At 49.4% G+C, this 56,013-nt stretch overlaps 17 protein-coding genes across 17 annotated transcripts; 7 read left to right on the top strand and 10 right to left on the bottom strand.

The window, feature by feature from the left end:
- Positions 1-816: 816 nt before the first annotated feature.
- On the bottom strand, positions 817-3,963 carry HOO65_020276 (uncharacterized protein; the record flags this gene model as incomplete). Its single annotated transcript, XM_071006387.1, has 2 exons — positions 817-3,812; positions 3,930-3,963. 2 exons carry the CDS (start codon positions 3,961-3,963, stop codon positions 817-819), a joined length of 3,030 nt encoding a protein of 1,009 aa, XP_070860914.1.
- Positions 3,964-7,405: 3,442 nt separating this feature from the next.
- On the top strand, positions 7,406-8,949 carry HOO65_020275 (V-type proton ATPase subunit C; the record flags this gene model as incomplete). Its single annotated transcript, XM_071006724.1, has 5 exons — positions 7,406-7,694; positions 7,791-7,885; positions 7,942-8,054; positions 8,158-8,650; positions 8,740-8,949. The coding sequence occupies 5 exons, from the start codon at positions 7,406-7,408 to the stop codon at positions 8,947-8,949; spliced, it is 1,200 nt and encodes a 399-aa protein (XP_070860913.1).
- A 740-nt stretch (positions 8,950-9,689) lies between these two features.
- HOO65_020274 (Adenylyl-sulfate kinase) lies at positions 9,690-10,387 on the bottom strand (the record flags this gene model as incomplete). The annotated part of the gene is made up of 2 exons (XM_071007043.1): positions 9,690-10,302; positions 10,380-10,387. 2 exons carry the CDS (start codon positions 10,385-10,387, stop codon positions 9,690-9,692), a joined length of 621 nt encoding a protein of 206 aa, XP_070860912.1.
- An 875-nt stretch (positions 10,388-11,262) lies between these two features.
- HOO65_020273 (UPF0644 protein PB2B4.06) lies at positions 11,263-12,246 on the bottom strand (the record flags this gene model as incomplete). Its single annotated transcript, XM_071006951.1, has 3 exons — positions 11,263-11,286; positions 11,353-12,077; positions 12,144-12,246. 3 exons carry the CDS (start codon positions 12,244-12,246, stop codon positions 11,263-11,265), a joined length of 852 nt encoding a protein of 283 aa, XP_070860911.1.
- An 849-nt stretch (positions 12,247-13,095) lies between these two features.
- On the top strand, positions 13,096-14,857 carry HOO65_020272 (uncharacterized protein; the record flags this gene model as incomplete). The annotated part of the gene is made up of 5 exons (XM_071006647.1): positions 13,096-13,314; positions 13,409-13,989; positions 14,055-14,312; positions 14,377-14,417; positions 14,532-14,857. 5 exons carry the CDS (start codon positions 13,096-13,098, stop codon positions 14,855-14,857), a joined length of 1,425 nt encoding a protein of 474 aa, XP_070860910.1.
- A 121-nt stretch (positions 14,858-14,978) lies between these two features.
- HOO65_020271 (Prefoldin subunit 5) lies at positions 14,979-15,771 on the bottom strand (the record flags this gene model as incomplete). Its single annotated transcript, XM_071007018.1, has 5 exons — positions 14,979-15,037; positions 15,095-15,212; positions 15,284-15,393; positions 15,500-15,643; positions 15,738-15,771. The coding sequence occupies 5 exons, from the start codon at positions 15,769-15,771 to the stop codon at positions 14,979-14,981; spliced, it is 465 nt and encodes a 154-aa protein (XP_070860909.1).
- Positions 15,772-16,119: 348 nt separating this feature from the next.
- On the bottom strand, positions 16,120-18,294 carry HOO65_020270 (Proline--tRNA ligase; the record flags this gene model as incomplete). Its single annotated transcript, XM_071006542.1, has 7 exons — positions 16,120-17,453; positions 17,506-17,635; positions 17,699-17,781; positions 17,844-17,934; positions 17,991-18,034; positions 18,102-18,177; positions 18,250-18,294. The coding sequence occupies 7 exons, from the start codon at positions 18,292-18,294 to the stop codon at positions 16,120-16,122; spliced, it is 1,803 nt and encodes a 600-aa protein (XP_070860908.1).
- Positions 18,295-18,758: 464 nt separating this feature from the next.
- On the top strand, positions 18,759-21,995 carry HOO65_020269 (CCAAT-box-binding transcription factor; the record flags this gene model as incomplete). Its single annotated transcript, XM_071006375.1, has 3 exons — positions 18,759-19,421; positions 19,504-21,111; positions 21,180-21,995. 3 exons carry the CDS (start codon positions 18,759-18,761, stop codon positions 21,993-21,995), a joined length of 3,087 nt encoding a protein of 1,028 aa, XP_070860907.1.
- Positions 21,996-26,903: 4,908 nt separating this feature from the next.
- Positions 26,904-28,252, top strand: HOO65_020268 (putative double-stranded RNA/RNA-DNA hybrid binding protein; the record flags this gene model as incomplete). The annotated part of the gene is made up of 2 exons (XM_071006790.1): positions 26,904-27,397; positions 27,439-28,252. 2 exons carry the CDS (start codon positions 26,904-26,906, stop codon positions 28,250-28,252), a joined length of 1,308 nt encoding a protein of 435 aa, XP_070860906.1.
- A 3,886-nt stretch (positions 28,253-32,138) lies between these two features.
- On the top strand, positions 32,139-33,742 carry HOO65_020267 (Pre-mRNA-splicing factor prp46; the record flags this gene model as incomplete). The annotated part of the gene is made up of 3 exons (XM_071006701.1): positions 32,139-33,330; positions 33,431-33,595; positions 33,657-33,742. 3 exons carry the CDS (start codon positions 32,139-32,141, stop codon positions 33,740-33,742), a joined length of 1,443 nt encoding a protein of 480 aa, XP_070860905.1.
- A 264-nt stretch (positions 33,743-34,006) lies between these two features.
- On the bottom strand, positions 34,007-36,403 carry HOO65_020266 (Origin recognition complex subunit 1; the record flags this gene model as incomplete). Its single annotated transcript, XM_071006496.1, has 4 exons — positions 34,007-34,731; positions 34,789-35,417; positions 35,477-35,886; positions 35,963-36,403. The coding sequence occupies 4 exons, from the start codon at positions 36,401-36,403 to the stop codon at positions 34,007-34,009; spliced, it is 2,205 nt and encodes a 734-aa protein (XP_070860904.1).
- A 2,622-nt stretch (positions 36,404-39,025) lies between these two features.
- Positions 39,026-41,104, bottom strand: HOO65_020265 (uncharacterized protein; the record flags this gene model as incomplete). Its single annotated transcript, XM_071000029.1, has 1 exon — positions 39,026-41,104. The coding sequence occupies one exon, from the start codon at positions 41,102-41,104 to the stop codon at positions 39,026-39,028; it is 2,079 nt and encodes a 692-aa protein (XP_070860903.1).
- An 819-nt stretch (positions 41,105-41,923) lies between these two features.
- On the bottom strand, positions 41,924-43,971 carry HOO65_020264 (uncharacterized protein; the record flags this gene model as incomplete). Its single annotated transcript, XM_071006570.1, has 2 exons — positions 41,924-41,968; positions 42,091-43,971. The coding sequence occupies 2 exons, from the start codon at positions 43,969-43,971 to the stop codon at positions 41,924-41,926; spliced, it is 1,926 nt and encodes a 641-aa protein (XP_070860902.1).
- A 3,540-nt stretch (positions 43,972-47,511) lies between these two features.
- HOO65_020263 (tRNA 2'-phosphotransferase 1) lies at positions 47,512-48,499 on the top strand (the record flags this gene model as incomplete). Its single annotated transcript, XM_071006948.1, has 2 exons — positions 47,512-47,751; positions 47,849-48,499. 2 exons carry the CDS (start codon positions 47,512-47,514, stop codon positions 48,497-48,499), a joined length of 891 nt encoding a protein of 296 aa, XP_070860901.1.
- Positions 48,500-48,626: 127 nt separating this feature from the next.
- Positions 48,627-49,848, bottom strand: HOO65_020262 (uncharacterized protein; the record flags this gene model as incomplete). The annotated part of the gene is made up of 3 exons (XM_071006843.1): positions 48,627-49,301; positions 49,381-49,562; positions 49,635-49,848. The coding sequence occupies 3 exons, from the start codon at positions 49,846-49,848 to the stop codon at positions 48,627-48,629; spliced, it is 1,071 nt and encodes a 356-aa protein (XP_070860900.1).
- A 1,172-nt stretch (positions 49,849-51,020) lies between these two features.
- HOO65_020261 (rRNA-processing protein efg1) lies at positions 51,021-51,953 on the bottom strand (the record flags this gene model as incomplete). The annotated part of the gene is made up of 2 exons (XM_071006968.1): positions 51,021-51,538; positions 51,653-51,953. The coding sequence occupies 2 exons, from the start codon at positions 51,951-51,953 to the stop codon at positions 51,021-51,023; spliced, it is 819 nt and encodes a 272-aa protein (XP_070860899.1).
- Positions 51,954-52,560: 607 nt separating this feature from the next.
- HOO65_020260 (SEH-associated protein 4) lies at positions 52,561-55,735 on the top strand (the record flags this gene model as incomplete). The annotated part of the gene is made up of 5 exons (XM_071006384.1): positions 52,561-53,143; positions 53,208-54,386; positions 54,457-54,549; positions 54,620-55,427; positions 55,537-55,735. The coding sequence occupies 5 exons, from the start codon at positions 52,561-52,563 to the stop codon at positions 55,733-55,735; spliced, it is 2,862 nt and encodes a 953-aa protein (XP_070860898.1).
- Positions 55,736-56,013: the final 278 nt, after the last annotated feature.

Here is a 56,013-nt window from a genome sequence, read left to right as displayed (position 1 = left end):
TGTATATGTATGCAGGTTATATGTAACTAAACAAAAAAACGACAAAGACAGCAAACGCAGCATTTGATATGTAGAAGAAGCATCAAAAGGGAAAAAAAAAATACAACCAAAAAAGAAAGAAATAAAAGGCAAAATACACAGATAAAAAAAAGAGGAAAAATAAAATAGGAAATTCAACGGCGAAGGAAAAAGAAAAGTGTATTTTGAGGATCACAAGAAAGAAAATGGAAGAAGAGTGAATAGGAAAAAGAGATAACCGACGAAAGACTAGACAAGGATAGAAGAGCGTGAGAGGCCATGAATAGGCTTGGAAGAAAAGCAGACAAGACAAAAAGCATACGAGTGTACGAAATGGATACAAGGAGAATAGAAAAAGGACGGCCTAGGAGGCAAAAGGATACAGAAAAGAGACTGACTCTGAGGCGACAGAGGCGGGAGATAGAGCATGCCCTTGCGTTTCACCTTCATGAATGCGCGTCTAGATCTTCTTCTTCATCGCCCTGTTTCTCCTTCTCCTTCCATCCTTTTTTCTTTGCAACCCCTTTCCCATTGTCCATGAGCGTCACTTGAGAGAATAGAAGCCTCCATCGGACGAATAGGAAACAAAGGCTGCTCCTAGTATTTCACCAAGTAGCTGAGCCTAAGCCTTCCTACCAATACACGAAGCCGTCAGAATCTGACCGAGTGTGGATTTCTCATATATTTATTTGTGCTCCCAATTTCGGGTCGACCAAGCCGGCTGACGGACTAGAAGCTTTGTTTGCTTGTATTATTTTAGTAGTACTGATACCACTAGGCAATAGCTGTCCCTGCGTGCTACCGTCGTTGGTTGATCTGGTACATTCCATCATCCACTGGGGGATGAGAATCAAATGAGTATCCCATTGGCGCCCCAGCAGCTTGATGCGGCATCTGTCTTCTGCGCACGTTAATGCCGTACGGGTTTGATTGATGCTGTTGCTGTTGCTGCTGTTGGGCCTGAGCTCTAACCTGAGCCTGCGGGTGCGGGAACTGCATGCCACGTGCTGCACCCGAGGTGGCTGGATTTGCGCCCGGCATCATTTCGAATATAGGGGTATTAAATCGATACATTTCTGGTGGCTGTTGCGTAGTCCCTGATGCCCCAGCAGACTGTGCAAACAACGATGCATCGGGGCGTGACCCGGCCTGGTATTGAAAGTTTGCGTTGGCCTGCGGGGGCGGAAGTTGCTGGGCGTTGGCCTGCTGCTGCTGTTGTGGCTGGAAGCCATGAGACCCGGAGGCAGACATGTATGGAGACGAGGCGGTGACTGTAGTAATGGAATGCAGGGCCGGATGGTTGACCTTGGATGGAGGGTTTGCCGTCGCAGAACTGCGAAGTTGTGAGAAGCGATTGGACATCATGTGCTGCTGGGCATTGTGCTGCTGCTGCTGCTGCTGCTGCTGTTGCTGCTGAGCTTGAGGATATTGCTGTTGCTGAGCCTGTTGCTGCTGTTGCTGGGCATGCTGAGACGTGGCGTGTTGGTGTGAGCCTTGCTGAGTGTGTGATTGTTGAACCTGTTGCTGTTGCTGCTGTTGCTGCTGCTGCTGCTGCTGTTGTTGTTGTTGTTGCTGCTGCTGAGGCGGAACCATCGAATTTGTTTGCTGGTTGTGATTCGCATGTAGGCTCCGGTTTTGCAAATGCTGTGACTGTGGGTAGCCAAGGGCAGCTCGTTGAGTTTCTGTACCAGCATGCGTGTGATGGTTCTGCGACATGGGGTTTTGCATTGACGTCATTCCTTGACTAGGACTGCTCTGAGCAATCATCTGGTTCTGTTGCAATGACGGGGCGAATGAAGAGGCCATAGATGCTTGCGATTGGCTTGAGTCGGTGGCAGGCCAGGTGTTCGTACCCGACTCACCGGCAACCCGAGGACGCTTGGTCTGCGAGGCATGTGGTGCAGTCCATATGCGCTGCTCTTGCTCCGCAATTTGGGATGTGGCTTGATTATATTGGTCGTTGGGAATTGGCATCGACTTGCGTTTGCGTGTGGCAGCTTCCTGAATTGTGGTGGCGCTAGGTATCACAGGCGTGCCCTGCGACATTTGGCCCTGGGCCATCTGATTCTGCTGCATAGAGTTAGGGGACATCTGCCCTTGGCCCTGAGCCATGTGAGTCTGTGACAGTTGGTTTTGGGGCATTTGGGGTTGTTGTATCTGGGCCGACTGTATTTGGTTAACGTGGCCACCAAATTGCTGAGACAGAGTTGGGGTGCTGAGAATAGACTTTTCAGGAAATTGCATGTTGTGGTTGTCTATCATCGGCGGTTCTTCGGTTGCAACAGCAGTTTGTTCGGGCTGACCGACGGAAGCTTTGGGAGCTTTTGGGCGTGATTTCTTTGCTGGGGAATCTATACCAGGGCTTTCATTTCCAGCAGTTCCTGGCTGATCACCACCGTCGGCGGTGGCATCCTTGGGCTTGTTCTTAGAGCCCTTTGGCCTTCCTCGTCGCTTCATAGCTGCAGAAGAGTCGGCTGTGACGGGAGTAGACGGTGGTATCGTTTCGTCAGCAGCTGTTGAAGAGATGGGCTGTTGCTGAGCTGGCATGGAATTCATAACAGATCTGCGTCCATCCATGACGGAGTCGTCTATATCTACCCAGCTGTTTTCACCCGCCTCGTTCACGCCTTGGCCGTGCATGGAAGCAAACGAAGTATGGCACTGGCCTAGAGAGCCGGGCTGTTGCCCTTGCTGGCGGGACTGCGAAGAAGAGCTTTGACCGCCGGCGACCGATGAATTAACATGCTCATCATCAGTTGCGGGCTCAGAGGCAGCTTTGGGTTCGGTATGCGTCGTCCCGTTTTGTCCTTCCTTTTTTTTCTTGGCCATGGGGCCTTTTTTGATACCCTTATCCTTACGGGCTTTAGTGCCCTTACTGCCCTTTGGACGGCCACGCGGCCGTTTTACTGGCAAGATGGCCATTTGGACAGAGTCGGCTGCCGTGAAGCTATTGCTTTGGAAAATTTCGCTAAGCCATGAAATCAGGTTTGCGCCTGATCCGTTGGAATTGGCGCTCGCTGGGAAAATAACATTCTCCGAAGAATTTGACGGTTGTCCGCCGCCAAAGTGGACTATGGAACTACACAGCCGTTCGACTACTTTGGTTGGCTGCAAGTTTTGCAACAGGTTTAATAATCGAGCTTGCTCTTCTTTGATGGAGGTAGCATCAGAAGCAGATGCGGTGCTCTGGTTCTGAGCTGAAGGGAGGATGGACTGCATCAGATTTGACTGCGGTTGCATTGATGTCTGTATAGGGAGTCCAGTGCGTGATTGCTGCATTTGCGCAATAGGCTCTTGCATCTGTTCAGTCGGACTGTCGTCGAGAGAAGATGTGGTTGAGGTTCTAGAGGCAGATAGAACGGGAAGCGGAACTGTGTGTTGGCGGGAGAGTTGGGTATGAGCGTGGTTGAGATTAAAGGTGTTATCGTCTGAAGTGGACGTGGACACGGTAGGCGAGGTTGCTGTAGAAGACGATGTGCTAAGGCCGGCCAGAACAGTGTTGGGGGTGTGTCTAATGGCGGATTTCTTCTTAAGCGCGTCTTTCTGGGCGAGTTTTGCAGCGATTACAGTGCCCTCGCTGATGCGCCGTGCTTGAAGCTCGGTGGTTTCGTTGGTTAGTTTCCGAGTTGGTTTCGCGTTGTGTGTAGATGATGTAGCGGCCTCAGAACGAAAGTTCATAACACCAAAGTTTCCAAAGTCGGAGATGGCGGTAGCGTGCAGTTTGCTAGGAACGTATCTTTTACGACCGTCTTTCGCATTGGCTTCTGCACGTGGCGCAAAGGAGGTAGGGAAAGCTATGGAGGCGGGCTTAAAAGTCAGCAAAGGAAGCAAGTAGCGATGGGGGGAAAAAAAAAAGGTAGACAGGGCGTGAATTTTTGCTTGGTCCAAGATAAGAAAAAAAAAATGTAGACATGAGAGACTAGGCGGCGGATAAGCCAAAAACATGCTTCTTTTTGAACGGAATGAGAGGAAACGGGCGAGAGGACAAGGGAGAAAGAAAGAACAAAGCAGGAGAAAGAGACGCGGCAGCAAGGCGGAAAAGGAAGGACAGGACAGAATAAGGGAAGAGAGAAGATGAGCGTACCTTTGGAATTGACTTTGAAGCGAATATTGGAGGACGAGGAAGCTTCTGGTTGAGTCCGGACGGATTCTGGTGGCCGAGACCTTCCTGACGTGTCGGCTGCGGAATCAGAGACTAATGGAGACAGAAAACAAGGGCGAAATGGGTCAGTCAGCAGGACAGGTTGGATCTATGATCTATAGATAGAATGTATGTGTGGTATGGCGTGCAACGCAGAGCGAATCTAGTATATGTTGTGGGAGATAAAGCGAGCTGGCAGGCGCTAAATGCAAGGCTATGCAGACAAGGCCGGGTTAAAAAGGCGAAGTAGATATTGAAGGAAAGGGGAGAAAGAGATTAATCGCAGGTTTTCCTGCTGGGCGAAGAAAAACTTTGAGGAGGAGGCCAAGGCCAGAGGACACAGAGACTTTAGGACCGCAAAAATCCGAGGCCGATGAGACAGAGCAGCATCACGATGAAATCGCGTCAGGCACGTGGATATTTTTTTTGGGGGGGGGGGGGGAGAGAAGCTAAGATGCCAATTAAGGGCCTTGAAAGAGCGATAAAAGGAATAGAAAAAAAATATAGGGAAAATTTTATAATGGGGGAGAGGGATTGATTGATTGTTTATGTCGTGTAATTTGACGTGGGCATAGATAAAAGCATTGGGATTGGGAGAGGACAATTACAGGCGGCGACAATGTCGTTTGGTCGGCCACGGCTGAGCAACCAGACAGGGACGAGGCTGAGAAAAAGAATATGGAGGGAGAAGACGGAAGGGTGGAAGAGGAAAAAAAAGACAAAAAGGGCCTAAATGCAAGCAATAAGGAATAAGGGTACAGAGAGGAATGAGAGGAGAAGAGAGAAGAGGATAGGATAAGAATGGGCAAGGCCAAGAAAACACGGTCTTGGTGCAAAGTTCACTTGGATCTGCAGTGGGCCGAGGGCTGACCTTGACCTTGACTGTGCTTGACGCGAGGCGGACGTGAAAAAGAAAAAAACTCTAAAGTAGCAGAAAAAGAAGAAGGAAATTTGGCGAGGACCCGGAGAGGAAAAGGCAGGGCAGACAGAAGAGGAAAAGGCATATGCAGAGGGAGGAGGATCGTCATGACGTCTAAGGTGAAAAGCGAGAGACGGCAAGACAATAATGAGAGCGAGAGGGTAAAGGGAGACTAGAAAGGGGAGGGGGGGGGGGGCACGTAAAGGATGATAGTGGGCGCATCAGCGATAGATGATCTTTCTTACCTGAAGGTTGGGTCATTTGCTCTGATGGCGAGACACCACCGTGACAATTGACAAGAGAGACGATGTCCCGGGGGACAGCCGTCTACCAAGAATCTGAAAATCCACGGTCGATAGCCGGTTGCGGATAGTGGATGACAGGTGATGGAGGTAGCGCTGTCGGCGTGCCGAAACAAAGCGAGCGAAAAAAAAAAAAGGAAAGAAACGAGCGTAGTCGGGCAAGACACTAAGAGGGTGTGCGTACTGTATCTTAATGGTGCAGCCCTGCTTAATATCGTGATATGCCGCGTGTGCGATGCGGTCGGTATGTGAGCGGGCAGTGGGAAGGGGATTTTCTTCCTAGCACTATAAGAAAAAAAGCCCTTGACTTGGGGTGTTGTGTTAGGATAGAAGTCTTGGTCTATATAAAAGTGAGATAATATCGTGGAAAAAGATGGCCGGGAGGGCAAGGTCTGTCGCGGAAAAAAACAATCAATTGGAGAGAAGAGGAGCGAGGATAAAAAATCAAAGCTCGCGACGGACAACGATGACAACGTTGGGAGGATGAGACAATCTAGAGGAAAAAAAAGAAGAAAAAAATTAAAGACGAAATAGTAATAATAGCAGCAGGAGCAAGGTGGTAGGTAAGGCAGCAGTACAAGGCTAATACAGGGCAAGCAATTAATTGGGGCGGCTCCTTTTGTCACGCTATCTAAAGCAGCAGAAAAAATGAGAAAAAGGCAACGACGTCGCAACCAGCAAAGCAGCTATTTATTGTGTCTGTTGCTTTGCCATGCTGTATTTATTTTGTATTTATGTTATTATTTTTTAAAATCTTGATTTTTTATTTTTCACAAAACTTTTCGCCTGCTTCGTCGTCTTTGGTTGCCCTCGCTTGTTTCTGTGCTAGGATATGCGCTGTTCTTCTACACGTTCCTTTTTTTCCTTCGCTTTTGTTCTACAGGCAATGTGCCGCCTGCTACCTTTGGGCCTGGCAGCCGCCAAATAGGGCAGGTTGAAACGCTGTCAGGCGCCGGCATCGAAAAAAAAGAGAAGGAAAGAAAAGAAAAGAAAAGAAGAAAAAAAAAAAAAAAAAGAGAAAAATTCAGCAAAATAAAGCGAAAAATTAAAATAGACATGCTTGAAGACGTCAGGTCAAATAGCGAGCTACATTATCACCGCCAAATTTATCTGTTCTGTAGCTAATAGAATAAAATAGCTTTTTTTTTGCCGCGATGTTATATGCACACAGCGGTCTACACAAGAGAAGGGGCCCTCCAGATTCTCCAAGCCCCCTCGTGCCAGCCACCGACCCTCTGCCTCTGCTCTGCTATACGTCACAGCCGCTACTCTCTTCGTGCCGTCCGTCTGTGTATTCTTCAGGCTCACGTTTTTCTGCCCTTCTATTATTCTTGCCTCCAGCCGCAGTGTGTCACCGAATCCCAATTCTCTTTGTTTGCTTTGGCTTGTCAGGTGGCCTTGCCTTTACGTCTGGACCTGTCCCCACAATTAACTGCATTATTCCTTCTCCCCAATCGCCACACTGTGCCCTCCACGAACCCCTCGCGATAGTTGACAGTGCGTATAGTATGGTTGCACCGTGATAACTTCCACTTTCATGTTATCGTTATCGGCACAGCCTTGAGCCTCCAAGCTATGGCTTTGCTGAGCCATCCCAAAAGGCTGGCAACTCTCGCTCTCACACTCCGAATTTTTAGTCCACTGTCCATCTTCTCCTCCTCACAGCGCAGCACTGCAGGTCTGCGCCATTTCGCTGCTGCTTTTGTTCGCCTTTTCTCCCTTCATGAGTCGTTCCTGATCTCATACGGTACTGTAAGCTTTTCCACTCGGTTGTCACGCAATGCTATATACTCGTAGTCCAAGCCTCTCATTGCCTAGAGCCATTTACGCCCTTGAAAACCATTGCCGTTGAAGCCATCTTGACAAGCACTCTTTTCCCTTCTGCTACCAATCCGCTCTCTTACTTACACGCTCTAAAGTGCGCTTCCAGGCCTATCTCTTGCTCTTTGCGACCCCTCCTTCCTGACACCGCCGCCGCAAACAAATATCCCGCATTGCCCTCTCTGCGAAATACCGTCCGCCAAAATGTCTGTGTACTCTATGCTGTCGCTCCCCATTGGCGCATTCGACTCTTCAGAGTACCAGGACCCTCTAGCTCTGCTACAAAGCCTACTGGGTGATGCCGGCACTGTGCTACCCTTCCCCATCCCCAGCTTCAAGATCGGAACTCTCGATGCCCTGGTCCAGCAGGCGGACGAGCTTACCAAGCTTGACTCCGCCTGCCAGTCGGTTGCCGCCAAGGTGGCCGACTCGCTAAAGAACATTCTTGACGGCGATGAAGACAAGATTGCTCAGCAGAAAACGGTCAACGATAGTACGATACAATGCACCTACCCACACCCACCTTAGCAATTAGCTGGCCTCAGAACTAGCATTGGCTTTGGCGCATACTAACAATCCGCCCTTTTAGAACCCACCGACCAGTACATTAGCTCGTTCTCATGGAACAAGGCCCGCTACCGGGCTGACAAGCCCATCAGTGAGCTCGTCGATATGCTGCAAAAGGTATGGTCCCAAGCCACCCCGTCCGTGAATGACACGATGCGTTTGCCAGTACGCAGCTAATGCAAATCCCTCGACAGGAACTCGCCACAACCGACAACGATATCAAGAGCAAATTCCAGCAGTACAACTCGGTCAAGACAAACCTCGCAGCCCTGCAAAGACGACAGACGTAAGCAACTGAACTATGCCCTTTGCCCTTCTGCCATCCCGACTCTTGCTGATTTCATTCTCCCTACCGGAGCCCTTGCGCTAATATGCTTGCCTTTCACTAGCGGTAACCTGTCCACAAAGTCTCTCACGTCCATTGTTGATCCTTCCCTCCTCATTCACGAGTCCGAATACCTCGAGACGCATCTGATAGCAGTTCCCACCATTGGCAAAAAGGAATTCCTGACTACATATGAGACTCTTGCTCCTATGGTTGTTCCCCGTTCGTCGACGCAAGTAGCCGAAGATGAAGAATTCACACTGTATGCTGTGGTTACCTTTAAGAAGCACAGCAGCGAGTTTCTTCACAAATGCCGCGAGCAAAAGTGGACCCCTCGCCAGTACAAGTTTACAGAGGGTGGCCGCGAGGGTGAGCAGAAGGAGCTGGAACGCGTCAGTCGCGAGGAGAGAAAGGTCTGGGGCGAAGCACTTCGTATGGGCCGCTCAGGTTGGAGCGAGAGCGTCATGGTGTGGATGCACGTCATGACACTGCGCGTGTTTGTTGAAGCTGTCCTGCGGTACGGCTTGCCGCTGGACTATGTGTCTGCTATTGTCAAGGTATATCAGCCAGGATCCCAGAAAAACTTGAACTCGAACTGCGCAAGTCCACACTCACTAACTCGATCTTCCTCAATTTCTCCTCATAGACCAAAGCTGCCAAAACAACCAAGAAATTGCGCACTGTCCTCGACCAAAAGTACTCTTATCTGGCTGGAAACGCCATGGCTAGAGACAAGAAAGGCAAAGTCACCAAGGACGATGCCCAGCTCACGTCTGACATGGCGGCGGCGGGCTTCGGCTCGGGGGAAGGCAACGAGTACACGGCGTATGTGTACTACGAATTCGATTTCCCTTGAAGCCCGCCAGAGGGATAGGATACCAGCCCTTGCACTGTACTGACCTTATAGCCAGCCAGTTTTGCTGTGCACTCAGACCTGACCTGGATCATATTCCGGGCACTGTCTTTTTTTGTTCTCATTCTTTTCCTTGTCTCTTTCTTGGCTTAGATGCATTTACTTGTCCTGTTATATGACCATCTCTTTCACCTATGCGTGTCTCTACACTGAAACAATGTTCCTCCTTGCAGAGAGAAAAGAAAGAAAAAAAGGAAAACAAGAGAAGACTTCGCTGTTTGTGTCTTTTTTTTTTTCGTATCCCCGCGTTAGTAGATTCAAACAAGAAAAGAACGTGGCTGAGTTTGTGGGTGTGTCCTTCTGTCTAAATTTTTGCTCGATATTCGGTCCTGTGTATCATTCATGCATGCATATAATATATATCAGAATTTCTATTAATCAATGTTCCGCTCTCCGCGCCTTCACCCCTCACCGGAGCCCGCTGCTTCGTTACTTCGGACTTCCGGATAACCAGCCACCACTTTGGGTTCTGCCTATAGTCAGGCGTCTGCCACAGCAAGTATCCGACATGAGGGGTAGTACAGCAGCCAAAATGACAGTTCAACTAGCGCTCTACCGGCTCTACCAGCCCCGTCTGTATGTGTGTTTTTATGTACAGCTTCCCTTCCCTAACACTATATGTTCAAATCCTCCAAGTCCTTTTTTTTCTTATCGGCGGGCTTATACCCTAGTTAATGGGTGGTTTAGGCCTTGGGAATCAGATCGCGCTCGCGCAGGGCAGCAACAATATCCACCACACACTCTTCCACTGACTTCAGGTCAGTGCGGATTGTGATTTCAGGATTCAACGGCTCTTCATAGGGCGCAGAGATGCCAGTGAATTCCTTGATTTCACCGGCGCGGGCCTTCTTGTACAGGCCCTTGGGATCGCGCTGTTCGGCAACCTCCAGGGGGACCTGGACAAAGACCTCGATAAATGGGATCGCCGCATCGCCGCTCTGGGCAGCAGCGTGGAGGGCACGGGCAGAGTCGCGGTCGGCACGGTAGGGTGAGATGAACGACGTGATAGCAATGGTGGCCGAGTCGGCAAACAGCTTAGCCACTTCTCCAATACGGCGAATGTTCTCGTTGCGGTCGGCCTCGCTGAAACCCAGATCCTTGTTCAGGCCAAAACGGACATTGTCGCCGTCGAGGCGGTAGGCTGCTAAGCCAAGGTGCAACAGGTGTTGTTCTAGGGCGGTGGCGACGGTGGACTTGCCGGAGGCAGAGAGGCCGGTAAACCAAAGGGTGAAGCCCTTTTGCTTGCGCAGAGCTTCGCGCTCGTCGCGCTTAAGGGAGGGATGCCAGGTGATGTTGCTAAAGAATGGGGGGGGGGGGGGGCGACGTTAGATTGGCCAAGGAAAGATAGAGAAGGAGAGGGGGGCTTAACTTACGTAGCCATTGTGAATCTACAGAGCGCGGGAGGCGGGATAGAGCAAAGGGGAAGTAGACTGTTAGTGGAGAGGTAGGAAAAGGCAAAGAAAAGAAAAGCAACGAGAGCAAAAATAGCAGCAAGAAGAATAGCAATGGGAGGACAACCAAAAGAAGCTACATGGTCCCTTTTATACTTTCAAAAAGACACTCAATTTTTGGTACCTTGGTACAAAACGCCTTCCCCAAGAGAAACACCATCCGCTAAGAGAAATGACGTGCTAAGGGAGTTTTGGCGGGGCCCTCCTACTAGCCTGTCCTACTGGCTCTCGTAATGTCGATTACTGTGATTTGCGAGAAATTCGAATTTATAGTTAATTTAATGGCCACATTTGTCAACTATTGGCTTGTGGCATTAACTAACTTGTCTGGCTGGCTGACGAACTGTTACCCACCCCCTCCTCCTTCCCTTGCCTTGATTCCGTTGGCTCTCAAACATCACCCCCAAGTTAAGCCCAGATTGAGGCTTTTCCCGTGAAGCAAATCCTTATCCAGTGTCTTCAGCAATGTCTTGATTCGCTCATTGATCCCCGGTCCGGGCCTCCAATATGGCCAACATTTGTGTTTTGCTTCGCACTGACCAGAATACTTCGGATTTCGGGGGGGGCATTCAGCGCCCCGTTCGGACTACAGTGCCAAATCAACTCATACAGTTTATCAGAGAAGGACATGGTTTGTCTACATGTATATAGATAGGTCTGCACGCATTGAATCCGCATGTCTATTGCATTCATTCTCGTTGGCCTATCGCCGCGTGGCGAATTATGGAAATGCTCGCAACAAGAGTGACTGTCTGGGCTGTCTGTGATCTCGAATTATGCAGTGCTTATCTCACCGAGACTGCATTTATTCTATAAACCTTGGCATGTACTGCGCGCATTTTAGTCAGCTTCTTCTCTGAATCACAGGCAAATCTAGGAGTAAAAAGAAACTTACATTGGCCCATTTGGGCTGGATGAACAGTGAGTCAGCATCTGCAACGACGTCGCCCTTACTGCCATCCTTGGGAAGCGACTCAATTGTGCTCTTCACAAATGCCTTGCGACCGTCCAGGCGCTCAATCTTGGTTCTGACAACAAAGAATCCATCTGCCTTGGCTGGCTTCCGGTAGTTGATGTTCAGATACGCGGTCACAGCCATGCGCTGCGGCATCTTGGGGATGCAACAGAAGCCTGACTGTTCATCCAAGATTGTAGCCAAAAGGCCGCCATGCACAATACCCGGATGACCGCATAGGTCGTGGCCAAGATACATAACAGTAGTTATCTCCATGCCATTTTTACTCCCAAACGTCACAGGGACTGTAGCCAGAAGCGCGGGCCCTTGAAGCGACTTGGCCGTCAAGTTCTGGGCGCGGACTTTGTCAGGCATCTGGAGATGAGGACGGGACTCAGTTATGTCTGGGTCCGCACGCAACTTCTTCACGAGCTCGATTTCATCCATCTGCCTCTCAATCTCTCGTGCTGCCTCGTCCGCTGGCTTGTGACGCAACAGGCCCTCCTCGACAGAGTAGAAGCTGAGACCGAGCGCTGAGGCTGGGACAGTTGTGGCCATGGTCAATAGCGCTCCAAAGCCCACAGCGAAGGTAGTATAGAAACCAACACCAAGTAATCTGAACAGGAGAACAGCCTTGGGGTTTCGTTTAGTGGGTCCAGAGGCATCTTTGTTTAGTTGTTATTAGTATGTCTACATCTTTGGCAGCTCGCCCATGTTGATGGCTTACTCACCTGCAGAGCCCCATCTTATGCCAATGGGCCTTGACTTCGCCATCGGGCCGGCTAGATTGGGACGGAAGGCCGTCCTCAAGCTACGGATTCCTCGCATAGCCATAGTATAGTGAGTGAGTGAGTGAGGTCAGACAAGGTTGAGTGGTCGGTCACCTTGACGATTCAAGTGAGCCTGAGCAAAAGAAAGGGATGACGGAAAGAAAAGAAAAGAAAGATGCGAGCCCGGACATGGGCTCAATGAAGTAACAAAAAAGCGAGGGTAAGACTAGAGTCACAGGTTCTAACAATCTGTTGCGGATCGATAATGGAGGGTTGCAGAGAGATATGAAATGGTGAATGCCGCTGCGAAAGTTAACCCTAGTTAGCCCGGTGACAGCCGAGGTTTTCAAAACCTAAAGAAAAGCAAGGGTCTTCTAACCCTATTTATACTGTTTTGTGTAACTTGGTTCGTGCCATTTACCAACTACCTAACTTGAACTTGAGAAATCTCGTGCGTGTCGTTTTTATGTAGCGGCTGCAATTTACGCACAATGAAGCTCATAGTATTGCGACCAAAACTCAAGACAACGAAGTCTGCCCCACCCGCGTCTAGATGAAAAAAAAAAAATTGCAAATTGCTTATGTAGGGCAAACAGTCCGCTTGATGCAGAGCGGGTTTGATAATGTAGGGCCGCCTGCTTTGGTGCTGATAAAACTGAGACTGATATAAAAGCATAATGCTGCCTTGCCCAACGAAGACTCTGCAAATGTGAGAAAACAGGTTATTACCAGTTGCAAGAACTTTGGAATTGAGGTGTTCTTTTTCTAGTTAAACATTGGCCACTATTTCTGATTTCTTTCTTTATTTCAATCGTCTTAGTAAGTAGGACGAGAACTATCTATTTTATTTCCCTGGCTAATGCAAAAGATATAGACTTGCCCCAAGTCGTGCCTTTATTCTGACTGACTACCCATGCCAGGCTACAAGAAGACCCAACGCGGTCGCCCATTTCTGCAGTCCAACTATGGAGGAGGCTCGTCTCGTACAGCTGGAGAATGTGCTGAGCGAACCAGATCTAATGCATGGGCAAACCCAGAGCGAGAGGACAGCTTGCAGCTTGCCCGCAGCAAACGCAGAGAGGAGCTCCAAGCGGAAATGTACAGCCGAATTGAGCCCCAGGCAATGGAAGTTGTAAGATATCACGGTCCTCGCGTTCCCACTATGCCACAAAATTGCCTTTTTATCCGCTGAAACTGGCTTGGTCTAACTTTGCGTCTCTACGTAGGGGTATTTTCATCTGTCCGAAGACGAATACCGACCCTTGAACTTGTCTGGAAACTGCATTGATTGGTTCAAAGAGGTGTCCGATCAGCACCATGTCCAGCTCAACCAGCACGAGACCGACCCAAGCATTATAGTCGTGCGGTCGAATTCGCCTATAAATATCAAGAAAGCCTTGGCAGCTATGTGTATTCTATATTCCAAACAGCAGTATCTAGAATCATCGGAAAACACTACTTTGGTTTGGCGGATTCCAAATACCGGGATACCAGCCTCGAAGAGAATCACATTTGTTGCTAGCCAAAATGTGCAGGAAAGCCGCGCAAAGATAACCGGAGAGGGAGGCGATATTGTCCCCGGAACCGCAAGTGAAGGCGAGGTCAGCAGCTTTGCCAAGAAAATGGCGCCGATTCTTCAGGCTGAGATTTTGAAGGTTGCGTACATGCCCCATGCCGTTTCACTGACAATGAAAATCGGCCTCCTGAAATACTCGTCCATACCTGCCGGCAGCAGTTTAACCCTTCAGCAGTTCGACCGCCTTCTAACAACGCGTGGGAGCCGGCTTAAGTCTGCGCTAGACCCTCGGTATGTTGGTTTTGAACATCACAATGTGCTGCTCGAGAGCTAGGACTGATGCATCACGCTTATAGACTTGGTTGCGCGCTCTACCATAAAAAGCTGTTGAAAGTGGTGGGAGATTTCTATCAAAACAACACTCGACGACTTTTCCACGGAGGCCTTCCCCCCAGGACCAAGGATGAGGAGATCTTCATGCATACAAAGGACGGCAAAAAGGTCATGATTGGTATTATGAATAAGGACGAGATGGGCGTCATTCTGCCTAGTGGCATATGGAAGACTGGAGCCTTGCGGAAGCTAGAGAGCATCAGGGTTGCATGTCCCGACCAGTAAGTTTATGGAATGCAGGTTTCTCCCGTGAGTTTTGACACTGATAAGACTTTGCCAACTTAGACGTCTTGACTACGAATTTGCCATCGAGACTGACGGCCCGGGTGAGTTCGAAACGCAGTATTCTAAGCTTAAACAGGAGGTCCACATAACTGGCACACCAAGTGACCCGCGATCACCATACATAATCAAATTCCCGAGAGTAAACACCTGTCCAGATGAAATCATCGGCACTGAAATCAGGACTACCGAGCGGTTTCCTTTTAGGGATACCTACTACAACATTGAGATCACCATGGTTAGGCGGTGGATGGGCATGGGGACCGAAGGCGCGCATAGCAACTCCACAGAGGTATCATTTACGTGTATGGATTGGTACACTAAGCTTGGAAACTGGAGTGATCCCGAAGCCGAAGATCCTAGCAAGGCTGACATGCGCGAATTCTTTCTTCACAAGCCAACCTACGAAGAGAGTCTGTCTCAGTATCTTGACTATGTGACCGAGGTCCAACAACTGTTGGAAAAAGCTAAAGACATCCCCTGAAGAAGTTGATTAGAGACCGATAGTCGAGATTTACTTGAGTCACAAAAAGGCTAGATGGGCAAGGTGAAGGCGCCACGGAATACTGTGTGCTAGTTTGGTATTTTATTGAGGAAGAATTTGATTATGCAGCCTGGGGCTTAGCCTGGGCAGCTTGAGCAGCCATCATTTTTTGTCGGAGAGCTTGAGCAAATTGTTAGCAAAAGTAAAGCCTATAACAAAGAATTGACTGGACCTTACCTTCTTCCACGGCCTGGACGTTCATAGTCTTTTGCGCAATGATGGTCTCCAGTTCTTTGAGACTCTTTGAGAGATCCTTAATCTTGATTTCGTAGTACTTGACAGCGTCTTCTAGGTTCTAGAATCGTAGGCGGTCAGCTTTGTTGGGCAGTCGGAGATTAGCTCTGCTAGCTAGCTATGGTCTTTTACCTTTTCAACGATGAAGCCGGTGCCAATATCGATAAGCACGCGCTTTTTGTCCTCAAGTATGCCGCGAACGTAGAGAGAAGTAGTGAGAGGGACCAGGGCAGCCTCAGGCTCTATACCAGACAGACAAAACGTACGTTGTTAGAAAGAGACTAGATAGGGCATTCTTTTCCGACAAGATACCGGTGCATAGATTCAAGACTGGATTGGTTTACATACCTTCTGGAGCAGACGCGCGGGCTTGCACGCATCGCAGACTCTCCTTGAACTTGGAGTGTGCGGCATTGAGAGACGTGAAGGAAGCAGACAGGTGCTCAAGATCTTCAGTGATCTGCTTCTTCAGCATAGACAGTTGCTGGACATCTAACGAGTCGATGCTGACTGTATGTGAGCGGGCGGGATGTCAGTGAAAGTGATTTGACTGAGGAGGGTGGGGGGGGGGGGGCGCAGAACTTACCACTTTGGCCTTGGGACTGAGAAGACGACGACATTATGCTAGGTGAGAAGAGGGAAGAATGAAATGGCAGTGGTGACTAATTGTGAGCCCTAGGGGGGCTTCTATAGAAAATATGGTCTGGTAGGGGTTTGGTACTTTGTGATCTTAAAATGGTGATGTACTGCTGCTCTTTTTCAATTGTACTATAATATTTTGAGTAATGGGTACGTACCTGAAGCTCAAGCTCATAATGGTGGGGTCACTCGTACCGTGCCAAAACGGCCGGAATACACACTGTTCCACGCACAGATCTAGCTCTTATTCTTGATGTTCAACTCTACTTATTGCATTACACATGATTATTTGCCAAGGTACACGCGCACAAGTATGCATTTCATGCTATCTATAGTTTTTGCAGCAGCTCGCAGATATACGCGGACAACTCGCCCACACTTTTGGTCTCCTTGATGTCTAATGCACGGCACTGTACCTCGCACTGTCCCAACTCTCTGAACGCTTTACCCACGACAACGAGGATAGGATAGCCTGCAAGATCGGCATCCTTAAGCTTCCATGGGATACCCGCATTGCGGTTGTCGAGGACAACATCAAGGAAAGCGTTTCTCCCTAGAAAATCACAGTATGATGTTGCAGCAAGGTTGTCGTAGATCTTGGCCCCCTCGTCAACCAACGCCTTGTCTGCTACAATGGCGACCTGGAACGGTGCAATCGCTGCTGGCCAGCGAAGACCACGCGAGTCGGCCATGGTCTCTGCAATGGCGCCGATGATGCGCGTCACGCCAATCCCAAAGCAACCCATCTGTATTGGCACCTTGAACTCGTCCTTCCCAGACGGCGAGACAACGGCGGGGAGGTTCACGGTAGCGCCTAGAGGCTCAGAGTAGCGTGTGCCCAAGTGGAAGGTATGGCCTAGTTCGAGTGTGTTGAATAGTCGCAGATGGCCTGAAGTGCAGCGAGGGCAGTTGTCACCCGACTGCACACGCAGGAGATTGAGGGGGGCGGTGGCTGGGCTGTTGGCGGGGGAGGTGATGATTTCAGATGTAAAGACGGTCTTTGTGGAGCGGAGGGATTCGGGGAGAGCCATTTGATGGTCAAGTTGTGATATAAAAGAGTCGCCAAGGCGAAAATCAACTAGGTTGACGACTCTAATAGCCGATGAAGTTTGACTACCGTCACCAGTCTTCTCCAGAGCCTTTGACCAAAAGGGCACCGCATCTTCGATACTGGGATCGAGATCTGGAATCAAGCTCTTAATGGCGTGGTGGTTGACTCGTGGCGTGGCATCTGAATCAGAGCTGGCATACCATGCATTGACAAGTGTCTTGCGATCCTTAGTGATGCCTCTCCACACACGAATAGCATTGCGGTCTATTTGTGAGGCCGTCTTTTCTTTTGACTGGGGCAGTCTTGCTTCTGCTAGCTCATCATTGACAAGGTAGTCGCACGATGAGCATGATATGACAGTATCTTCCCCAAGCGAGCTTTCAATGTGAAACTCGTGGCTAAGGCTGCCTCCCATATCCCCAGTACTGGCTTCAGCTACTAGAAAAGGCAACTTGAGGTTCGAGAAGAACTGCGCGTAAGCTGAGCGCACTTCTTCGTAAGTCTTGAGAGCAGAGACAGTGTCAATGTCGAAAGAGTACATGTCTTTCATGATGAATTCTCGGCCCCGGAGAAGACCATTGCGCGGGCGGAGCTCATCTCTGTACTTGTTTGCTGTATGCCATGTCAGCTTGCGTTATACTTGTGCTGGGGCAATGTAGATTACTAATTTGGTAGAGACGCAGAGGCAGGTCTTTATACGACTTGACGGTTTTGGCTACAAGATTGGTCATTTCTTCTTCGTGGGTAGGGCCAAGGAGATAGGCAGATTCTTTTCGGTCCTGGAGTTGAAAGGCCTAGACCTTTTGTTAGATGCATTCGTATGAATAGGTTTGGCCGCCTTTAGCTCCGCAACTTACCTCAGCGGCCATTGCTTGATATCGACCGCTTTTTACCCAGAGGTCTTTTGAGGAGATTGTGGACATCCCCAAACGTGTGCCGCCTATGAAGCTATAGGTTAGGACTTTGAGAATTACGCAGCTTGAGGGCACATCATCCACATACCAACTGACTGCATGTATACATCTAGCAATGCTTCAATCTTTTTTTGGACACGAAGGCCTAGCGGTAGCATATGGAACATGCCCAGAGTTGACTACACATCTGATTAGCATCCACTACATACACATTGGAGGCTGCAGATCTCCTTACTTGGCGGAGAAAGCCAGCTTTTAGCAATTGGATGTGGCCAGAAGCTAGGACAGGATTACGCCAGGTTAATCAATTGAGTCAATGTTCCTAAGGAGAGCAGTAGATGCTTACTATCACCAGAAGCTTCGGTGATACCACCAGTAGGCACCCATATGTTAGACAGATTATTTCTTACGGCGATCTGGGACTATAGATTTTGTTAGACAAAGTCTGTTATAGCTACATCTTGGAGAACCTGGACTGAGTCAAGTACACTCACTGATGAGTGAGCTCTTATCTGGCTATACAACCCGAAGAGCGGCATTGCTGCTTTTTTCTGGGCTACAAGTCCATGGCGACGGACTGCCGCAAAGAGGCTCCCAAATGCCATTGCACTGATACAGGTAGTGTTAGGCTGTTTGTGTAGTAAAGATGAGGCTTGGCTTTCGGAGTTGTCATCACTTGTTAGGAGGACCCCATAATAAGAAGTTCGCGAGGTCACGTGGTATATACACAACCGCTTAAAAGCACACCCCATGTACTTACGAATTGGGGGGGGGGGGGGTGCTATCAGCTTATCAACGAAAAAAAAAGTGGCCCCACCGCCCGGCAAAATTTCAGAATGTCTACAACTTTTTTTTTTTTCCCAAGTGAAGCTTTTTAGCTGCGCCAGACACAAGCATCACCACCAAAGCACAACGTATTGCTTGGTGTTCTCCAATAGTCTTTTGTCCCCCTTTTTCTTACCTCCACAGACCACGTCGCTCCTTGTCGCTCCTTTTTCGTATTATGGGCAAGTTCCACAGTGCCCAGTCGCCCAAAAGTCGCAATGCGCAACATCAACGGCCAAACAAGCGCAAGGGCGACTACAATGACAACAAGTCTCCCAAACGCAGAAGAGAACCCCGGGATGAAGCCCAGGTCGAAGCTGCCGACAGCACGCGGCCGCTAAATAAGGGCTCTAGCACCTCTCGCGAAACTCTCCTTACCGAGATTAAAGCCCTTGGTGGTGATGATGCCGACCTCGACTTGGTTATGGGCGTCGAGTCTGAGTCTGAGAACGAGTTCGGAGGCGACAATGTGAACGGAAACCTACTCAATGACCTCCGGAAATTCGCGGCCGATCTAGGCATCGACGCGCCGGCTGACGAAGAGGATGAACCCGAGGCAGCGGATGAAGAGCACGGGGGAGAGGCCGACGAGGAGGACGAGCAAGATGAGGAGGAACAAGAGAAACCCAAGTCCAAGGCCGACCTGAAGAAGGAACAAAAAGAAATGGAGTACAAGGAGAAAAAGCAAAAGAAGCGGGAAGACAAAGAGAGAAAGAAGGATGAGAAGAAGAAGGCGGCAGAGGAGAAGAAAGCCGCCGAGGAAAAGAAGATGGAGGTAGCAAAGGCCAATGAGGCTGCCACTGCTGAGAAAAAAAACTTTGACTCCAAAAAGTCCAAGATGGTGCGCAACACTCACGCTCGCAAATGCGCTCCGTAATATCATAAGATACAGAAGACTAATATTACCGTATTCCTTGTTACAGACCTTCGAGCCCCGAGCTGACTGGCACGCCACTGAGCTGGCGGTGCTTCCCGAGCCCTCCGACGACGACATCACCAAGTACATGACCGTAATCCAGGTTATGCGTGACCATGCCCACAACCTTCTCGAGGCCGATGCTAGCCTTTATTCGACCACCATCCTCTCATCCTCTTCACACAAGTTCTTATCCACCATCATGGCCTCCGGTACCATGAGTGACAAGGTCTCTGCCCTGACTCTCGCCATCCAAGAGTCTCCTCTCCACACTGCGCGCCCCTTTGACGCATTGATTAGCCTGGCCTCCAAGAAGAGTCGCAGTCAGGCCATTATCGCCCTTAATGCCGTCATCGATTTGCTTGGTCCTGGCCTTGTCCTGCCTGCCAACCGTCGCCTGCGCACATTCCGCATGCAGCCTGCACTAATTAGTGCATTGCAGGCCAGCAAGACCACTAAATGGAGCCCTGACCAGCCCCTGCCTGGCGGCTTGACTCCCCAGCATCTGATATACTGGTCCTACGAAGAATGGCTGAAAGAGGCCTATTTTCGTGTTATTCAACTCCTCGAGACCTGGGTTACCGATGAGGTGGACTACTCGCGCTCGCGAGCTATTGACTTCATCTACAACCTACTCAAGGAGAAGCCTGAACAGGAAGCCAACTTGCTAAAGCTACTGGTTAACAAGCTGGGTGATAGAGATCGCAAGGTTGCCTCGCGCACTTCGCATCTTATGCTGCAGATTCAAACATCACATCCCGGAATGAAGCCAATTATCGTCAAGACTGTCGAGCAGGAAGTTTTGCTACGCCCCGGCCAAAGCATCCGTGCGCGCTACTACGGTGTCAACACTCTTAACCAAACTATTCTCAGTACCAAAGAGGCTGAGGTTGCTGAGGCCCTGCTCAAGGTCTACTTTGACCAGTTCAGCATCCTGCTCAAGAGCGGCGATTTGGGCCTACCTATGGGCAACGAGGCCACCAAGGAGGACGACGCCAATCCTAAGGACAAGGGCAAGCGGAGACGTGGGCCTAAGGCTAAGCCGACATCAGTGCAGACAGGCGACTCCTCCGAGAAGCTTGTAGCTGCCATCCTGACCGGCATCAATCGTGCGGTGCCCTTCACTAATGCCAACTCGACCATCCTCGACGACCATCTTGATACCCTGTTCCACGTCGCCCATTCATCCAACTTCAACACCAGCATCCAGGCCCTGACGCTGATACAGACGCTGTCATCCAAGCGGTCCTTGATGATGGACCGCTTCTACCGCACATTGTACGAGTCTTTGCTGGATCCTCGGTTGACTACCTCCTCCAAGCAGGCCATGTACCTGAATCTGCTATTGAGAGCGCTGAAGACCGATGTTGATGTCAGACGCGTCAAAGCCTTCACCAAGCGCATGGTTCAGATCACCGGCATCCACCAGCCCCCCTTTGTCATTGGTCTCTTGTATGTTTTGCTGCAGTTGCGCAAGACGATGCCTGATTTGTCTACTCTGCTCAATGAGCCCGAGGACACGCTCGATGACGGCGAGGAGAACAAGGACGCCTACGATGGCCGTAAGCGAAACCCCGAGTTCAGCAACGCCCATCGGACATGCCTGTGGGAAATTGTAAGTGCTTTGTAACCGTATATAGCCCCAGACCCCAAACCACATTTTGTGCTGACCAAATTATATAGGCCCCTCTCACGCTTCACTACCACCCCTCAGTCTCTGTCTATGCCGCGAGTGTTCTTGCAGGCAAAGACCTTCCACAGAAACCTGATCTGGAAAGCCACAGTTTAATTCGCTTCCTAGACAAGTTTGTCTACAAGAACCCCAAGGAGAAGGATGGTTCTCATGGCCAGTCTATCATGCAGCCTCTGCAGGTCAAGAACGACTTCAAGGATATGTGGCTGCGCAGCAAGAGCCAGGCGTCGAGCTCCTCCACTGTCAACAACGCGTCATTCTGGAACAAGAAGCAGGAGAATGTTTCTGCTGAGGACGTCTTCTTCCACGAGTACTTTTCGCAAATTGGCAAGGCCGGCCAAGCCGCCAAGAAGGAGGCTGCTGCTGCTGACCTGGAGGACGACGACAACGACGAGGTCTTCAAGGCTCTTATCTCTGGTACGGGCGGTCTGGACGAGGACGAGGAGGACGAGTCTGACTTGGGCATGGAGGGCTACAGCGACTCCGATGATGACGAGGAAGGCGGTGCTGCGGTCGGGGAGGATGCCGAGCTTGGTGACGATGATGAGGACGGTGAGGGAGGCTGGGAGAATGGCGAGGGCGTTGCTCTCAATCTAGACTCTGATGACGATGGCGACGACCTGATGTTTGGCGATGAGTCTGATGACGCCATGGAGGACGATGAGGCCGAGCCTGAGCTGCAGAGCACAAGCGCCAAGAAGACAAGAATGAGCAGGAAGGACTTCAAGGCTCTTCCTATGTTCGCCTCTGTAGACGACTACGCTACGTTGATGGAGAACGAGGAGGACGAAGATTTGGGTATCTAAAAGCGGCGGGCATAGAATGCAGAATGCATGTGTTGGCCGGGACTCGTTTTGTTTGTTATATTGATTGCTTGTCCATGTTACTTTTGCGGCATATTTAGGGTTACTTTGGGGGAAAGCCTGCTATTAATACACTCATCTTTCAGCCGGCATTAGATTGTAGTCGCGATCTTCATCTCCGGTGTTATCACATCCCACATGAGACACCTCGCCGCCTCAGGGCATCGCTGCCCTGGGCACTACTGACCTAGGCTAGGGGTAACCGCATTTCTAGGCAGTGGTATCAGAGTTAGCGGTGGCGAGAAACCCTATCTATCGATGTCGACCGTCACTTCTACACTCCTTGCATTTCAACAACGCCTTGGAAGAGCACCCTTCGACAGTTGAACATGTCTGTGTAGAGCGATGAGAGAACATAGCAAACACCCAGTTGCGCTTATACAAGAATTTTACAGTAAAAGCGAAGGCGGATATGTACATCCGATGATTGGGCAGACGGAACTAGAAGTGTGAGCAGGGCTCTTAACTCCTAAATCCTAACTTCGGAGAAGCAGATTTATCATGGTGGGTGCTATGCGTACGAGAGCCTGCCTATAGCTAAAGCCATGCACCCTGCCACCGGGGTTGACAATGGATTGAAGGGCATCCCACCCTAGACTTTGCCAGACTTGAGCAATCTTTAAACTTGGATATGCACTAGCTGCAGAGCAGGCGAGGGCAACTTGCATCGGCAGGTGATATGTTTCGGTGTAAGCGTTATGAATAGGGGATCTCTTGCCTTTTGGCCCAGACCGACACTGACTCTCTTCAGTCTACACTTTTACATTGCCGTTAGCGTTTTTCTTCAAAGTTTCGTTTCCTGGACGTCACTTGCTAGCCTTTTCTTCCAGAATCGACTATTTATGCGTGCCATACCCGAGCACCATACAGCGATTGTCGGTATGAATGGGATGGATGAGTGCTGGTGCTTGGGTGAGGAGCAATAATGATGGATTTCGATACAGTCGCTACCCATAAGAACGCCGGCACATGGTGAGAGCCCGGGGCCCCCTATACAAGACGAAGCCGGCTAGTGGCCCTTGAGTCCCAGCTTCCATCTTGTCCTCTAACCCGGGCGGCCCGGTCGCAGTTTCTAACGTTCCTCCATTACTCTCTCAAGAGCAACCGTCCATGGTTTGCCTAGATTTTGACAGACTTGAACAACTACTTGTAACAAGCGAGGGCTAGTTGAAATAAGATTCGGCTCACGTATTCATCCGAGAATACGAAAAAAACAAAGTAATACATGGTGTGCTTTGATATCACGATGAACTTGGCTACCATGTGTACACGGCTCGGAGGCTTTTTGCACAATGGCACACATGCTTCTAGTGATTCTTCCTCTTGCTTGAAAGCCACCCAGATATGCATATATATGGGCTCTTCGTTCTTCATCACAGAACGGTTGTTTCTCCCTTCACCACAACATCAGCCTCTTCCATACCATACATGGTCTTCACCCAGTCTTTCTTGGGGCCTTATTCTCTTCCGCTTGATCTCAGTCTAGTCTCATCTGCTGATAGAACATTGCTTTCTAGTCTCCATTCCGCGCCAACCTCTTCTGCCTCTGCCTGTAACGCCTAGCACTTGACAATCATGCAACCTTGAGCGGCTGCTGCCTTCATCCTCGCCTTCGTTGGCAATGCTATTGCAGGAAAACCTGTTCATCCTGATACGGGTCCGTACCCTCCCCAACCCGCATACAACAATTGCCGGTGGAATGGGGATGAATGCTGGTGCATCACTCCTAGACAAAGATACGAACGTGTTGCAGCAAGCTATTGTGGCAAGTAGCTTAAAATGGTGTAAATTTCTGGAAAGACCTGCATTGTAGGTCAATACCAACGAAGCCTATCTTGATCAAGCCAGGATCTGAAGCCTAGCAGTATCAGCAACGGCCACTCTCAATTCTGGTGTCCCTCCAGTACATCCATGTGCGCTGTTAAGGTATATCTTGGCCATCTTTTGATATAATCAAGCGCTGTCACAAATAGATAGATGTGGACTATGTGATGGCCCATACATTATAGCTTCAAGACAGTGCCTCCAGCCTGCTGCTAGAGCGCTATAGCATAGCCTTTTCAGTAAATACAGCTTTACATCATGTTTCAAATCAACTTATGACCAATAGAAGGCTTGCTATGGAGGGGGGGGGCAGAAAGGATGCTGCATTGCCTTGGTGAAATATAGTCCAATAGTCCAGATGCCATAGCCAAGAGCAACATTGCTTGACCCACGTGCCCTGTACTTCCTAAAAACGAAACTCTTGAGGCTTGCCCTATTCAAATGTCTGCTAGAGGGCTGCCGAAACGCGGAGGAGACCACACAGGCGCCTGAGCAAAGCACGTAGTAGTGAAGACAGCCGTGCTTAATGGCTAAGAACTCTGTGTTTCCGCTATCCCGGTAGCATATACTAGCAAACGTAGTCCGTACCACCAGGTGGCCTAAAAGGCAGGCAAATCGTTGACCTATGGCAGCTGACAGCTGGGTTATAAGAGTTAGATGACTGACCGGCTATTCTTGTTTCACATGGAGAGCTCCTGCTTCCGCTGCTGTATCATGCATTCTATGTGATGACTGACAAGGGCCTGCGCAATTGACTGTGTCAAATTCCATAACTCCGAGTCCATGGTGACATTAGGCTGGCAAATAGACCTCAAGTACCAGCCTATTACGACCGGCTCATGCTATTACATGGTCAGGGCTTCCAGCGTTGCGCATTTTTGGCGACCCCATCACGACAAGTTCTTAGCAATATGCTTAAGAAACTCTGTCGTGATTGTAGTCTGTCCATTCCCATTAGCTCGCATAAAGATTCCAAGAGAAAGCTGCCATTTGGACTCCAAGCTAGGCGATGTAGTCGAGACTCCCTGCTCACCATCGCTCTATCCGGGAGAGAGGCGTGGGAGTCCTCTAAATCTTAATCGACTTGAGCAACTCCAGACTTTGAAATGGATGGCTTTTTGGAACAAACGAAGAGCGCTTACGGTGGCAGTCGGCTTGATGTCTATCCGAGCGTAAGACAAGGTGGAGAGGTCCCCGGTCCGCTTTGACATTACACTGAGCTTGGCCATATAAGTGTGCTATGAATGCCCGTCTCGCTGTGTTATAGCACATTCATACAAAGTCTCCATCCATTTCCTCGTGTTCTTTGCTTGTGTGCGATACCTCGCCACCACTCATAACCTTTAGAGCCTTCGTCCCTCTCGCTCCATCTCAATCCAGGTCCATCTACTAAACAGACGTCGACTCCTGCTCGTCACTTCGTACCAAAGTCTTTTGCTCCTCTCTCTATCTCTACTTCGCCTTGATCCACTTGCTCTCAAGGTGCCAAACCAACATTCAACCATGCAGGCCTGGGTTACTGTCTTCATTCTCGCCTTTGCCAGCACTGCTCTTGCAGATAATCACAACGATGTGACGCCTGTCAATACCAAAATTGAATACACTAGCTGCAACCGGTTCTTCGATAATTCGTGCTGGTGCAAAAACTCCATAGGAGAACTCGTTTCTGTTAGCAGTTTCCATTGCCGTTAACCTGCAATAGCACAAGTGTCTAGAAAGGCCTGTTAGACAATGATGATGGCTGACGCTGTCAAGCTTTGGGTTGTGTCTGTGTTGAGACAAGCTTAGAAATTATTCCGTCTCCCAGTTTTCTGCCTCGATGTCCATAAGCCAATATAACTTGGCCAAATTCCTGTACTTTCATATACCTAGACTACAATAGGCTAGCTAGATTCTTTCATCAGCATTCCACTTACTAAACAAGACTTTGCGTTAAGCTTGAAATGATTTGGGCGTGATCTCTGCTAGTGTCGGCGGCGTGCCTGGGGGCCGATCAACGAGATGCTACTATCATAGCTTCACTCCTCAAATTCAATGGCCACGTGTGACGCAGAACCTGCAATATCGTAAAGGAGGTGACAGAGGTTGAAATCTTCCGTGTCAAGACGCTCTCTCTTCGCTTTAGGAGACTGAATGTATATGGCTAGTTTAAGAACAGCAGCATGACACGATGAAAGGCTTTATGAGGGGGAACCTATGCGTAGAAATTACCGAGACTAATACAGCTGGACACGCCAGCACGTGGCTTGTATGTAGATATTAGTAGTGTAGAAGGTCCACTTCTATTCGTGAGAATATTTGCTGTTATCAGCATCCAAGATGAGGGAAGTGTGAGCAGGGCCCTTAACCCCTATATCCTAACTTCGGAGAAACATGTTTATCATGGTGGGTGCCATGCGTACAACGAGGGCCTATAGCTAAAGCCATGCACTTTGCCATCGGTTAACAATGAGCAGCATTCGGGAAAGCGTGTTGACTACGGATGTAAGAATATGAGTACTGACCATAGGGGGGGGGGGGGGACTTAGATACCATGCAAACATGCAGTCTTTTCTCGAAGAAACTGGAAACATGGCTAATTTTGGGCTGTATTTCGGCTGTAGCCATCGATATCATACAAACCGCAATTCTCTACCTCTGGCTTATTGATGTAGTGTAGTTGTATCAATCAAGATTTGCGATAAACGGCTGGTCTGAATCAACTAGCAACTTATAATCCGCCACGAAAAAGAGGAACACTGAAGGCCAGGGCAAAGGATGATTTATAGAACAACATGGGATGGTTCTATAATGTATGACTTGGTGGAAGCTGGTCTACTCGGCAGGGGCACGCAGGGACGGCGGGTCCGTGGTCCGTAGGTCCATCACCGCCCTACATTCCAAACTGGAGGATCTACCTAGAGCTTTGAACCATACATAACAGGTCCCCCAGGAGAACAGACATCGGTCAGAGACCCAAGGTACAAGCTCATGATCTCTCAAGGAAGGAGTGAAGACCCAAGGGCTCTGACCTACACCAAAAAGACAATGGCAGCCACGATAGTCCCTATCAGTGGGGGCGGACACCAGGATGCGATGGTGGTGGAACTTGCGGGGCAGGGGCTACACATCGCAAACGTGTACAAAGCAAACCCAGGAGACCCAGAAAGGGGGATAGCGTTAAAGAAGACACAGGAAACGCTCAGGGGCAAGAAAATGATACTCTGTGGAGACCTGAATATGCACTCACAGCTGTGGGACAGCAAGAAGGATGACTCAAGCGACTGCAACCAGATCCATGATTGGATGGAACAGGAAGCAGTGGCTTTGCTCAACGAGCCAGACGACAACACCTGCTTCTCGAAGAAGACGTCTCCCTCGGTAATTGTGGGAGGCAGTCTGCCACAAGGATCTCCAGTCTCCCCCATACTGTACATGCTGTACATGGCGGAACTCTTCAAGAAGCTACCCAGCCTGGGATACGCAAATGATGGTCTGATATATGTTTCGTCGACATCAGTCCAGACCAACATTACCACGCTGTACCTGTCTTCAAAACGACAAGCAAAAAGTGCCTCTACAGATTCGCAGCGTTCCCGAACATGACAATCATTTGCCAGGACATGCTGCGGACAGGAGGAATACGGGCATCAACATGCAATGCAGACCGCCCTCTGTACTGGACGACGATTGACGGGAGCATCGATGAGGCAAAGGCCCTGTTACCACACCCGATCAGGGACTCGACGAAACTCCGGCCAGAACAGGAAGGTCCAGCCGAGTCGCTGGCAGAGAAACTGAGCAAAGAAGAGGCAGCCAAGGCGCACCTGGACCTGCTCAGCAAAGAGTCACAAGAGGCGATGTGGGCCTACTCAGACGGCTCACGTAACGGCGATGGAGACACTGGAGCAGGCTGGGCTGTTCACTTCCGAGGCAAAATACTCGCACAGGGCAATGGCTCATGCGGCAGATACAGAGAAGTGGCGGATGCGGAAGCGATTGCTCGGCTCCCAGGACACTGCGAAGTCCCGGGCAATGAAGCAGTCGACCAGCTGGCCAAAGCGGGTTGCAAGAGCGAAGACCTTCTGGTCCCAAAGGCCACAATGTCACTGACGGCAGCAAGAAGGTGGAGGAACGAAGCCTTTAAAGCAGACTTCCGAAACTGGATGAAAGAAAACTGCCCAAAGATCAAGCACCTCGGTGGAGCGCTGAACTGGCCGAGACCATATGACATCGGCTGGATGAAGGGGCTACACAGAGGCACAGTCGCCCGGATCCTGGCAGCGCGCTCCGGACACGGCGACTTCAAAGAGTATCACGTGCGGCTCAGCCACAGGAATGCAGAAATACGTTGCCCGACCAAGCCAAGACCTTTACCCACTCATGGGAGTGTCTAGGCAATGAGAAGAACCTGTCCATGAGATTTGTACGAAAGCTCCTCACAGGAGACAAGAGCTGCAGATATCTGGCAGGGAAACTAGACCCTAAGTGGAGGGTATTCCGCATTGGGATGTAAGAGGGGGTGCGGAGGTACAGATTTGTTTTCTTTGCTACTTTTCCTTTGTATTAGTTCTGCGTTCTGTTCATGGCTTTGTTTCTGTGTTGGATGTTTGGTGTTTGGTGTTTGGTGTTTGGTTGTTTTCGCTCTTTCCTTCCTTTTCGTTCTTTCCTTCCTTTTCGTTCTTTCCTTCCTTTTCGTTCTTTCCTTCCTTTTCGTTCTTTCCTTCCTTTTCGTTCTTTCCTTCCGTTTCCTTCTTTCCTTCCTTTTCGTTCTTTCCTTCCGTTTCCTTCTTTCCTTCCTTTTCGTTCTTTCCTTCCGTTTCCTTCTTTCCTTCCTTTTCGTTCTTTCCTTCCGTTTCCTTCTTTCCTTCCTTTTTCTTCTTTTTTTTTTTTTTTTTTTTTTTTTCTTCCTATTGTACTTCAACCAATGGTAGAGCGGAATCGAGCAACAAGGTAACTTGGGAGCAATTGTGCTTCGCTCGGCAAAACCCTATAGTGAACCTTGCATAGGGTTAATTCCGTCCGGCCGGTAACCAGTCCGGCGTCGTTTGATCTCTGTGATTCCCGTAGACGTTAAATATATTCAAGTTCAAGTACCTAGAGCTTCCTCTTAAAACATTCTATGCTGTTCTCTGGGAGATGGGCTGAAGGCTGAAGGGTATCACACCCTAGACTTTGCCAAACTTGAGCAATATTTAGACTTTGATAACCGATTTGCACGGCGGGAATCAGGAGTAGCTCCATGCGAAAGCGAGATACTGAAGACCCCTTTTCACCTAGCGTTCGTCTTCCTTTCCTCCCTATCTAGCAGCAAAATGGTGATGCCATAGCCAAGAGCAACATTGCTTGATCCACGTGCCCTGCACTTCCTAAAAACGAAACCCTTGAGGCTTACTATATGCAAATGTCTGCTAGAGTGCGGCCGAAACGCGGACGAGACCACAAGCGCCTGAGCAAAGCACGTAGTAGTGTAGAAGGCCGGTCTTGATGGCTGAGAACTCTGTATTCCCACTATCCTGGTAGCATACACTAGCAAACGTGGTCTGTACCACCAGTGTGGCCTAAAAGGCGGACGAAACGTTGATCTATGACAGCTGATAGTTTTCTCTTGAAATCGTTATGCGAGCTAATGCGAACGGACAGACTCCAGTGACGACAGAGCTTCTTAAGCACCCAAGAATCTGTCACCATGGGGTCGCCAAAAATGCGCAACGCTGGAAGCCCTGACCATGTAATAGCATGAGCCAGTCGTAACAGGTTGGTGGTTGAGGTTTATTTGCTAGCCTATCAACACGGGCTCAGACTTATGTAATTTGACACAGTCAATTGCGCAGGCCCTTGTCAGTCACCACATAGAATGCATGATACAGCAGCGGAAGCAGGAGCTCTCCATGTGAAACAAGGATAGTCGGTCAGTCATGTAACTCTTATATCCTAGCTGCCATTTGGACTCCGAGCTAGCTGATGTAGTCAAGACTCTCTTCTCACTATCGCTCTATCCGAGAGAGAAGCGTTAGAGCACTCTAGATCTTATCCGACTTCAGAAACTCCAGACTTTGAAATGAAGAAGTTTTTGAAACAAACGAAGAGCGCTTACGGTGACGGTGACAGTCGGCTTGATTTCTATCCGAGCGTAAGACAGGGTAGAGATGTCCACGATGCGCTTTGACATTACACCGAGCTTGGCCGTTGTAAGTGTGCTATTGAATGCCCGTCTCGCTGTGTTATATAGCACGTCGATATATTCCTCATCGCCATCACCGAGACTGCTAGTTGAATAGCGGGCGGAATAAACTCCGCTGACAAACCATTTAGATGTATGGATACGGATGGAAGCATACATAGAGACATAGATACGAATATGGAGGTAGATGAACTTATATACATATATATACACAGGCTCCATCCATTTCCCTACGTTCGTTTCTTGTGTACCATGCCTCGCCACCACTCATAACCTTTAAAGCCTTCTTCCCTCTCGCTCCATCTCAATCCAGACCCATCTACTAAGCAGACGTCGATTCCTGCTCTTCACTTCGTACCAAAGTCTTTTGTTCCTCTCTCTATCTCTACTTCGCCTTGATCCGCTTGCTCTTAAGGTGCCAAACCAACATTCAACCATGCAGGCCTGGGTTACTGTCTTCATTCTCGCCTTTGCCAGCACTGCTCTTGCAGGTAATCACAACGATGTGACGCCTGTCAATACCAAAATTGAATACACTAACTGCGCCCGGGGCGTCGATGGCTCCTGCTGGTGCACAGACTCCAAAGGAGAACGCGTTTCTGTTAGCAGTTCCCATTGCAAATAACCTGCAATAGCACAAGTGCCTAGAAAGACCTGTTAGACAATGATGATGAAGCTTGTCTCAACACAGAAACAACCCAAAGCTTGACAGAGTCAGCAGCAATTATTCCGTCTCCCAGTTCTCTGCCTCCATGTCCATAAGCCACTACGCTATAAAACTATAACTTGGCCAAATTTCTATACTTTCATATATCTAGACTACAATAGACTAGCTAGATTCTTTTATCAGCATTCCACTTACTAAACAAGACTTTGCGTTAAGCTTGAAACGATTTGGGCGTGATCTCTGCTAGTGTCGGCGGCGTGCCTGGGGGCCGATCAACGAGATGCTACTATCATTGCTTCACTCCTCGAATTCAATGGCCACGTGTGACGTAGAACCTGCAATATCGTAAAGGAGGTGACAGAGGTTGAAATCTTCCGTGTCAAGACGCTCTCTCTTCGCCTTAGGAGACTGAATGTATATGGCTAGTTTAAGAACAACAGCATGACACAATGAAAAGCTTCACGAGGGGGGAACCTATGCGCACAAAATCGTAGAAATTACCAAGACTAATACAGCTGGACACGTCAGCACATGGCTTGTATGTAGATATTAGTAGTGTAGAAGGTCCACTTCTATTCGTGAGAACATTAGATACACCCACCCCGAAGACTCATGGAATCTGGCCTGGTGCAACAAGAAAGCTTTGAGAATAACAAGACCTAGATTTGAGTCAGCTAGTTCTCTTAGCCAACTTACATGTTTCTAGCACATCGACCTTCACGTCACACATCAGGGCAAGCAGAGAGAGCCCTCCGTCTTCCTATGAGAAATGCACCGACCCCTAGCGACCCTCAATGCGAAGAAGCAAGCACTAGAGTGTGAACGCTAGTCATCCGTCATACCAGATGAATTAGCCGTCATTATGGGACTTGGAAGGCTCACTCGAATACTTGACTACTTGCCGTCGGGGTTTCATGGGACAAAGTATCTCCAAAGCAAAAGTCACCAGCTATGACACCACAGAGCCAAGCCACCGGCAAACAGTCAGGCGTGAGGTCCGTAATGTCCATTCCGCCACGAAATGCAAAATCATTCAATACCGGTTATGATACCGAAAGCAAGTCCTTAAGCCCCCCTAAGACTAGGGGGGACGGCGCATCGAAGAAATGGGGCGGCGCATGTAGCTGTCGCCCCCTGTCAGTTGCTACCCCATCAAAGCGTTTGTGCTACCTGACACAAGACAAGGCCGCTAGCACCGTGCTCAAAGACTGCAAAAGCAAGCGCACACTGTATAGCCGTATCGCGTTTTGATTGGCTGATTATGCCCTTGAACTTTTTCTACATACAACTAGAATCCATATTTCTCAGCCTTCCCACCACGCCTCACGTCGCTGAATAGCATAGCTGCTTCCGCCTTGAGCACCCAATTAAATTTCAATCTTACACACAACACAAAACACGCCAGACCCATCTGCGCGCAGGACCGCCCGCCATGGAAACTCCATCGTCAACACCCAATCTTTCCAGCCTCGTTGCTGCAAACTCCAAAACCTGCCGCACATTCTACGACCGCTCCGAAGGGAAGCGCCAAAGGCTGAATGCCGTGCCGCCCAAGTCGAAAGCCCCCGTCGACGAAGAGAAAGACAACGATAAAGCCATTGCTACCGCCATCAGATTCCGCGACGAGTATGCCGCTGTACAGACTCTACCGCCAGCGCTTGCCGCAAAACAACCGGCCCCTGCAGGAAAGCGCAAGATCGGCTCTGCCTCTGCGGCTCGTGCTGCAGCTGGTGCCGCAGCTACCATGGGCACCAAACCCCTAAAGCTGCTAGAGGGGCCCTCAGCCTCTGCATCGTCAGCTCTCATTCTCCAAGACAAATCAACACCGGGTGCTACTCCACAAAACCACAACACTACCAGCCTGAGCAGAGCAGCAGCCCTTCAGGCCCCCAAGCCCGACTGGCATGCGCCATGGAAACTGATGCGCGTTATCTCAGGCCACCTGGGATGGGTGCGCAGCCTAGCTGTAGAGCCAGACAACAAATGGTTTGCCAGCGGCGCCGGCGATCGGACAATCAAGGTGTGGGATCTAGCGACGGGCGGGCTGCGTGTGACGCTGACGGGCCACATATCTACAGTACGCGGGCTGGCCGTATCGCCACGCCACCCGTACTTGTTCTCATGCGGTGAGGATAAAATGGTCAAGTGCTGGGATTTGGAGACCAACAAGGTCATCCGCCACTATCATGGCCACCTAAGCGGTGTATACGCGCTGTCACTGCACCCAACTCTCGATGTTCTTGTGACGGGCGGCCGCGACGGAGTTGCCCGTGTGTGGGACATGCGCACACGTGCCAACATCCACGTGCTGGGCGGCCACTCAGGCACCGTCACAGATCTCAAGTGCCAAGACTCGGATCCGCAAGTGATTACATCATCTCTAGATTCTACAGTGCGGTTATGGGATTTGGCAGCTGGCAAGACCATGAGCGTGTTAACCCACCACAAGAAGGGCGTCAGAGCACTGGCATTGCATCCACAGGAGTTTACGTTTGCCACAGGCAGTGCAGGGAGCATCAAGCAGTGGAAATGTCCCGAGGGCGCGTTTATGCAGAACTTTGAAGGTCACAATGCAATCATCAACACGTTGGCTGTAAACGAAGAGAACGTCATGTTCTCCGGAGGTCAGTTGGCACTTTTCTTTTTTTCCTTTTCCCCTTTGTCCCCCCCCCCCCCCAATACCAGTTTCTTTGTATGTATATCTAACAAGCCTCCCCCCTCTAGCTGATAACGGCTCAATGAGCTTCTGGGACTGGAAGACGGGTTACCGCTACCAAAGCCTCGATACTACAGCCCAGCCTGGCTCTTTGGATGCTGAGGCTGGCATTATGGCCTCTACATTTGACCGATCCGGCATGCGTCTGATCACTGGCGAAGCCGACAAGACCAGTAAGTGGCTCCTTCAGCTACAATTGAAATGTTTCTGTACTAATATTCTATGTGTCTGTAGTCAAGGTCTGGAAACAAGACAGCGAGGCCACGCCAGAGACACATCCTGTCATGTGGACACCGTCACTGGAGAGAAGACGGTTCTAAAAGGAGGCAGCAAAGCAAACCAGGCTCTTTTTTTTTTCTCTCACCTTCTGTGTTCTGTGGGTTAATCTGGGTGTTAAACCAAGGCGTTTATGGAGATATCTGGGCATTTTTATTTATTTTCTACAAAGTCTAATTGAACGATATGCGATCATCAAAATTACATATCAGAGTTCCATCGTGAAAAAAAAAGCATACGAAGCAAGACATAGCAGAAGTTTTTGAATCAAAGCATGATGCCGTTGTTGCATCTACCAAAACTGCAGTCTACACTGTGATACCAATCTCCTTGATCTCGGGATCATCGTGGAACGCCATGGTAATCTCATCGTCAGGCACCGCCAGGCGCACCTTACTCGGCCTCTCGACCTTATGGGCTTCCAATACGATGATGCCCGCTGCAACTAGTCCCAACGCAGCGTCTTGAAACGCCATCAACGCCGTGGGAGCCAAAGCCCCAGTGCCCTGTGGTGTCAGACTTACAGCACCGGGACCCAGAAGACTTGCCACCAAATCTTCCGAATTCCGCCCAGATGAGCTACGCAACATAGAGCCCAGCTCAGAGAGCACATCGCCCATTGAAACCTCGCCAATTCCTGCACGGCGGAGCTGGATCAGCAAGGCTGATAGAAGCAATTTTGGTGCTAATGGCAGGGCACGGAGAGCCTGCTGTACAGGGTTCGAGGTGGCTTCATTGATGGCTTGGCGAATAGTCTGGATGGTGACACGACCATTAGACGGCGCAAAGCCAGGCTTCGTACGTGACGGTGTTGCTGGCACAGCATTGTTGAGACTAGACTCGGCAATTTCAACAGCACGCCGGCAGATGTCTAGAGCACGACGGGCATCTCCGGAAACAGCGGCTACCTTTCGACTAGCAAACTGGATAGCATCCGGCTCTACAATATTACCTTGGACGCCTTCAAGACGAGATTGGATAATCTTCATGAGCTGTTCGTGGTTGTAGCCGGGAAAGGGGATACGCGTTAAACCTAGAAGGGTTAGCAGCACTCAGAAGGAGGGGTATAGCCGGGTGATTATGTACGTACCTAGACGACTGCTGATCTTGTTGCTTAGTGTTCTCTCTGGGAGATCCATAGTATTGGCAACAGCAAGGACAATTAAACGAGAATGCCGCAAGGCCGGCCAGTTGAAAAAGTTGTACATGACGCCCTGGTTTTTGGTCACTAGTTGATCCAGCTCGTCCATCAATACTACGCAAGGCACTCTGCGGGGGTTTGGCGCACTGAACTCTCGTTCTAGTAGATCCAAGGCTTGTGCCGGGGACACGCGCTCCCCCTTCAAGGCTTCCCACAGCACAGCATACGACTGATGAGGGTCTGTGATCTTTAGGCCATTGATCTCCACAAAGATGAAGTCATCAAGCTCGTCGTTCAGCACGCTGTCCTCTAGTCTAGCAATAACTTCCCGCACGGTGGCCGTCTTTCCAGTCCCGGGTGTGCCGCTAATATAAATACAGTTGCTTGTTCCGTTTGAAATAGCCTTTTCCAGGTGGAAATACACCTCGGCAAACTCGTTTTCACGACAAGGCAATGTCAGAGGAACAGCGGCAACGTGAAGCTGCGTACGAGCCTGTTGGAATGGAGAGGCTTGAATCGTGTCCATGGGAATGATGCGAGTGGCCAAGGGAGTAAACTCCAGGGCCTTCTTCGCGCCTCTAATGACTGTTAGTTTCGGCTAGCTTTTGCCATTGCACTTAGAGCTGCTATTACATACCGCCTTTGTCGAGACCCTGAGGGTGTAGCATTAACATTAATCCTCCGAGTGCGGGGCGTCATTGGTACCTTTTTCTGAGGTGCTGTCTCATCTCCCGGCACAAACGTTGCGTCAAGGTCTTGCTTCGGCTTCCGGCTCAGCTTGGTGCCTTCGGTAACATACTGTAGCAGTGATTTAAGATCACGAAAACCCCGATACATATTCTCCCAAACAAACACATTAGTGTACGTAGTTGTGCGCATGTTGCACCCACGACGGCAGATGAATGTCTTGCCATAGTGCGGCGAGCTCCGAGAAATCTTCCCCGTAGGAAAGGACTTGCGGTAGCTGGCCTCGGACATGACGTTGGCCTTGCCACAGATGGACCCAAGAGGGTTGATATCTGATGCAGAGGTAATATATAGCTCATTCTGAGGGAGAGATGCATGATATGTTAGCAGTACATCAGGTACACTGGAGAGGTCAAGAGATAGGTAGAAGACGTACAGGGTAGTAGTCCTGTATCTTCCGCTCGTTATTGCGGATTTCCTTTCCCCCCGTAAACCATACGAAGATTGCCGCCTTTTCGCCGTTATCGTCGAGCGTGAAGTCACTAATGATCGCAACCCATGTATCACTCAGGCCATCAGCCCGAAGAAGCACGATATCGCCCAGCCGACACTCAAACTGCCCCAGCCTAGCCCCAGTGATCTGGTTTGCTGGCCGTGCTCTTCCATAGGTTCGGCCATCCTTGTCTTGGCTGTCGTAGACCCAATCCCAATCTAGATCCTCATCTTCGTCTGATGTGTTCGCTGGTCCTTTTTCGGAGTCGATAACAACTCCGTTTACACTGGCATAGTTTCGGCTGTCCTCTGAGGAAACTGACTCTGCAACGGTTGGCTCGGCTGAGGCAGTCTGGCGACTTTGACTTCGACTAGGTCTGACCATGACTTGAGGGGGGGTAAATAGATTCAATGGTATTATACGATGTGAAAATTGGCAAGACGTGGAAGTGCGTAGACAAGCTTATGCTCATAAGTAAATAAACAGCCCGTCAGAAGCAAAACAAGCTCCCATATTTGTGCATCGAATTGGCTCAGCCTTGCAACCATCCCTATTTAGATTTGTCCAATCAAGTGTCGTCATTGCTCCTAATTTTGTCAGCCCCGTCGCGTCTTACACGTCTTCAATTTATCCCTATTAGGCAAGAAGTGCAGTACAGACTCGATATCACGTGATGCCGAGACAAATGTACATGTCTCCGTCATGATGCCTATGCTAGAGGCTATGGGCCTCTATTTGTATTCAGAAATACCTCAAGTCATATAGAAAATGGGTGCAACGCATTCAAAGGCAGCCACAGAAGATCATGAAACTCGTCATCCCAAGAGCTTTGAAATCCATGTCACATACCAAGACTCTTTCTGTGACAGAGCCTGCCTCTTTCAAGTTGACTAACAAGCCTACGTGGCTTTGGCCAACACAACACCATAACCTCCCAAAGCCTTTGTCATCGCTGAGCCCCATAGAACGCCTTTACCACAGTTGCTCAAGGCAGAAGATCTTTTACACCACAACATCAATTCAAAATTCCACAAGTTACATCGCACAACCAACAGGATACCAATAGCCTGAATCGTGCCAGCTCGGATCGTGCAATCAAACTATCAAAATCCAACCACATTAAACCTACAGAATACTCCTCTAGTTTCTCCACGGACATCCATTTCCCCCATTGACCAACCACACTGTCCCTCATGTTTCCTTTCTTCGTCCCAAGCGGGTGCCCATCCCAGGTCACGTAACCCCCCCCCCCCCGACAATACAGGCCATATAGTAATGCCCTCACGCCCGAAACTCTGCATCCATTAAGCGGGTGGCTGAGTGCCTTTCCGCGCATCAAGTTTGCCAGCTTGTCTTGTTTGCTCGAACCCCTTTAGATCAAACCCAGCCACCCAGCCACAATGTATTGTCTGAAGATGTCTTCATAATCACAGCCAGCATGGAAAATGCTTGCACTTACGTATTGTATTATCCGTGACCACTTCCTACACCTATCTTGCGAGCATGGTCAATCCCTTGACGTCCTATAAGAAGAACAATGCTATAACAGATAATAACAGATCGCCATATATTACAAAATAGAAGTTTCCAGCCTCTCAACTTCCCAGCTAGCCTCTGCAAATGTTTATATCACAGCAACTTAAAAAGCCCCGCCCCGCCAGCCCTTTGTCTCCCCATCCCCCACTACCCCTCTTCCCTCATGTGCCCTGTTTCATATTCACCCGAAGCTTGCAGATAGCACTATTCCTTTCTTCTACAATGCATGGCAACAAGCCAATGAGATGGCCAATTGTTCTACCAAACATGCACACTCGCCCACCCCTAGCAAGCTTCTAATTTCTCCTTCTAGCCTGCATCCATCTATTGCTATCCCCCTGCAGCTAGTGCGTGCAGCAGCGCCAGGACTTGCCTGCTAGGAAGAAGCTTGAGAAAAAGAAGAAAAAACCTGTTGATCCCGTTGCTTGTCCAGTCAGTTTACCAGCCCTCTCACCATATATTGTTTATTGCCTCCATCGCACAGCCACCACCCTTCTCCTTATGTCTGGCCCCTTGGGGCTCCACTACTACATACAATCAGCATTATTTGTAGCATGTAGTTAGTATGCAAGAGAGCTACGACTCCATGGCAACAAGCGCCGAGAGCGTCGAAAGAATGCTATCATGACATCACCATGAAATAGACGCAAGCATTCAGCAAAAGAAACAGATCAAGCTTTCAGATAATAGACGAACCGCCATAAAGCTAGAGATAGAGAAAGGAAAGTAAGAAGAAAAAAAGGAGCGCAGTAGAAGCCAACCTGTGAAAAATAAACAACAAACTTTAACCAAGACGACAAGCAATGAAAAGAAAATAAATAAAAAAAAACTAATAGCCCGCTAAGCAATAGACCATGAAGACAAAGAAATAACAAGAAGATAATCCGGCAAATCTGCCACGGTTACGCCGATAAAACAAAAAAGCAAACCAAAACCAAGAAAGAGATAGAATAAGGCTCATCAAGTCAATGATGAGAGGAGGGAGAAAGGAATAAAGCGAGCATCTTCGAGTTTCACGATTAAAAGCAGTGAAGGCGGGAAAATATAAATAGGACGGGTAGCAAAGATCATGCCCAGGCCTAATTGTGATAGGTAGGTGTATGAAGATAGTAGTACAAAAGCAATTGGATATCATGACGAGCAAGAGCGGTAGCAGCAGAAAGGCGCAAGCAAGGTATGAATATGAGTTGTGTGGGTGATAGTATGCGGGTCTGCCCGTTGAAAGAAAAACAGCAGCACGTTGGATAATCAGGATAAGATCAGGTGAAAGTCGATAGGCGTGAATGATAATATCGGTGCCACAGATGGCATTTGTGTTATGGCATAAGGTCATTGCATGCAGTTCTAAAGACCAATATCGTAAAAACGATGGTTGTGCAGAGCACGAAGGGTTCTCACGAACATTTTATAGCCTTAGCCAACATACATAAAGAGCAAGTTCTAGGCTCACAACAAAGGCGAGTCTGAATCTTACCGCTCACGAGTAGTTGCCCGTCGACTAATACTAGACGTCCGACCAAGCATGGATGCATGGCCCAAAGACATAGGGCGGTGCAGCCTCTCGTCGGAATGCATTTTCTCAACTGTCGAGGATGCCTCACGATCAGTCATTTGCCTTTCCAGAAATCGCCGAGGGGTTGGAACACCCGATTGAGGGGGCACACCCCCCAGACGTGATGATATGGCTGAAGCCATACGGCGTCGAGGAGCAGAAGAGTTTGAATTGTTTGCACCACTTTCAATTGACTGGGCGGAGGCATTGGCCAAATAATCACCACCGCTTCTAGTAGCTGGCCGTGTCTGTGTCACCTCGGTGATAGCTCGAGATGGGGGACGCATGCGAGGCTCTTCATCGTCGGATCCCGCTGCCCCTCGTCGCCCACGAATGAACATGGAGGTTCGCCGTCCATTGATCTCCTCAGGCTCTTCCGTACCAGCCCGACGAGTTCTCAGAAGCATTGACGTTTTGCGGCCAGACTGTTCTTCTGGTTCTTCAGTTCCTGCTCTGCGGCGCGACGTAAGGAGGGCGGACTTCCGGCCTTGGGTTGGAGTCTGGATGTTCTCAGGCCCCAAACTTGGCATAGATAGTAACGGTCCCGAGGGAGACATGGTCGAATAGCGAGGAGCAGGCAGTACGGGAGAATTGAGAAGCTTGTTTCTTCTTTCCTCCAATTTTGAAATTGAACGAGGGCTAGTCGGGATAGAAGCTGGGCTCTGCTCAGCAATACTCCCTCTGTTATGCGTCATTATCGGATTAAATCCTCTGATTGTGGTTGGAGAAAGAGGCACATCATGAGCCGTTTCAATAGATTGTAATATCGTATTGTTAAAGGGCCTTTGTACAGAATCAGTTGACAGGGCAATGCATAGTTCCGTGAGACTTCGCACGACACCCTCAGCCTTTCTACGCAACTGTCGATCGGTAACAGTTGACGCGCCCCCAAACCCAATGGTACTCGCACCACTAGAAATAGGACCAGGCTGGCCAACAGTTCCCATCAAAGTCGTCAAGCCTAAAGCATCAGTAGCAGCTAGCTCAAGAGCGCGATACACTTCATTACTAACACCAGGTTTGGCCTGTGCTAATGCTGCTTGAAGCAAAGACGGAGTTTCCTTTTGGGAGGAAGCTGTACTCGAATTGTCGTTGATCGCTATATTTGTGTGCGGGGCAATATTAGTACCACTGTTCTGGGTTACTCTCTTTGGCGAAGAGCCAGAATTTGTTGTGGCGGCCGTGTGTGCGGTGGCTGGTCTATCGTCGGAAACCCGAGACATGGCGGAACTAGAAGAGTTGGGCAATTTCCCCGTGAGTTCAAGTCGGTGGATGCGAGATTTAAGGTCGTCAAGTTCATCCCAGACAGTAGATGGGCCCCCAGTAGACGTTGTGGAGTCCGTGCCTTCTTGTCCTTGACTGTCTTGCTGCTGTTGTTGTTGCTGTTGTTGTTGCTGCTGCTGTTGTTGTTGTTGTTGTTGTTCGAGTATATGCTGTTTTTGGTGTGGGGAAATCTGATCGACCGTGTTTTTCTGGGCAAGCGGCGACGAGTTGTATGTTCTGCCATGATAAGGGATTCCGTTCTTCGAAGTTCCGGATCTTGAAGAGGTAACCAAGGAGATACCCTCTGAAATCGATGGCTTTCTTCGGCTGTAAGGCTGCGCGCCCTCGGTGGGAGAGGTATCTTGGTGAACAAGAGATCTCGAGCCAGATGTATGAGACCTTACATTAGACGGGCGCTTATTGCCAGTCTCGTCTCCAACTACGCTTGCGCCAGAAGATAGCTCACGGGCAATGCTGCGATAAGTCAGGGTACGCGGCGGCGGCGGAGGCCCAGCCATTGAATTTGTATCGTCGTTAGACCGTCCACGACTACGAGATGTTTCCTGCTGATCAGATAAGCGTCGGCTCAGGCGGGAAGGAGATTGAGGCGCAGCATGTGCGGGAACAACGGTAGAGAGAGGTCTGCGGTGTGAAGCGCGAGAGACGCGATTCTGAGGCGGCGATGTCATTAGCCATGGATTCGTAAAGGGCTGGTGGTGGGTAGGTTCAGCCATGTTGGCGAAAAATGTCAAGTGTAATGTTATAAATGCACAGGAAAAGCAAAGAGTCGTAAAAGTACGAGGGTGAGAGATTGTCAGGGGAAAACAAAATCGCAAGGGAAGGAGAAAAAGGAAAACAAGAGAGGGGAGGGGAAAACGAAGAGAAATATACAGGGCTTGTGAAAGATGCTGGAAAGTAAAAGACCGCAAGAAAAGGCAAAGCAAAGGGAGGGATAAAACTGGAGATATGTGTCGCACAACTTGGATAAAGGGAGTGGGTGGGTGAGTAGAAGAGGACAAGAATAGGAACGGAGGATACTTTCGAAAGCAAAGTAGAAAGCAACGCGTGTAGGAGGAAGAGTGGCAGAGTGAGTAGGTTACGACCAAAGTCGACACATCCTAGAGCGTGTTTCACTCCATGATAAAAATCAGCCTGAGCCCCCTGGCCCGTCTGTTCTATCACATAGCGCTCACTGCAACCTAGCCAGTCACGTCTTCTAGGAAGCAGGAAATATAAAAGCGCTGGCTTTATATGTCCCTAAAGTTAAGTGCTTGGGTAGCATGTACATGAATTGGCGATTTAATAGCATTCTTCAAAAACACGAGCAGAAAGCACAAGCAATGCAGTGTAGGTTTAGATGCAATTCAATGCAAAAGACCACCCGACTGAAAAGTCCGAGCGCTACCTTGCTGCTTGGTTTGCCTGACCCCTGTTCAATTCGAACGGTGGGTGTTTTCGCGTTGTCTGGGGTTGACCTTGTCTGAAGCCCTTGGCTTGTGCTGTACCTGACTCCTCCAGCGACATGTACCTTGTGATAACTTGCCACTGGCAAACTAACTGTGGATAGGGAAAGCATGAAGCGAACTCAGGGAGAAGTGCTACGGTCGAAGAATGTAGATAGTACGCAAAAAGACGTGCAAGATTCTGAGAAGGGAAAAAAAAAACAAGACAAAAAACAGTGGCGAATATACAACGCCAAGCAGTGTGACATAATACTTACTGCTGTATTTCGTGGGCGTTGATCGTCGGAGAAAAAGCCAGCATCTTCATGTGGAGAAGAGATGGAGTTTCGCCCAGTGTCCTCGCGAGCAATCTTTAAAAACAAATCACCGGTATCATCATTGTCTCCATTAAAATCATATCCTGATCCGGGGGGCGTCATGATTTGAGGTATTGAGTCAGAATTATGGCCTTCGAGTGCGCGGAGGGCAGCTTGTCGTGTATGTTTTTTAGTATCGTTTGCGTTTTCAAGGCTGTCGTCGTTGTCTTCTGGCAGTACTAGAGAAGTGGTAGTATCTAAAGTAAGGCTTCGTCGTGTACCAGATGCGCGGAATGCTCGGATTGGCGGTACTCGTACAACAGGCGTAGAACCAGCACTATTTGATGTGGATGGGCTTGCAGGTGTCGGCTTAATAGTTATGGGAGGACGTGAGACTGAACTTCTTTTTTCATCTGAAGAAGACTTATTATGTCCAATCGCGTGCTCCCTCAATGTAGCCCGATCCGTCTTGGATGAAGGTGGAATAACTTCTGCTTTGGGACTAGCTGCGATGTTGGGAAAGCTGCCAGCTGTAGGACTTATGACTCCAGCCGCTTCGACGGCAGCTTGCACGCGATGGGCTCGAAGGGATATTGGCGGGGCTCTTGACCCTGAACTCGTAGTTCCAGACGAAACAAAGCTACGGCGATTAGGAGCACCCTTTGCGGCTACTGGTGGCGTTTCAGCAGCAGGAGGTTCAAGAAAAGTAACTTGGGTGACTCGTGGGGATGTTGGGAAGGATGCCGGTCGCTTAGACGCGGTCGAGAGAATTGGTATGGGCTCTTTACTCCCTTCAACAACGGAAGTAGATAGTCTTGCCCGCGTTTTTTTCGATGAGGGCTGCGACTGTGTTTGGTGCTTAGTGGGCGACGTTTTATTTTCGTGCAATTCTGTTTCCTGCTGTTTTTGTTGGTTCGGAGATCGAGCTTGTGGTGGCGATCGGGTAGTCTTGGGTGATTGGTTCTCGCGTGGTTTTTTTAGTACTGATTGAAGCCGTTGAGGCGCTGAATTTCCTGTTGATGTAGGCGATAAAACACGGTTCAATCCCGACGCTGAGGCCGACACTGTGGTAACAACAGTTGGGGCCGCCTTTAGCTCGACGCTGAGAGATCCAACGGGGGCAGTAGCCGACTTAAAAAGCAGCGATGGTTTGGGTGGTATGTTTTCTGATTTCCCGCGACGATGGCTCTTAGCCACAGGTAAAGTGCGAGTCGCAGAAGTCGATGGAGGGAGAGGAGGCCCTTCGACTGATTGCGGAGACGATGTCGGGAAAGGCTGTAACAGCGCAGGAGGAGAAACAAGATCAGCAAAGCGGAAAGTCGGCAGTTTTGAGGAATTGTTATTCTGCCGGTGGAGATGCAAATTTCTTGAGTGCGATGAGTCGAGATCGAGGGCGTTGAAGGTCTGAGACGATTGCAAGTCTTGCTGTTGTGGGCGCAAGAAAGGGAGTCGGGTGGAAGAAGAGGTTGCTGATGCTACTTGGCTGCAAAGATCGTCATCCAGATGCGAGGTTGAGGCAGAGAAGAATGATGAGGTAAATACTGCAGAGCTTTGGGTCGTGTTGGTAGTAGCGGTGTTGGCCGTGGCCACAGATTTGGGCGAAGATGTGGTGGTTTGCGCAACGTTAGTGGGTGCAATAGGGCTATTAGTGCTAGTTTTTGGCTGTTCGGTTTGAGACAAGACCAGTGCGGTTGCTGCAAGTGTGTTTGTGGCGAAGGGTGAGTGCAGAGATGTTTGTTGAGAGCTAGATTCGCCTGTCGAAGAATTAGAAGACCCTTGCAGCTTGGAGTTTTGACGCGAAGAGTTTGCGTTGGCTGGAGAGAAATGAGGCCCTGTGGTCATATTGGACTCCATTATTACCGCAAAGAAACTTTTGTTTAATACAGAATCTATGACCGCATCGGTGCCTTGCGGGTTGATGGTTGGTGTTATAAAAAAAAAAAAGTAGTAATAGTGAAAGCCAAATAGCCCAATGCTGAGACAACGAAGTCGCACGAGATTAAGAGTCAAAGTTCTGTCGTCGGCGGCGGAGACACACCAAGGACCGGCGAGTCTTTATGACAAGCTGACGCTAAGATGTCAAGAAAGCAAATTGACGGGTACTAACGTCGGGACTGTTTCAGAGTGAAGTTTTGACGTATTTCTTTTTGCTGAAAGTAGTGATGACGGGTCCGAGCGTTTTGCTTTAGGCAGTTCGAGTTGGATTGAAGACTTGGCTTTTTGTCAGCGACACGAAGGGTTTTTGGATCTTGGTGACAGTTCGCAAGTGTGGAGAAAGGTTCGTCGATGTTGTCGTCTAGGTCTTTGTGTGTCGTGCTCATTATGATTGTTGAGCTACCGCTAAACCAATTGCGACTCTCACAATGCGATTCTTCAAATGAAGAATGTAGCGACGAGCCTAGAATGACGGGGCTAACTAGGAGGGAAAAAAAAAAGAAGGAAAAAAAGACTTACATTAAATTCACCAACTCGAAAGTGATGCGGACCGGTACTCGTCTTTCATCTGCTTCCCAATGTGCTTTACAAAGTATATAACGTGGTGGGCTTTCCGCTGATGGGTTTGGCTTTTGAGTAAAAAGGGACCGTTAACTTCTTCTATCGTTCAATATACAGCGGACCAGGCGCACAATAGGGTGTCACAAGCGCTGCGAAAGAAGCCGCTAAATGGGATCAACAGAGGCTAGAGTTTCTGAGCCTAAGGCTTTATGGTGATGTTAGAGGTTGAGCTTCGGAGATGTTTGAAAAGCGGTGTTTTTGTTGGGGGAGTTGGGTTCGTCGAATTAGTTGGGAGCTTGTTTGTTGTTTGGCTAGTAGGGCTATTGATTGTGTGTATTAGGACCAAGAAAGGTTTTCAAGAAAAGAAGGTGAAGGATAGAGGAGAAATTTTTAAGAGTAAAATAAGAATCGCAGAGAGCACAAAAAAGGCACTGAATAAAAATTGAGCGGCAAAATAAAAGCAGAAAGCAAAGTAGAGATTGAAACAAGCGAAAGGGAAAAGAGGAGAGATAGAAATGTAGAGGAGAAGCAAGGTTTGATTTCGATAGAAGCTAGAAAGGCAAGAGGCAAGAGGTCAAAAGCCAGGAAGGAGGGGAGAGAAGAGAGGAGGGGAATCGCGACCCCCAAAACTAGCAATTGCATAGAAACACAATGATGTAGCACTATGCAGCCTTCCAAGCAAGGAAAATAAAGCGTACAGATTTTTCTCCTGGGCTAGTCGCCAAAACAGCAGCTGCCTGTAATCAAAGTATGCATATGCACTGCTACAGTATTACTGCTGCTGGTAATTACTCCATTTTCGTTTGTTCCATCTTCCGTAGCTTCTGTTTGTGCGGTTTGGGCTGGCAATAACCCAACTCAGCTTCACTAAATGACCAGCTCCTTTTTCCGCAGCTACCCTCGCCTCGCTCCTCTCCCTCTTGCCCTCTCCGTTATCCCTTCTTCATCTTCTTTTTTCCTTCTTTTTCCTCTTCCAAACTCACCATCAATCTCGCCAACACTTTCACATCTCAAGCCTCACGTTTCCAAGGGCCGACCCTTTCTCGTTTGCACCCTGTTATCATTCCAGGATCAATGCCAGATCTTCACTTTGTAATGTCCAGGGTCATGATCCTTGAAATTCCACTAACTCTTTGTGGTCTGGGCCGGCCTGCCTCAATATGGTCGAGCGAGGTTGTGCGGCCTGTATCAACTCGTCAAATGTTGCGACTTGGGCTGACTATCTTCGTTGTCTGCTATTTGAATGCGCAGAAGCACAAGCCAAATCCCCTTTTATTACACAGGACTCTGTCATAGCGACTTGGCCCGACTACATGACGGACGGATGCGAGGAAGCATAATTATATATCATGTAATATGCATATGTAATATGTGCATATATGTAGGGGCGAATCGATACAAACGCGTACATATAAGCTCTGTGCACAACCGAAACCACTCTATCTGCTACACAGGGCTTATCTGCAGTGCAGGCAAGCAAGCATGCAATGGGGCCACATGCAACATGCATCAAAATGCGCCTGCACATGTACCATCACATCATCTACGACTGCCTCTGCTTGGCTATCTGCCCTTCCCTTACTCTCTCTCTCTCTCTACCTTGCCCTGTCCAATGCGTTTTGTTTCGCCATGTCGTTTGTTTTCCCCTCGCTTGAACAGGCATACTTTTTACCGACTAAGTGCCTCAGAACATGAATGAACGTTAGTTGTGCCTCTTCAAACAAAAGACTCGGACTCTCATTAGACAACTTACCAATCTTCTCAAGATTACTCCTTAAGGTAGTTTGCCTCTCTCCAATTCACTCAGCGATAGAAGACAACCCCCCCTAGGAGTCAAGGGTCAATATAGCCCTTGGAAGTTCTCCTGTCTGCGTTTCGTACCTTTCAAGTGTTGTAATCCCTGCCAACCAAAACCCCACCCCCTGACATTTCCCGGACAGCCTTGATCGACAATAGTCCACCTGCTATAAGGGGGCTTTCCAGGTATCTCAAAGTGACAACGCAGCCAAAAGCTGGTTGCGATATCCTGTCGGATGCATTTTCAGAGCAAGACCCTTTCAGGGCCTTCCAGGACACGGCATGCAAACGTTGACTTAAGCTACGCTGTCAAATCGAGACCAGGTATGGGGACAGGGACGGGGAAAAAGAAATAGGAAAGGGGGCCAAGACACCGCCCATTCCGGTGGCTCTTTGTCCTATTTTCCTCAGGTTCTTGGGCTATTCCAGGGGATGGGATGTGTGTATACCAGCACGATTGTTAATGCCGGTGGCCTGGACACGGTATGCTCTTCCCACCCAACCACAACGGAGATGACTCGCGGAGGCTCAAATAGCGCAACCTGCTGAACTAAGTTTCAGAATAGATCGACACTTCCAGGAATAGGACGAACCAAGCTACAGACAAGCAATAAATTCGTTCTTCTATAACGAACAACGTGAATATGGGAAGAAAAGATTATGCCGTAGTATATTACCCAAAAGGCTATTGTATCCTTGGGACTGGAATAAATATTGGTGTTCAAGTGTTAATTATCGAGCCAGATGTGACGTGACGTAAGTTGTGCCGAAATCAACACAAGGTATTTGAGTTCCACAAGGCTAACACTGCATCAATGTTTATTAGGGTTATGATTCCGTGAATCGGCACATTAGGGTTGGGCCACCGGCTTACTGCACTGTGGGGTCAGTAGATTTCTCAGATTCTCATCTGCACGAATCAATTCTGAACTCTTGACTAGATTCCTAGACCTAGGATATCTACTACGGGCATTTAGGTAAGCAACTATAGTTTACACGCATGAGCTAGAATCTTATACTAAAAAAAATCCCGATGTTTGTAGCTTTGCTATTTTGAAGCACAATACGACCAGCATATTGTGTACCATGATGGAAGCTTCACATGCACCTAGAAATGAGGCGGCAGATGATACGGGCGCACAAGAGCCTCATGATGAGCGAAAAAGCCAACGCGGGAATCGCAGGGGTGGTCGGGGTGGCCGAGGGCCAGGCTCTGGTGGGGGGCGGGAAGAAAAAGTATCAAGGGCATTGTCAAGGTTATTGAGACATAAAGCAACAAGCGCGGGGATTCAGCTTGACCCGGCAGGGTTTGCGCCGCTGGACAAAGTGGTAAGTTTTGTATTGCTTTGTGGGAGTCTGGTGACATAATGCATCTAGTTTCTTTGGGACTGGAGCATATAGCTAACCACTACTGCCTAAAACACAGCTTGCATGGGGCCCCCTCAAGTCCGAAAAAGTCACTGTCGACGATGTCAAGACATGCACTAGAGACAACGCTAAACAGCGCTTCTCCATGAAAGCAAACCCCTCCACTAATCCCAATGCCGAGAATGACGATTCATCCGATGCCAGCCATTGGCTGATTCGAGCCAACCAGGGCCACTCAATTACTACGCTGGACTCCAGCGCAATGCTGACTGAGATTTCGCTCGCTGCCAAAAATGTGCCGGCACGCGTATTGCACGGCACTTACTATGCCTTCTGGGACGCCATTGTGCAAAAGGGCGGGCTTAGTCGGATGAAACGTAATCATGTGCATTGTGCAACTGGAATTCCTGGAGTGGATGTGGGTGTGATTAGCGGCATGCGGAAAGACGTGGAGCTGCTAGTGCAGATTGACGTGGAAACGAGCTTGCGTGACGGTGCGATGCAGTGGTGGTTGAGCAGTAATGGTGTGGTGTTGACAGAGGGAGATGAGAATGGGCTGATTCCACTAAAGTACTTTGCTAGGGCTGAGGGAGTTAAGAATAATGTCGGCGTATTGGTGGACAACGGCGAGAAGTTGGCGGACTTGCCGGCAGGCTTGGAGATCAAGGTGCCGGCGGGCAAGAACCAGAGTGCGGGTGGTAAGAAGTGAGACATAAATAAACGGATGAGAGGGGACAGCAAGATTCACAGATTGAAATGATGGAGAGAATATAAATAACTTTCAGTGCTTATCAATTAAGTCCAGCAGCATGCTGTAGAGGGTATTCTGAGCAACATCATGAAACCATCGTATGAGTCTCCATCAGCTTGTCTAGAGACGGAATGAGATCGTCCCACAGGTTCTGTTCTGCAGCCTTCTTGTCATACTTGTCAAAGACTACAAAGTCATTAGGGAACAGAAAGTTCTGACCATTCTTGAATTGGAGTTTTGCTGATACCGAAGGCTTGCCGTTCGGGGCGGATTTGATAGTATAAGCGACCTGGGGCATCTCGATGGATAATATATGGCACATTTCCCTCACGCGCTCTCTAGTATGAGCGATTTCCTCGTCCTCTGGGTTTAACTCTTGGCGCTTGTTGGCGTTGGCGGGAGAATGAGCCTGGGGCGTCTCAGAGGAAGATGACTTTGGCAACTCAGGAGTTCTGTCACGCTTTGAAAGCTTGCCGTTTTGGATGGGGTGGGAGTTGTTGGTAGAGGGAGGCTGCGGAGAAGCCGTGTCTTTGGCTCCAGAAGGGGCAGTTGGAAGAGCTGTAGGCACACTGGTAGGAGCCTTTGGGGCCGACTGCGCAGAATAAGCTGCAGCTAGGGCTGACTCAATTTCAGCAGTGACGAGGTGAGGATTTTTATCAAGCACATCTCGAATTTCTTGGATCATCTGAGCCGTGATTTTGGCACTCTTGAGTGTCAGGCAATGAAGGGCAGCGCAGAAATAGGCGTACTGCTTAGCTTGCTGTTGAGAGAATTAGTGTCAGCAAATTGCCAGATGTGTGAGGGGAGGTCGGACCAGAGGGCAGGACAACACAACGAACCTTCTTAGTAGAGAAATAATAGGGCTCACCGGCAATGAACCCGGTGGTTTCATTGGGAATAATGACATTGTCAACCCGAAGAGATACGTGCCACTTGCGCAACTCGCCGGCCTTTCTGCCATGGTGGAACACCTTGCACTTTTCCTCTGGAGGCTCTAATGTAGCTCGCGGATCAAAGGTTTCTTTGTAAAGCATATCAAATATTAGCACCGAGCTGTATGGAAAATACTGGCAAGCTGGAATAAAGAACATACCCTTGAAATATCCAATCCAATTGCAGGGCGTAATATCTGGGTCTGATAATATGGTTTTGGCCGGGTCTCCCAGCTCTTGGAGCATGGTAGGAAGCAAAGCAAATACCTGCTCCTCCGCGGACCCGGAGATAGGCGGCCTACCAGCACTGTTAGTTGCACGAATTTGAGCCCACTCGACGACCTTGGACCACTGGATTGGGGGAGCCTGAGACATGGTGGGTGGGTGGCTTGAGTCCCGGGAGAGGGTGAGATGAATATTGCGAGATAGGATATGAGATGGAGTGTGAGATAGAGTATGGGATAGAGTATGGGATAGAGTATGAGATAGAGTATGAGATAGGGTATGAGATAGCGTATGAGATCGCGTATGAGATAGAGACTGAGTAATGAGATACTAGCGATCAGGCGGGCGAATCTAGGGACATGGAAAAGAAGCGTTGCATGCGGGGAACAAGTTATGTACAGTACAAACTTGATGTTGAAAGTTTCAAAGTTGACCCACATAAAATGGCCCATGATAACGTAAGTTACAAGTGAGCGCCCAATCCAAGCGAGCGCCCAATTTTTTCCCACCTACATTCAAGATTCTTTTATAACAACGCAATAAAGCATCTTATTGAGTAAAACTGATTTTTATTCTCTTCTTTAGATGTCTTGACACCAATCTAACATGTTCTTGAGTTATGACCAGCCTTACTTCATCTTCCACACTGCCTTTTCCTCGCCAACTCTGACCTTCCCTGACCACCCCCCTCCATCCCATAGCCAGGTCCTTTTTGATCTAAACCACTTACTAAGTGTCGTGTTTGCCTGTCGAAACATCTAGTTCTCAGACTTCAATGCTTTATTGTGTTTTTATAAAAGAATCTTGAATGTAGGCGGGAAAAAATTGGGCGCTCACTTGTAACTTACGTCACCAAAGTTTCTTTTTATAGTTTATTACTTGATTAAAAAGTGCTTTAATCAGTGCTGCTTGTTAATCGTGTGATATGACGGCTCTGTTAGCTGGTAGCTGGTTTATGCTGGGCTGCAAAGATTTTGTGGCGCTTCTAGTCATAGTTGACACTTGGAGTGAATGATGTCATCGCGCGCAAGTAGGCCTATCACGATATCCCATCAAGAAAGAAGCCAATACGAATAAATATCCTAGAGTTACACGCAGCTCCTGTATATGCCCAAAACCTAAAAACAGCCGTTTGGTGCGGTGCATATCCTCTCTCTGTCCTACTAGCCCTGTTGTATGCCCGGCGGAAAAAAAAAGGATAACTGAAGCTTAACTCTCTGGCTGTCAGTCAACTTGTCGCTTGGCGGCTGGCTAGATGCAAGAGTTGGTGAGGATACTAGCGCTACAGAACAAGACAAAACCTATTAAGGGCCTGTAGCATTTCACTCAAAAAAGCCGCCATCGCTATCGTCTCCACTATCGCTGGAGTCTGCCGCTGCCGCAGCTGCCGTCTTTTCTCCTTTCCTCTCCCCTTTGCTCTTGTCATCTTTCTTCTCCTTGCCCTTCTTCCCCTTTAGCTTTGCTTGTTTCTTTTCTTCCTTGTCCTCTGTGGCTTCATGTCCCGGCTCTTGTAGCGGATCTACGTCGCTCGACAGCCTATCCCGCAGCCGTTCCAGAGCTGGGAGACCCAGCTTTTTTGCTTCCGCCACAACCGACCATATCGGCGGTCTCTGGACCCCCTTTAGTCCAGGCACTGGCACATGGCCGGGTGGCACCGTATTGGATTCCTCCTCACCCTTATTCGCATATAAGCTGATGTAGCGCTCCAAAAATGGATAGTAGTGTGTGTAGTCATGATCGATCTCATACACGTAGGCATCTTGCTTGATTTTCTTGTCGTCTGGAGAGTCGATCAGAGCTTTTTGAGCCTTTTTAAGTTTACGGGAGGCTTTTTGGCGCTCTAGAAGACAGTTGCAAAGGTAGTTAGTACGTGCACTACAGAATGGTAGTAGCTAGGGCTAGTTGAGTGACCAAGACACAAGACACAAAGTCACCCGGTTCAGGATCAACTCACCGAAAAATCGAACCATGTGGTACTTTTTAATCATATGGCCGCGATTGCGCCGATTCTCAATGGCTCCAATACTTGCCTTCAGCGACCGCAGCTCACGCTCCAGCTCGTTGCGTACTGTTGCTGGCATGTCGATACCACGTTTGAACTGACGCTCAATCGTACGTGTGCGCTTCTTCATGCCGTTTAGTGTTCCGTCTTTAGCCTTGTGCGTCTTGCCCTTCCACACAGGATGAGTTGCAGTGTCATCACCATCTACATTACCGTCCGGACGAGGACGACCTCTGTATTCGGATCGAGGCATTGCAGTGGCTGGCGTTCAGGGACTGGTATCTTTGGCGGGGATAATGAGAGTCTATTTAGCCGGGCTAATGGAGGTAATTTCGAAATGCGATCGCAAAGAAGATTTGTATGTTGGTGAGAATTCAATGAAGCTTGCTTTTCAGATGCTAAAGCCAAAACAAACAGGCGCAAAATCCAGCTCTCTCAAAATTTAGGCGGGGCGATAAGCCGGGCTTACGATAAGAGGCTAAATGTCGGCTAATAAACGGCCATATAACCCCAAGCTTGAGAGGCCCACTTCCGTCCGCAATCAATGCATCTGGTGAGCCAACTGCAAGCTTCCAACTACGATTAATGTCTTAGGGACGTTGAATAATGATATTCGAACGGTGGCCAACGCTCTTGCTTTAATTGCAGCCCTATATCTCCTAGGATACACACTCCATTTTGTGCCGCCTCTTCTCTCTACAGTCTCATGATATAGTGCCTGACTGACACGGTCACGGCTTTCTCACGAGGAGCTCTGAGCTCTGTGATACTCGCGCACACTCTGTTATAAGGACATAGTTATATAAGAACATATAACACGATCCCCTAGGCTCCGACCACTTGGCTGCTGCAAGCTCAGAATGATGGATCGAATGGACTCAGGCCTCGTGAAATGGTGTCCTCACCCGGCCCATGAGAGCTTTATGCACATTAATCTCCAGCATCGAGTTGTGCAAGTTTACAAGCCAACCGGCCGCGCCAAGCAGGGCTCTTTTGACTACCAGCCTATTTCTAAATATGAAGACATTCCGCCATTAACCACATATGATTGGTCGCACACATCACCGGGTCTTTTGGCCGTGGGCACAGCTGCTGGCGTGGTCAATCTGCTTCGAGTAGACGACAATTCCAATGACTATGTCGAACTGGGCTTGAAAATGGTGCGTGTGTGTCAGGCTGTTGCTTTCAATCTACAATGCAAACTGGCTGTGGGCCTAGAGCGTGTGAGAATGGACCAGTGTCTTCATATCTGGGACTTGGGCCATCTGACTCGGTTGGATGCACGAATTAGTGGTTTCCAAAAGGACCACTCCGCATTTGCAGAGTCAGCAATAAAGTTAGAGCCTAGCGTGTCGGTATCAAGTATCCGCTTCTTTGATGACCACCCAGATACCTTGGTTGTCGGCATCAAGGGCCAAGGGCTGCGAATACACGATCTTCGAGGTAGGCCTGAAACTATTGACATGCGCGCAGGGGAAGATCTAGACGAATTCTGACATGCAAACAGGCCCTACCTCTGTCGCCACATTCCATACAAAGTGCAACAATAACTTAGCAATCGACCACTCTGACCAAAATTACTTTGCGTCTTCTGCGCTGGACCAGCCTGGCATCATGATATGGGACCGCCGTGCTGCCAATAAACCCGTGCAGTCAGCAACATATGCCCGCGCAGTGGAAGACGAAAGCGTCCCTTATGGTGCTGCTCTTAAGCTGGACCGTATTGTAGACGTGGATAATGAGGTCTCTATCAGCGACAGCATGCACTCCGACATTCGCTCATTGCGATTCTGCCGAGATCGCCGCGGAATGCTGGGAATCCTGTCGAGAACCGGCCAACTCAAGGTGCTCCAAACGAACAAGGAGCGGATAAGCGACCAGGTTGATTCGGCCGGCTCGCAATCTGCAGAGCTTCTGGAAGTCTACAAGTCACATGACATGGATGTATCACGCTTTGGCTCTGGCCGCAAGAATGACCGCATTGTTTCGTTTGACTGGGTGTCACTTCAGAATCCCGTGCTACGGCCGCGTATGCTGGTACTGAGGGCAAATGGCAAGTTTGATATCCTGGAGCAGCCATCAAATTCTTCCAACCACCTGTTCAATCTCGTGCCCTGGAAACCGCCTCATCGTGGTCTAGCTGAGAAAGAGCCATATCATGATATTATGCATTTTGAACCGCCTCAAGTACCTACCATGCTTGGCCCTCTGCTTGTTGACCAGGCACTCTCGGACATTCCCATCTTTGGCGCGCAGCGAGCCAATCTTGCAGCTATCATGGCAGGTGCCGTACAGCCTGGAAATGCGTCGGGAGCGGCTATTACCGATGTCGATGCTGCGGACAGGCCGTTGCCGAGCACATTTGCAGAGGCTACCACAGTAGCTGGAAAGCTCAAAGTCCTGCGCGACTTTGCAAAAGAAATCGCGGCTTCATCGCCCAAGAACTTGCTGACTGAAAAGGAGAAGAATAAGCCTAGGAATAGCGGGCTAATTTCATGTCGTGAAATCCATGAGGAGCTGTTGACGATTCTTATGCGCACAAAGGGGCTTCCCAGAGAGGCCCACGAGACTATTGACCATGTGATGCTCCTCCGAGCAAAGGAAATGTACTTGTTTAACGCTAAGCGCAACGCCGAAGTGGTGACGGATGATCCTTGGCTACGGAACTTGTGGGAATGGATAGCAGGTGAGCAAGAAGACCAAAAAGCTTGTGGCGCGTGATGATCAGTGCTAACGTTAACCTGGTGCTAAAAAAGATGCGGAAGTGGCCGCTGGCGACACGGATATGGGTGTCCATCCGCTTGATCTAAGCTATCTGGGCGTCTACTCTATTTGGAAGAATGACTTGGGTAAGATGTGCTATGCTATGTTGTTTACTCTTTACGCATTACACAACATGCGCTAACGCAAATTCCATAGGGCTAAAACCTTCTACAAGAATCACTATTGGGGGGTCTTCGGACATTGATCGTGGTGTCTGGGAACGGCATATTGGCTCTCTTTGCAAAAAGCGGCGGCTACCACGGTATGATGGCATTGACACACAGTGGCCTAACCATAGACAGATCTGCCTTTCAATTTGCACATGGGGCGAGGGTGCACCTGAAGGCAGTGATTCGTTCCATGACGTCCTGCCGGAATTCCCAACAACAGTCCATACACGGGCTGCTGCACGGGCGTTGTTTAGGGGCAATACGCAACAGGCTGTTGACTTGTTGAAGCATGCTAGCAGCAAGCACCCCGAATTACTTTTTGTCTCGTTGGCCCTCCAGTTAATGGGACGTGAAGAACGGTCCATGGCAAAGGCACAATTAGACTTTGATGAAAGGGTGGCAAGCAAGACAGACCCATACTTGCGTGCTATTTCATCGCTGATTGCGACGGGTGATTGGCGGACCATCGCAAACCAAAAGAGTCTCCCGCTGGCCGACCGGACATATGTAGCCGTGCGGAATCTCAAGGATGCCGAGTTGACACAGTGGCTGGAGTCTGAGGTGGCTTCTGCTGCAGAGACGGGCGATATTGAGGGCGTGGTCCTTACAGGCCTGAGCGCTAAGATGATTGAGATCCTGGCTAAATATGTAGCCAAGTTTGGGGATTACCAGACAGCGACGTTAGTTTGCGCCATCTTTGCGCCGCGCTACGTCGACGATTTCCGCGCACACGCGTGGCGTACTGCCTATAGAGCCTATCTGCAGAGACACAAAGCGTTCCTGCAGCGCACCAAGTATGATGTCGAAAGCACGAAGCTTAGTAAACGCGATGCATCTAGCCGGCCCGGACTTAAACCGTCAGGGCGGCAGATTGCTCTGCGTTGCGCCTTTTGCGACGCACAGCCCGGTCGCCGCGAAGAATTGCGATCGCCCACAATCCCAAGCCAGCATCAGCATCAGCACCAACATCACCATCACGGCTCAGGCTCGGGCCTTGGCCACCGTGGTGTTTCGTCGCCTGCTCCATCCCCCGCTCTTGCTCACCAAACCTCTGCATCGCCCCCAGGGCTTGGAGGAGGAGGAGGAAATGGAAGCGGAGTGATGACGCCGGGGCCGAACAAAGGGCCGTCGGTGGGTGGGAGCGGCAGCAGCGGCGGGGCCTCAATAAGCAATCCACTGACGGCTGCGGCTGTGGCGGCTGGGATTAGCTGCCCGCAGTGTGGGCGCAATCTGCCACGTTGCGTGGTTTGCCTGGAGATTGTAGGCATGCCACGTTCGGATCGACCCGAAACCTCGGCCGATCCAGCAGTGCGTGCAGCGGCGAGATTTCCGAGTTTTTGTCTGCGTTGCGAACATGTACTACACTTGGACCATGCACGG

The sequence above is a fragment of the Ceratocystis lukuohia genome, assembly GCF_044167205.1.
Source record: "Ceratocystis lukuohia strain C4212 chromosome Unknown Supercontig2_pilon, whole genome shotgun sequence".
NCBI lineage: Eukaryota > Fungi > Ascomycota > Sordariomycetes > Microascales > Ceratocystidaceae > Ceratocystis > Ceratocystis lukuohia.
This window is presented reverse-complemented; position numbering and strand designations above follow the sequence as displayed.